At 50.2% G+C, this 70,790-nt stretch overlaps 2 protein-coding genes across 3 annotated transcripts in view; both read left to right on the top strand.

The window, feature by feature from the left end:
- The window catches only part of JUP (junction plakoglobin), a 20,558-nt gene extending 8,500 nt beyond the window's left edge, over positions 1 to 12,058 (top strand). For both annotated transcript variants that reach the window (XM_081108888.1, XM_081108887.1), the window contains exons 2-15: positions 1,309 to 1,524; positions 3,157 to 3,416; positions 3,633 to 3,871; positions 4,555 to 4,756; positions 5,750 to 5,894; positions 6,021 to 6,124; positions 7,290 to 7,628; positions 8,457 to 8,612; positions 8,817 to 8,936; positions 9,387 to 9,537; positions 9,636 to 9,757; positions 10,532 to 10,571; positions 10,847 to 11,011; positions 11,275 to 12,058. In XM_081108888.1, the coding sequence (XP_080965014.1) occupies positions 1,317 to 1,524; positions 3,157 to 3,416; positions 3,633 to 3,871; positions 4,555 to 4,756; positions 5,750 to 5,894; positions 6,021 to 6,124; positions 7,290 to 7,628; positions 8,457 to 8,612; positions 8,817 to 8,936; positions 9,387 to 9,537; positions 9,636 to 9,757; positions 10,532 to 10,571; positions 10,847 to 10,998 (2,238 nt within the window). In that variant the 5' untranslated portion in view covers positions 1,309 to 1,316 and the 3' untranslated portion in view covers positions 10,999 to 11,011; positions 11,275 to 12,058. The remainder of the gene's footprint in view (positions 1 to 1,308; positions 1,525 to 3,156; positions 3,417 to 3,632; positions 3,872 to 4,554; positions 4,757 to 5,749; positions 5,895 to 6,020; positions 6,125 to 7,289; positions 7,629 to 8,456; positions 8,613 to 8,816; positions 8,937 to 9,386; positions 9,538 to 9,635; positions 9,758 to 10,531; positions 10,572 to 10,846; positions 11,012 to 11,274) is intronic.
- Positions 12,059 to 16,723: 4,665 nt separating this feature from the next.
- On the top strand, positions 16,724 to 65,091 carry LOC308531858 (uncharacterized protein; the record flags this gene model as incomplete). The annotated part of the gene is made up of 5 exons (XM_081108952.1): positions 16,724 to 16,754; positions 18,972 to 19,085; positions 48,025 to 48,243; positions 55,466 to 55,659; positions 63,222 to 65,091. 5 exons carry the CDS (start codon positions 16,724 to 16,726, stop codon positions 63,231 to 63,233), a joined length of 570 nt encoding a protein of 189 aa, XP_080965078.1. The 3' UTR covers positions 63,234 to 65,091.
- Between the last annotated feature and the right edge of the window lie 5,699 nt (positions 65,092 to 70,790).

Below are 70,790 nucleotides of genomic sequence, written 5' to 3'. Positions count from 1 at the left end.
CAAAGCCCGCACACGCACACTTGGGTGTCACGTGTGCCTGTGCCTGGTGCCAGCTCTGCCATTTCTCTGCTGTGCCACCTCGCCTGGTGGAGCCTCCGTTTCCACATCTGTGAAGGGGACACAGAGCATGTGCTTCGAAACCCGCTTGTGAGGGTGGCGCATTAGTGGAAGGTCTGGCCCAAGGTCGGCCCTCATTGGAGCACAGCTTCCCTTGCCTCTCCTCCCAGGCGCTGACAGCCACGGTCAGTTCCCAAGACAGGGAGCCAGGCAGCAAGTGGGAATGCGCCTCCCTGGCACACAGTAGGGCCGACTCTTCACTAATCCAAGTGCCCCAGGTCCCTGCAGAGAGAGGGAGGGGTTCTTAAATGGCAGTGACCACCCGAGGCCTGCTCACTGCTTATCCCTGGCCTGGGTTCCAGGAGGCCCAGAGGCGCGCAAACACTATAGGGGAGAATAGATGGTGCCGATACGTGGCCACTGTCACCAATATCTGTGCCTACTGTGAGCCAGGCACCATGCTGGGTCCTTTCCAGATACAGTCCTCACAACCACCTGCTAGGGAGGTGGCATGACCCCATTTTACAGATGGGGTCACCGAGGCTCAGCAGACAGGCGAACTGCCCCGGTCGTATGTGGCTGTCATTTGAAACTGTGGGTGGGACTCAGAGCTCTGGGAAAAGCTCCCAGGAACTGGGGTGTCGGAGAGAGGGGGGAATCTTAGGCCTTGGGCCTCTCAGGCCACTTGTGATCCTGCTGCATCTGCAGGAAAGTGAGATCCCGGGATCCTGGGCGCCTCTGACTTCCCAGCAGCCTCCCTGGCTTCCCAGAGAAACCGGTCTGACTGCTTCCCTGTCTGACCAACCTGTTTCTGGTGCAGCTACCTCACATCCAGCGGCCCTTCCCAGGGAGCCCCAGAACCCCATACAGCTTCTGGGGGCCTGCGGGAACCCCAGAAGCTGCTGGAGGCCCTGAGTGCTTTCTGCTGTGGGAGAGTTGGGAAGGGTCAACTAGTTGTGGGAGCCCAGGGCTGGGTTGAGGCCTCTAGCTTTTTACTGCCCTACCCGCCGTGGGGCTCACCCCACCCTGGCTGGGGTCAGAGATGCAAGCCCAGGCTCGGGCGTGGGTATCCCTCCCTGGGCCTGGTGCTCTTCTGTGCCCCACTCCGTCCGCCCAGCCCCCTGGGGCCCTTGGGTTTGTGGTAGGAGTAAGGGGTAACGGGCAGGGCCTGGGGGAAGCCAGGGGCTGGGCCAGCCAATGGGATGCCTCAATGGAGCCAGCTGACTTCCTGCCCTTTCTCTGTGTCCCCAGCAGCCACCATGGAGGTGATGAACCTGATTGAACAGCCCATCAAGGTGACAGAGTGGCAACAGACATATACCTACGACTCAGGCATCCACTCCGGCGTCAACACCGGCGTGCCCTCGGTCAGCAGCAAGGGCATCATGGAGGACGAGGAGGCCTGTGGGCGCCAGTACACGGTCAAGAAGACCACGACCTACACCCAGGGGGCGCCTCAGAGCCAAGGTTGGGGACTATCCCATGGGAATCCATCCTCCAGCGGAAAACTAGGCTGGGCCCTGGAGGGAGGTCAGGGTAAAAGGAGGCAGATTTTAGGGGCCTCCCAGTCTGAGGGGGGAGGCACAGCTGCTTCAGGAGACCCCCATCTGGGAAGGAGGCAGATTCTTCTTCATGAACCTCTAGAATGGAGGGGAGGCAGACCCTGCCCATCAGTCTGAAGGAAGAGGCACAGTCCTTGCCTTCGATGAAGTTAAGGCATAAAGAAGAGGCGTCACTATTGCCCTCGGGGACCCGTGGACTGTGGAAATCAGAGCCCTCTTGTTCTGCTAGAGCAGGTGCAGTTCTCAGCCTGAGGGCTCCTGGTGGGGGCGGGGAGGAGCCAAGGCTGGCATGTGGAACACGCTGACATGGAGGTGGGCCAAGGCCAGGTGGTGAAGTAACCAGCCTGTTCTGGGGCTTAGGGATGGCGATGCCCCGCCAGCATTCAGGTGGGAAAGCCATGTCCACGTCTCCTCCCTGATTAATTGGAGGGTGGAAACTCTGCCTCCCTCTCCCCAGGGCGTCGGGACACTGGCCAGGACAGTGGACTCCCAGGTCCACCCAGGAGGTGGAACCTGGAGTCTGAGCTAAGAACCCACCTCCTGCTCTCCGACACCCACTCTCCTGACTTTCTCCCTGGTCTGCTGTATGGTATTGGGTGCCTACGGCCTCTGAGCCTCGATTTGCCTGTCTATATAATGGGAGAGTTGCCTCCCATGGAGACGATGAGGGTATAATTAGAATCATGAGATGTCAGGGTTGAGGAGAACCAGGCTGTCTCATCCGACCTTTACCTGATTGTTAAGGGAGGGACGCAGAGTCGAGGTTGGGGCTCTGGAGTCAGATTGTCTGAGTTCAGATCCCAGCTTGGGTCTCATAATCTCTGTGCCTCAGTTTTTTCATCTGTAAAGTGGAAATAATAATAGTATTTATCTTGGCCCTGGTTGGTTAGAGCATCAACTTGATACACTGAGGTTGTGGGTTCCATACCTGGTCAGGGCGCATACAAGGATCAGCCAATGAATGCATAAATAAGCGGAATAAGAAATTGACCTCTCTCTCTTTCTCGCTCTCTCTGAAATCAATCAATAAAAATTTTAAAAATATATCAGTATCAGATCTTATTAACTATATTAAAAATATCTTGTAAAAATAGTACTTATCTTGTAGGGTTGTACGATTAAGTGAGAAAAGACAAGAAAAATGCTTAGTTCACAGCCAGGTATATAATGAATACTCAAAAAATGTTAGCTATTCCTATTAATAATAATAATAATCACTAACATTTCTGTAGTGAGATGTGCCTTACACACGAATCCTTTCTTTTCAGAGAAATTCACAGCTATTATCTCATTTAATTCTCATAAGAATTCCCTGTGGTGGACAGAACAGGTGGTGCCCCATTTTACAGATGATGGAACTGAGGCGATGGTGACCTCAAGGTCACTGGTTAGGGGCAGAACTGTAGGTGGTGTGCTGGGCCTTAGGCTGGGTTGGGAGGCAGCCCAGAGAATGCCGTCGGGTTATTTGCACAGCCTGCCTGCTCCCAGGTCCCCCTTGCCTGCTTCTGCAGCTCAGTCCCCGCCCGTTGGTCTCTAGGTGACCTGGAGTACCAGATGTCCACGACGGCCAGAGCCAAGCGGGTGCGGGAGGCCATGTGTCCTGGCATGACAGGAGAGGACAGCTCGCTGCTGCTGGCCACCCAGGTGGAGGGGCAGACCACCAACTTGCAGCGGCTGGCCGAGCCGTCTCAGCTGCTCAAGTCGGCCATTGTACATCTCATCAACTACCAGGATGATGCTGAGCTGGCCACCCGGGCCCTGCCTGAGCTCACCAAGCTTCTCAACGATGAGGACCCGGTCCGTGGGGCCCAGCTGGGGCGGGAGAGGCCGGGTGTCCGCAGGGAGGGCTGGGGATAGCGGGAGGCCTCTGACCCCAGAGCCCCATCCGTAGGGAGAGTCTGACCTGGGTCCCCACTGAGCTTTGTGAATGGGTCTCCTGGTCACCACCTTTTCACCGTGGCAGCTGGACCTGGCCGATCTGCTCACCTCCATCCTTCCCTCCACGCTCCCCAGGTGGTGGTGACTAAGGCAGCCATGATCGTGAATCAGCTGTCGAAGAAGGAGGCATCGAGGCGGGCGCTGATGGGTTCGCCCCAGCTGGTGGCGGCTGTTGTGCGCACCATGCAGAACACCAGCGACCTGGACACGGCCCGCTGCACCACCAGCATCCTGCACAACCTCTCCCACCACCGCGAGGGGCTGCTGGCCATCTTTAAGTCTGGTGGGATCCCCGCCCTGGTTCGCATGCTCAGGTACCCACCCCTCTCACTGTGGGGCCCCGAGCCTCCCTCCCGTGGCTTTGCCCCTCCCTTCCCTGCGCGTCCATACCACGCTTACTGAACACCTACTATGTGCCAGGTGCAGAGCCACGCCCAGTCTTGGTGCTTAGCTGCTCGTATAATGAGCAGGTTAGACATGAGGCGACCGTATAGACCAGGGCAGAGGTGTGTCTGAGATGGTGCAGACCTCTGAGAAGCTGCTGTCAGTGAAGGGAGGAGTGTTCCAAGGGAGGGAACAGCGTGCTCCCTGCATCCTTTGGGCCTCGCAGTGTTGAGGGGCCTCTTTCCTCAGCTCAGGACCAGGCTGTGAGTTCCTGGAGGGTAGATGTTGATCCTATTCCCTTCCGAGCCCCTTCCAGAAGGCATGTGGCCTTCTATGTGGTAGTTACTCTACATGGTTGGGGCAGGTAACAGGGGACTACTCTCTGCTCAGCACCGGGTTGGGGGCCCAGGAGCCGGAGGTGACAAGGTCCCAGTGGGGAGAGGGGAGGTGCTGTGTGCATAAACGTGGGCTGGGCTCAAGGGACGATAAGATTTAGCAGAGGGCTGTTTCCATGGAGTGTGGGTACTGGAGAGGGCTTCCTGGGGGAGGTGGCCTACATTTATGCCAGGCCCCTGGGACCCGACTCACCCTGACCCTCTGCCCGCCCTCCCAGTTCGCCTGTGGAGTCGGTCCTGTTCTACGCCATCACCACGCTGCACAACCTGCTGCTCTACCAGGAGGGCGCCAAGATGGCGGTGCGCCTGGCCGACGGGCTGCAGAAGATGGTGCCCCTGCTCAACAAGAACAACCCCAAGTTCCTGGCCATCACCACCGACTGCCTGCAGCTGCTGGCCTACGGCAACCAGGAGAGCAAGGTGGGCCCCTCCCCGCCCCAGCCAAGACCCACGGCCCCCTTTACATCGCCTTCTGTCCGGCTGCAGCCTCAGACCAAGGCCTCCTGACCGTTTGTAGGTGAAATATACATGTATGTGCAGTTATGCATGTTTCATCGTATATCTATTTTGAGTATAAGGAAAAGAAAAAAATTCATTAGCCTCACACAGCCATTGCTACCTCGATGTACTTCCTCCAGTGCTATCCTGTGGGCATATTTGTACGTGGCTGTAGTCATAGCAAATGTCTAACTGCATCTGTTTTTATGTTATATTGTCCTCAAAATTACCCTCTACAATGGCAAATAGCATTTCATTAACTGGAGGCCCCAGACTTGGTTCTGAGGAAGGGTATCTGAATTGTTCCTGACTTCCCTCTTTTAAAAAAAAAAAAAATATATTGTTATTGGTCTCAGAGAGGAAGGGAGAGGGAGAGAGAGATAGCTACATCAATGGTAAGAGAGAGTCACCGATTAGCTGCTTCCCATGTGCCCCACAGAAGGGATCGAACCTGCAACCCGGGCACGTGTCGTGGTCGGGAATCGAACCATGACCTCCTGGTTCATAGGTCAACGCTCAACCACTGAGCTATACCGACTGGGCTGTTTTTCCACCTTTGTAAACAACGCTGTAATGAACATCTTCAGGCATACAGCTTTTCCCAGAGAAGAACATTTTTCATCATCAGGGCCAAGCGTTTTTGATATTTCTAGGCTTTTACCCCAACTGCCAGATCGCTTTCCAAAATGATTGTATTACTTACCATGCCATCAGCGGTGATGTTTGTTAGCACAGTTTCACCTCATCCTGGTCAGCATCGTGGATTATCCTTTTTTTAAGATTTTGGCTTATTGAATAGTCACACAATCCGGTTTTACCTGAAGCTCAGTAATGGCAGCTCCGTGAGCCCCCTTCCCGTCCTTGTTCGTTGTCACAGTCCCTGTCTGTCTCACACTCCTTCCTCCCTCCCCACAGCTCATCATCTTGGCCAACGGAGGACCCCAGGCCCTGGTGCAGATCATGCGCAACTACAGCTACGAGAAGCTGCTCTGGACCACCAGCCGCGTGCTCAAGGTGCTGTCGGTGTGTCCCAACAACAAGCCTGCCATCGTGGAGGCTGGTGAGTGCGGTGGCCTGAGGACGAGGCCCCTGTGGCGAGGAGGGCCAAGGTGGAGCCCTGTCTAGCGGCCAGGCTCAGTTAGCTGTGCTCCCTGTGGCTGACGTCACCCCTGTCCCCCCACCCCAGGTGGGATGCAGGCTCTGGGCAAACACCTGACCAGCAACAGCCCCCGCCTCGTGCAGAACTGCCTGTGGACCCTGCGCAACCTCTCAGACGTGGCCACCAAGCAGGTGAGGACAATGTCTGGGCCTGGGTTCGCTTCATCAGCCCCCTTGTCCTCCTGTCTTACCACGTCCAGCCTCCTGTCTCGGAGTCTGACCTCGGGGGGGGGCGGGTAAGGTGTGGGGCGGGGGGACCTCTACATCTTGCCGTGCTATGGCTGAGGCTGGAAGGAGCCTGACCCTCATCCCTTTAGCTCAAGGCTCTAGTCCCCATTAGGAATTCGGGAAGGGGCATCGTTAGCGGGGGCTGACTTTTCTAAGCTGGGTTTCCGGGGTACCAGGGGAACAGTTTGACCTTGGCCCCGAGGCGGGGAGCAGCAGGTGCCAAGAAACAGCTTGAGGTCCCCAGTGGCTAAAAACACAATTTAAGAAAAACTGTAGTTTCAGGACAAGTCTCCTGGTCCCTCCTTCCAGTCTGACTCTCATTCCTCAGAGCCCCGTCAGCAGGCTGTTTAGCGAGCACCCGCCATGTGCTGGACTGTTGGACGTTGTCTTGCTCACCCCTTTTAACACCTGAGGTGGAGTAGGGGACGGGGTTGGTTAGATGAAGAAACGGAGGCTCAGGAAGCCAAGCAGGGCCCTTGGTCCCAGCCAAGAAATGGCAGCGCTGGCAGGTGAACCCAGGGCTGTCTGTCCCCAGAGCCTGTCTTCCTGTCCCACCACAGGCCACAGGGCACCCCCTGGGAGACGTGAGGCTGCTGGGTTAGGGATGTTTCCTGAGAGCGGATTTGGCCTGGGGATCTCTGAAGGGGGCAGCGTGAAGGCCCAGAAAGGTAGAAGCATGTAAAGATGGGTCAGCTGGGCCACTGAGGCAGGGACCTCCATTTCCTCCTGGCCTGGGGGCCTCCTGCAGCCAGAGTGGGGCTCTGCCTGGGTCTGAGGATGCGGAGGAGGAGCAGGGCGGCTGGAGGAAAGAGCGTGGAGCTGAAACACAGGCCGGGGCTCAGATCCGGCCCACTAGCCGTGGGTCCGTGGGCAAGCCACTTACCCTCCCTGGCCTCAGTGCCCGCAGGAGAGCACTGCCCTCTCACGGGCACAGGGGTGAAGGTTCCCTGGCTCACCGACAGGGCCCATTGAGATCAGCCATCTGGCCATCGGCACTCCCCTGGGGCTTGCCTGGGGGCAGTTGGGAGTCTCTCTCACTCATCACTGCCTCCCTGACCCCCGATCCCAGGAGGGACTGGAGAGCGTGCTGAAGATCCTGGTGAACCAGCTGAGTGTGGACGATGTCAACGTCCTCACCTGTGCCACGGGCACGCTGTCCAACCTGACGTGCAACAACAGCAAGAACAAGACGCTGGTGACGCAGAACAGTGGCGTGGAGGCGCTCATCCATGCCATCCTGCGTGCTGGGGACAAGGACGACATCACGGAGCCTGCTGTCTGCGCCCTGCGCCACCTCACCAGCCGCCACCCTGAGGCCGAGATGGCCCAGAACTCCGTGCGCCTCAACTATGGCATCCCAGCCATTGTCAAGCTGCTCAACCAGCCCAACCAGTGGCCACTGGTCAAGGTACAGCCAGCACTGCCGCGGCGGGGGCTAGGCCAGGGAAGGGGCTCTGCAGTCAGGACTAGGTGCTGTATCAGTATAGGCAGAGCTGCTGTAACAGACAGGCCCTCAGCAAGACAGAAATTCTTTCCTATGGGATGGTTTAGACTCCCACAGTGGCTCTGCTCCTGAGACCCAGAATCTCCTCTCTTGTTGCTCAGCCATCCCCAGAGGCAGAGCTCCAAGTTTTACCAGTCACATGACCACCTTGGGCTGTCTCATTACACTGCAGGTTCTGATTCGTGGCCTTGAGGGGAGGGGTAGTGTGTTAAGAGAAGGGATAAGGGTGAGGGTCAGGGCATGGGGGTTGGTGGAATGTTCTGGAATGGGGTATCATTTTATTTTTAAAAATATATTTTTATTGATTTCAGAGAAGAAGGGAGAGGGAGAGAAATAGAAACATCAATAATGAGAGAGAATCATTGATTGGCTGCCTCCTGTACACCCCACACTGGGGATCAAGCCTGCAACCCGGGCATGTGCCTTGACTGGGAATCGAACCATGACCTCCTGGTTCATAGGTTGACAATCAACCACTGAGCCACACGGGCCGGGCTGGGGTATTATTTTAGCAGGGGCTGTTAGAGTTAGACGTTAGACCGACGAGAACCCACAGATTCTATGGAATAAGGGACATGCGCGGGGGTGGTCTCATTCTTGGGAGACCTTCCAGCACATCCATGTTCGTCCAGGGGTCAGAGAGATGCTAGGGGAGGAGGAGATGATGCTGGGAAATTGGGATCCTCCAGACACCCAAGAAATGACCCTGATTGTTGTCCCTTTTCTTGCCAGGCAACCATTGGCCTGATCAGGAATCTGGCCCTGTGCCCAGCCAACCATGCCCCACTGCAGGAGGCAGCAGTCATTCCCCGCCTCGTCCAGCTGCTGGTCAAGGCCCATCAGGATGCCCAGCGCCATGTGGCTGCGGGCACACAGCAGCCCTACACGGTGAGTGAGCCGGGTGCCCATGACCGCCCTCCCTGGGGTCAGGCAGGCAGTCCTCTGTGAGGGTGCGCACGTGAGTGTGTGCTTGGGGAGGCGAGTTGCAGCTGGTGCCCCTCCAAGGACCAGTGAGGTCTGACAGTGTCGGGGAATGTGTGGCCACGTCCAAGGGCCACCTGTTGCCACGCCCCAATGTCTCCTCTCGTGCAGGATGGCGTGAGGATGGAGGAGATTGTGGAGGGCTGCACTGGAGCCCTGCACATCCTCGCCCGGGATCCCATGAACCGCATGGAGATCTTCCGACTCAACACCATCCCCCTGTTTGTGCAGGTGAGTCTGGGGCAGGTGGGCAGGAGCGGTCCCCCCACCCCTGCTTATCCCCACTGCTGGCCTGGGAAGCTCGGCCGCCCTGGGGCTGGTGGTCGGTGTGGTGTGGTGGTTGTTTTGCTTTGTATTTTCTTTCTTTCTTGTGTTTCAGTGTGAACTCAGACATTTGTAGGGAAAGTCTTTTAATAAAACAGGAACTGCTTTATGCAATGTCAGATGAAGAAAATAGGATAGATTGATGACTATAGTAAAAACCTATATGCCAGTGTGTTCACAGAGGCTGGCTGTCTGGGTGGGGAATTGTGTGGCTTTCTCTTCCGTTTCTTCATACTTTTCTTAGAATTTCACACTTTCTCGTATGAGCTTGGGGTTAAACCCCAAAGGGAGGTGGAGGGGGGCTGGGCTCTGCCGAGGGCTGCCACCTGCCTCACCCCCACCCTGCGCCCGCCCCAGCTCCTGTACTCGTCGGTGGAGAACATCCAGCGAGTGGCCGCTGGTGTCCTGTGCGAGCTGGCCCAGGACAAGGAGGCCGCCGACGCCATCGACGCTGAGGGTGCCTCCGCCCCACTCATGGAGCTGCTCCACTCCCACAATGAGGGGACCGGTGAGAGGCTGTGCTGGGGGCGAGGGCGAGGGGGGCTGGGTCTTGTCCCCCCAGCCAGGGGGAGGAGGTGCCTGACCTGGCCTCTCCTCTCTGCTCAGCCACCTACGCCGCGGCCGTCTTGTTCCGCATCTCCGAGGACAAGAACCCAGATTACCGCAAGCGCGTGTCCGTGGAGCTCACCAACTCCCTCTTCAAGCACGACCCCGCTGCCTGGGAGGCCGTGAGTACCGGGGGAGGGGTGGCCGCGGAAGGCTGCGCAAGTGGCACACTGCACAGGGACAGCACGTTCATGCCGTCCTGGCTACTTCATAGATGTTTATTTTATGATTGGATCATTTATGACGCTTCTCAGGAGATGGAAAGAGTAGGGTGAACCATTTGTGGATTTTTAAAAAGATTTTTAATTGATTTTTAGAGAGAGGGAGGGAGGGAGAGAGAGAGCGAGAGAGAGGAGCACCGATGTGAGAATGGCACATCATCAGCTGCCTCCTGCGTGTGCCCTGACTGGAAATCAAACTGGCAAGCCCTGGTGCCCAGGACCATGCCCAACCTGAGCCACACCGGCCAGGCCTGTCTGTTTTTGACCGACCAAAATGGCGATTTAATTTGGTCCAAGCTGATATAAAATGTGGAGGCAGGAGTGCCTTTTCTAACTTGCACAAAGGTCCTCTATAGGCTATCGGGCTGCCCTGATCCTGGGTGGGGCAGCTCCCAGCACCCATTCTCAAGTCCTCTCCCCTCCATTCCCCCCCGCAGGGCTGTTCTTGTTCTGTGGGTGCCCCCAAGCATGAATGGTGGGACCTCCCCCCCTGGGGAGGTGCCTGAGGAGAGGAGTTTGTCAGGGCACTGGGTTACCCCATTTCATCTTCGGTTCCCTCAAGCGATCTCGCTTTTCCTCTGGCCCCTTTATAGAAGCATCTCCAGCTGCCCACTCGCAACCCCTGCGTTTTCTGCCCTTCCCCCTCCCTCACTGTTTCTCCGTCTCCCTCCTCAGGCCCAGAGCATGATCCCCATCAATGAACCCTACGCGGATGGTAAGCGTGAGCAGAGTTCTCAGGAGCCTAGAGAGCGGGGAGGGACATGGGGGTGTGAGGGAGGGAGAGGCACTGTGTCTGCAGGGCCATGGCAGCTACTGTATGGCACCCACACGCACACCTGTCCAGGTCTCTGACGTGGGAGTTTAGGGAGGCGGGTCAGGTCCCCCGGGGATAGGCAGGGGGCGAGGAGGTGGCTGAGGGCTGTCCAGATCCTCCCCCCCCCCCCCAGGGTGGTCTGCAGACCCTGGACAGAGTCCCCTTCTCCTTCCCAGACATGGATGCCACCTACCGCCCCATGTACTCGAGTGACGTGCCCCTGGACCCCCTGGAGATGCACATGGACATGGAGGGGGACTACCCCATCGACACCTACAGCGAAGGCCTCCGGCACCCCTACCCCACCGCCGACCACATGCTGGCCTAGCTGGCTCCTCCCGGTATGGCGCCTCCCGCTGAGACACGATTTCCTTTCCCGCTAGATCCTCCCTCTCGCGGGCCGCTCATGTTTCTGTTGAAACTCTGGCTCCTTTTGGGGGAACGAGTGTGGGGCCTTTTGCTATTGAGCTCCCCCAAGGAAGCCTGCCTTCGCCTCTGTCTTTCCTGGGTGGGGAGTCCTGCCCCTTCTGGGGGTGGTGGGTGGGTGATGCGAGCTTCCGGGGGACACAGTCCTGCCCTGACCTCGGTGTCTGCCCGTCCCCAGGTGCAGCTCCTCATCCGAGAGGCTCTCTCTGCAGACGATGGGGCGAGACAGAAAAGTGCCTGAGCCCGGGGGACCAGGGCCGTGACTTCCTGCCGAACCCCGCGCCTCCATAGGGTCTTTCTTGGGATGGTGATCTGCTCCTGCTTTTCTGTTCTGGGCTGTGGGTCAACGGCCAGGCCCCCTCCCCCACCCTGTGGCCCTGGCACTAAAGCTTTAGACTCTGTTTCCCCAGCGGCCCCCCTCCCTGCGCTGGCTGCCTGTCTCCAGCCGCCTGGGCCCCCCTGGGCTTGGGTTCCTTCTCTGGGCCCGATTTTCTCGTTGCACTCCACCCACCAATTGTCCTGAGCCCCCGGGGTCTCCAGGACCCAGGTTCAAGGCCCAGAGCCCCAGAATCCAAAGCTTCTCCTGAAAAGTTCAGGGACCGTCCAGGACGATGTGGAGCGTGAGTCCCCAGTCCAGACCCCTGCCTGCTCCTCTCCCCAGGACGCTCACTGGGCCCTGGCCCCCTCCCGGGGGAGCTCTGGGGACAGCTTCCTCACCCGCCCTCCACCCCACCCACACGACTGCCCTAGCTGACCCCAGAAGTGCTCTTGGCTGACCCCTCTGGTGTGCGGTGAGGGGCTTTCTCTTCCCCTTCCTGTTTCACCTCCCCCGCGTCCCCTGCACGTGGGTGTGGAGGCTGGGGGAGGTCCCTGGGAGAGTTTTATTATTATCGCTTTATGTTTTTGGTTATTGGTTTTTTGTATAGACCAAAGCAGTGAAAATAAAACTAACACACAGATCCAATGGACTCTTTTGGGGGGCATGGGCTGGGAGACGGGGACTCTCTTAGCAGCCTCATGGCCATCCTATTTGTGGGCAAGACACGGAGAGAGGATGGTCAGGGAGAAAGGAACGTTTAAAGAGGCAGAGTCCATTTAATGCAATACAAACTCCTACCTTTCCAACCTGGAACCGGGGGAGCCTAAGAGGGGCTAAGAGATGGCCTCTGGGGACACCAGGCCTTCCTCCTCTCTCTACAGGGCCTCCTCCTTCTGGCCTCTCAGCCTCAGCCCTGCCCCACCCTGCCCCGTGTGGCCTGAGCGTACATTTGGTGGGTTTCTCCTGGGCGCAACACTCCCTGCGGCCTACATGGAGCCCAGGCCCCTCTGTGGTCTGCAGTGGGCCCACCCAGCCCCTGCCCTCCTCCCCCTGTCCTCAGCCAGCATCCTGCACACTGTTTCTTGCCTCCTGATCTTGGTCCATGCTGTTCCCTCTGCCTGGAATGGCCTGCCCTACGCACCCATGGGGACCCAACTCAGCCCACTCCAGGCACACCTCCCCCGAGCCTCCCTGTTCCCAGCCAGGCTGAGTTGTTGCCCCTCCTCTGCTCCAGGAGGCCCCGTGCATGGCTGTCATTTCACTCATCACATTGGTGTAACTGTCAGCTTATGTGACAGCCCCCCACCCACATCCCAAATTCTTCCTGCGGATGCGGTGGGCCTGTCTTGGAGAAGGCTGATGGGGGTGTTGGGCCCAGGTTCCCAAGCTGCCAGGGCACAGCGTGTGTGTGTGTGTGTGTGTGTGTGTGAGTGTGTGTGAGTGTGTGTGTGTGTGTGAGTGAGTGTGTGTGTGTGAGTGTATGAGTGAGTGTGTGTGTGTGAGTGTGTGTGTGTGTGTGTGAGTGTGTGTGTGTGTGTGAGTGAGTGTGTGTGTGTGAGTGTGTGTGTGTGTGAGTGAGTGTGAGAGTGTGTGTGAGTGTGTGTGTGTGTGTGTGTGAGTGTGAGTGAGTGTGAGAGTGTGTGTGTGAGTGTGTGTGAGTGAGTGTGTGTGTGAGTGTGTGTGAGTGAGTGTGTGTGTGTGTGCTGGGAGAGCCGAGGCTCTGCCTGGCCTCACACAGTCAGTGTGGGCACAGCCTGGACACTTGATCCCACCCATACCAGCACCTCTTCCCCATACTGAGTTGCAGGGCTCAACAGAGTGGATATCACTGCAATTGTTTGGGGTTCTGGCTTTCTGAGGTGGATGACTCTGCTGCTAAAAAGGGGAGTGGCCCGGCCAGGGTGGCTCAGTGGTTGAGTGTTGACCTATGAACCAGGAGGTCAAGGTTCAATTCCTGGTCCGGTCACATGCCTGGATTGCGGGCTCAATCCCCAGTGTGAGGTGTGCAGGAGGGAACCCCTCAATGCTTTCTCATCATTGATGTTTCTATCTCTCCCTCTCCCTTCCTCTCTGAAATCAATAAAAATACTTTTTTTAAAAAAGAGGGGAGAAAAATTGGACGAGTGAACCCCCAGACAAGAATCCAGTGATACTGGAGGGGGGTCTCTGAGACCCAGCCCCTTCTGTGGCGTCTCTAAGTCAAGATCAGCAAAGGCACCGTCTGTTTATTTTCTTATTTACCTACTAACTGGTAGGCGTTGAACTGAGAATAGAGATCCACTCATCAGCATGAAAAGATCAACACCCAAGACAAACAAAGCAAAAAAACACAAAACTCAAAGTATATGTTTGCAAACTCAGCAGTGGTTGCTCTGGGTAGCCACAGAAGCACAGGTGTGGTTTATAATCTTGTTTATCGACATTTAAGGACTATTATCTTGTCACATGCAAATGTTTGAAAACAGCTACAAGAACTTTTTATTGGGAAATGTGCAAACACATGAAAGTAGAACAAAGAATTCCTGTGGGCCCGTCACCCAGCTTCAATAGTTTTTAACCCCCTTCCTGCTTTGTCTGCTGTTCTCATTTTGCCAAGTCTGTTTAAGCAAAGTCCGACATTGTGCCATGTCATCCATAAATGCTAACGTGCGCTTCTCTAGCCCAGGGGTCATGAACCTTTTTTGTGCCGCAAGCACCTTTGGCGGTCTGGGGAAGGCTACGAGCCCCTTCTTGGAATAATGTTTTTAAATGCCTAAGATAAAACACGTAAGATTGTAAAGGAAATCTATCGTATATATAGTATAAACTGAAATATAGTGATTGAAGTGGGGTTTTTTTTTTCCTTTTTAAAATTTATTTTAGAGAAAGGGAGAGGTTGAGAGAGAGGAACATTGATGTGAGAGAGAAACATCGATCAGCTGCCTCCTGCACGCCCCTACTGGGGATGGAGCCCACAACAGGGCATGTACCCCTATGGCAGTGGTTCTCAACCTGTGGGTCACGACCCATTTGGGGGTCGAACGACCCTTTCACAGGGGTTGCCTAAGACCATCGGAAAACACATATATAATTACATATTGTTTTTGTGATTAATCACTATGCTTTAATTATGTTCAATTTGTAACAATGAAAATATATCCTGCATATCAGATATTTACATGACGATTCATAGCAGTAGCAAAATTACAGTTATGAAGTAGCAACGAAAATAATTTTATGGTTGGGGGTCACCACAACATGAGGAACTGTATTAAAGGGTCGCGGCATCAGGAAGATTGAGAACCACTGCCCTATGGGAATCAAACCAGCGACCCTCTGGTGCATGGGATGATGCTCAACCCACTGAGCCACACCAGCCAGAGCTGGGTGAAATCCTTTAAAATGTCTGATATAGTAATATATGAGTGTCCTTCTTAATACATTGAATTACAAGCTCTAACAGCAGGCCTGTAGCTACTGTTATATGAAAGGAAGTCCAATGAGTATAGCCAGCCCCAGGGTGGGAGAGGGTGCAGATGCCCGAGCCCCCCCCCCTCCCCCCCCGATCTGGGAGGCTGTGTGGGACAGTGGACAGCACATGGGCTTTGGGTCAGACAAACTGTGGTCTTATCTCCGGCTTCTCCGTGGTGTGTGTCCTTGGGTAAGTTACTTGACCTCTCTGAGCCTAGTACGCTTCTATACAATCCTTCCAGGATGATAACATGAAATAACACCTACTAAGCGTGGACTCCGTCTGGGCTCCGTGAATGTGTGCTCCTCCCTCCCTCCCTGCCCTCCAAGCCCAGGAATCGCCCTGGGAAAGGCTCAGAGTCTGGACATGAGCCCAAGGATCAGAGGAAGCTGCGCCTGGGGACAGAAGTCAGAGACTGAGGGGCTCCTTCGTCTTCTCCCTGAGCCTCGAGGTGGCTCAGGAGGCCCAACTGCCAAAGAGCACCATCCCGGGCCCCCCCCTGGCCTGCCCACAGGCCGGCCGCCGATCTAATCAACTCAGTCCGATCCGAGGACTTAATCAGTCCTCGTTCCCTCAACTTTCTCATCGCTTGCTTCTCTCCTCCTAGTTCTCTTAATTTTGCCCGAGAGTGGAGCCCAAAGCCAAAGTGCCCAGTCGAGGGCCCCAAAAGCCAAGCCGAGCCCCAAAGAGCTCACCCTGGCCCAGAACAGCCGAGTCCCGTCCAGAGGGCGGAGCCAAGTCCAGAACAGCCGAGTCCCGTCCAGAGGGCGGAGCCCAGCACCTAAGAGCCTAGGGTCGCTCCAGGGAGTGGGGTTGAGGCCTGAAGAGGTGAAGCTAGTCCCCAGCGAATGACCCAAGCCCCAAAGGGCCCAGCTGCCCAGAAGAGTTGAGCCCAGACCCCAAGGGCGGAGCCAAGACGGGCAGAGGCGCACCCTGACCCTGAGGGCCGAGCCCAGTCCCCAGGGGCGAGCCTAGGTCCACCGAGCCTCATGCTGGGTAAGACTGTTCGGGTTCATTTCATGGAGAGCCAGTCGAACCCACACGCTCTGCTCCGGACAGAAAGCATGGCTGGCCCTGCTCTCCGCCACGTTCTCTCGCCGCCCGCCTTTCTGGGCACGATGTTTAAAGAGAGACATTGGCAGATGCGGAGCGCAGGACGGTGCGGTCGCAAGCCATGCCTCTTAAGGGGCAGGCGGGAGCTGGGTCTCCTTAGCCTAAGAAAATAAAACAGTGTCCGGGCGTGCTCTTGGCATTCAACTAACTGAAGGGTTATGTGGAGGAGGCAGCTTTAAATATTTTTATTGTTTTTTATGTGTTTATTTATTTTTGGTTATTCCTCACCTGAGGATATTTTTTTCCATTGCTTTTCAGAAAGAGGGAAAAGTGGGGGGTGGGGGGGGAGAGAGAGAGAGAGAGAGACATTGATGTGAGAGATACATCGACTGGTTTCCTCCCCCATGTGCCCGGACGGGGGGCAGGGAGCAACCCAGGTACCATGCCCTTGTCCAGGAATCAAACCCAAGCCTCTTTGGTGGGCAGGCCAACGCTCTAACCACTGAGCACACCGGCCAGGGCAGGAGCAGCTTTGAGACAGAGGAGTGAAGAGCGCAAGACCCTTCCAGGTGCCCTGAGAGGCGGACGTGTCCGTCAAGGTTCACAGGAGAGCGCTCAGGTGGCAGCGTGAGAAGACGGGATCCCCACGGGCTGTCCACGCACACTCGGGAGGACCGAGAAGGAAGGGAACGGTTCAGGGCATGGCCTCGGAGTCAGGCCCCTGCCACGACCACCACCACTTATGAGCTGTGTTTCCTTGGGTACGGGACTTACTCTTTCGGAGTGTCTGCTTCCTTACCTGCCATGGCAGAGGATGGCAGTACCTGTGTCAGGGGTTGGTTGCAGGATTTAGTGAGGTGAGGCACAGGACCCGTTTCATTCATTGAAGCCAAACAATTAAATAACTGAACATCCGTGTAATGAGTGAATTGTGAATGAATAAAGGACTCCGTAAGCCGTGTGAGGGCAGCAGTCAGGGCAGTAACCCACCTAGACCCGTGGTCAGCAAACTGCGGCTCGGGAACCACATGCGGCTCTTTGGCCCCTTGAGTGTGGCTCTCCACAAAATACCACGTGCGGGGGCGCATGTACAGTACAATTGAAACTTTGTGGCCCATGTGCAGAAGTCGGTACTTTGTGGAAGAACCACACTCAAGGGGTCAAAGAGCCGCATGTGGCTCGCGAGCCGCAGTTTGCCAACCACTGACCTAGACCAACCACCGCGCCTGTAGGTCTAGACCAGTGGTTCTCAACCTTGGCTGCACATGAGAATCACCTGGGAATCTTTTTAAGATCCTGATTTCTGGGCCTCATCCTCCGGAACGAGGAGCTTAAAAAGATTCCCAGGTGATTCTAATGTGCAGCCAAGGTTGAGAACCACTGGTCTAGAAGGAACTGACAGCTGCGTGAATGAACGAACTATTGACCTTCGTGAGATTTTCAGAATAGATGGCGTCTTTACTAATGAGATCAATTCCTGCGCTGGGAGAGAGAGCCTGGACCAAGTGTCCTCAGCACTCCTTCCCAAGCTTAAATCCTGTGAGAACAAGAAAGGTCAGACGGTCCAATTGTACGAGTCAGGAAGTTTCTCTTCCTCTAGGGCAGCGAGAAAGGTCAAGGAACTGGAACCATGAAGCCGTGGCTGGAAAAAGGAATGAAAAGACCTTTTCGCAATCCCCCCAACTCCTCCCAAAGAAACACACCCCAGAACTGTCTGCATCTTCCGGTTTTGAATTGTGGTCTTGGACAATACTGGGTCTTCTAGTCCTGCCCTGGACCTTTGACCTCGTGTGAAAAGCAGAAAGGCCTGGTGTGCCCACCGAGATGCGGGCATTCATTTTCCGGTCGCGCCATCTCCTGGTCACAGGCGGAAACCGACGCGCAGATCCAGGCTCCTTGTTTGTTTACAGTGAGGCGCCAGCCCCGCCACCAGGGGAGCTGGGCAGGGAACAGTCTTGCTCCCCAGAATTTAATCCTGGCCTCCCGGGAGCGGACAGCTTGAAATGCATTCAGATTCAACGACGGGACCGTTTCCAACGTTCAGAGCTTGTTTATTTGGAAGCACATCTTTCTACCACGGAGTGGTTGCTCGTGCGTCTCTAATGTGGTAGCCCCTTTGGAAAGGGGACTGGGATGAGGCCTTTCCTAAAGTGCTGAGCTGCCACCGCCATCGATGGGCAAGGCATTTGTTTTTGTTTGGGGGGATTTGTTTATTTGTTTGTTTATTGGTGTCTGAACGCGCTCAGAACTATTTCTGTGACTCTGGTAAAGAGAGGTTGAGAGAGAGGAAGAGGGAGAACCAGGATCTGAAACCCCCTTCTATGTACTGTGACCAAAGGTTGAGCAAGGGCACAGGCAAAGGAGCCATTCCAGGCCGGCCCTGATTTGTGGGTCCTTGGACGGGGTCCATTAACTGCTTCACCAAATTTTATCTGAAAACCCCAGTTGGCAGGGTTTTTTTTCTGGAATGGAGAGCCACCAGGACGGCTTGACCAAGGCACAGGTTGAAGTCACTCAGCATGCCCCCATGAACGTTTCTCGGGACACCGGCCCCTCCAGATGCTTGGCCAAAAAGAAAAAAGAAAAAAAAAGACGTTTTTACTCAAAACAGCGAGTGACATGCTCTGGGTCATATCTGCCTTCTAGGAGACTCGCGAGGCACATGAACTTCGGAAGGGTCTGAGACATCTGACTGAAGTAAAGGAACATTTTTGTGACAAATTAATGTGGCTTCAATCAACGTTTCAAAACTTCATTGGCTGAGGAATACTCATGTAGTGACCGTCTAACTGGACTCCAGGAGCCAGGGCCCCAGGAACAGTCTCGGGAAACTGCTCATCAACAAGCAGGTACGGGAGTCTTTTGTTGGTCTCCCAGCACCAGGAGAGCCCAGCCTCAACACGAGGACCATGCGTGTTGCCACGAGACCGTGAAAACAGCTCTATGGCTGGAGAACAGAGAGGAGAGACTGACCCAATAGGTCCTTCAGTCGCCGAGGACCCACAGGCCTCACCTCAGGAAGCTTTGGTCATAATAATGACCTGACCCCCAGGAAATGGCAGCGCAGCTTGTAGTTATGACAACAACAACAACAACAAGATCACCTTCCCCATAAACCACGTGGTAGAGAACCAGCCAAGTGTTACCCGAGCAGCTGGCTTCCACCGTGAGTATTGGAATATTCTGTCTCCACGAAACCTCGTGGAATTTTATTATTTTTTTCTGCAAAAAGCTTTATTGTTTCATTTGGTCCAATGCATGGGAGAGGGCTTCAGGGTGGTTAAAAGAACGGCTAGTAGTTTCTTCGGGGAGAGGCTCCGGTAAAAGCCAGACACCAGGGGGATGCAGAGGGGCCCCTCAAAGGCCTCTGGACTCCACAGGCTCCTAGTCGTGCTTGAGGGGGAGCCTTTGGAAGAGATATGCGCCCAGCCCAGGGGTCGGCAGCCTGCAAGGTGAGTCAGGTGGTGCCCATCTTCTTGATGCGTTTCACCTGCTCACCCGGAAGTGGTTCTGCAGGAAGTCCCGGAGCTGAGGGTCTGCGCGGGTAGAACCCGGGGCCTGCAGCTCCAAGAGGGCCTGGGTCCGGTTCCTCTCCAAGGCCAGGGCGGCCTCCATGGCGTCCTGAGTTTTGCCCCCTCATCTTGGGAGGCTTCAGCACGTCCTGGAAGAGAATGCGGCCCCCCGCGCTGGGTTTGCAACTTTAAGACGCTCAGCGCCCTCGCGCTTCTTCTCTGCCAACTTGCGGGAAAAGTGGCCCACGCCCTCCAGAGCCACTTCCATCCTCCAGGTCGAAATAGAAGCCGAGAGGTAGGTGTGGGAGCCCCAGAGGCAGGCCGGCCAGGCGGTTGACCGCAGCCTCCACCGCAGTGGGTGGAATAGTTGATGAATTTGGGAGCTCATGGTTGTCTGGCGATAAGGAGTTAAGGTAGAAATAAACATCAACAGTGTGTTGGCTGGTCCCGGAGGTGGTTCTGAAGGTGGTGACTGGATAAGACAGGAGAGTGGCCGGAGGCTGGAAGAAGGGGCCTCCCTGGGTCTATTCCGTCCAAACACTGTTGAAGCAAGAGACAGATTTGTGCCCGCTGAGCGCACTGTCCCTCGTGGAATTCTTGCTCTATGTATCACTCTTCCAAAAACGAGCAGATGCTATATCTCCTCTGTAAAATGAGAATGTGTGGACTGGGGGGCTTGTAAAGGCCTGGAGAGGTCTTAACACTCACACACAGCAAAAAGGAAACCATCACGCCCTCTTTTCTGATGCCGCTCTAAAAATGTTAAATTCGTAAGGAACCTCTTTGTATGTTTCTTGTACTAACTACTTTTTATTTCTGGGTCGCTGTCATGGGACATTGCGTTTCCTGGTTTGGGGAGGAGGAGCAGGGAGAGGTGTGGACCATAAATTCTTAAAAAAATATTTTTATTGATTTCAGAGAGGGAGGGAGAGGGAGAGAGAGAGAAACATCAATGATGAGAGAGAATCATTGATCGGCTGCCCCCTACTGGGGATCGAGCTCACAACCCAGGCTTGTCGACAATTGTTGGGAAGCAGAATCTCAATGGATTGGGATAATGCTCCAGAGCAGGGGTTGCCCTGGTGGTCTGTGAGGTCCGGAAGGTTGGCGACCGCTGCCCCAGAGTATGGCAGTGTTTCACCTTGTTTTATACATTACAATCAAAGGAGGAGACATAAGTGGGTTACGTGAAATCCATTGGTGATGGATTAGGGAGGCGGGAGAAAGCAAAGGGAGGGACCTCTGGGATTGGATGAAAAGTAAAATGATAGACACATACTTCTTTTACTGAGGTGGGAACAGGATAGGTAGCAGTCAACAATTAATATGATAACAATAACAATGAAGGAATTTGTGGTCTCCATCCTGGTGCCCAGGGCTTTTGGTTGTGCCCTGAGGGGTCCAGAAAAAGGGAAAAGGGAAGTTACAAGTTACCCTGACATTTCGTTTTTTATTATTATTGTTTAAAGTATTATATACGTCTCCCCGCCCCCATTAACTCCCCTGCCACTCCCACCCCTGAGGGCAAGCCCCCACCACTCCAGTGTCTGTGTCCATTGGTTATGCTAATATACCCTGACATTTCCATGATATGCAATAGGCTCAGTTAAAGTAAAGATTGACCTTTGTCAGGGAAGATACCGGCCTAGGATGTGACTACCCACCGTAACTGCTTTTAGTTAAAAGTTTTAATTTCAGACCATCCTTGTGGCTACTTTAGGTCCTTCAGTTTGCAAGACCGCCATGCAGGCCTCCCTGAGCTTGTCAGGTCAGCATGTGGCCCCCTTTCCATCCATACAATAATCAAGCGTATCATCAGTGATGTCTCCTTTCCGGTGGACGTCTGTGACCATCACTGAGCCCAGAAGGCTTTCTTCATTTCTGCTCTCCTGGGGTGTGGCTACGCGGCCTTATTTTTGTCTTTGAAATATTATAAACTTCTAGGCAACGAGAAATATTGCCCTCTACAGGGCGTATCCATCTCAGGTGATCGGTGACCAGCACAGCACTTTTTAAATGGATTATTCATTCTTCTGTTACTTTGAGGTTTATACAGCCAGTGACAAGCTTGTTGATTAGAATCGCTTCTGCACACATTTATTGCTCAAGTATAAAAGGAGAGAGGATGCCAAGAAAAATTTTAAACAAAATCTGACAAAGAGAGGAAAGTCAGAAATAGGACTGGTAAAGGGATTTGAGGGCAAAGGTGTGTGGAATCCTCTAGCACTGTGCGAAATACATTCCTGTTGTTCATAAGCCACCCGTCGGCGGTATTCTGTTATAGCAACCTGAACGGTCTGAGACGGACGTGTCTTAGTAACTGACACAAAAGGGAAGCCCCGGGAGCCATACCGACCTGATCCAAGTACTGTTGACACGGTGGCGTCTGCTCAAATTACAGGCCTGGTCACCAGAAGCACACACTTCCCATGGCAGCCCCGGCCAGCCCTCCGCACAAGAAAGCATTGTTTCAGGGCACTTTCATTTCCATTACACCTGCGTGTGGGGGTGTATTATAATAATTTAAATATATTTGTTACTCCTGGGAGTGCAAAAAGCCGGGAAGGCGGCGGCTTGCATGAGAATGCGCCTTTGTCTGCTACACAGGTGAACTCAAACCTAGTAAATGACATTAAATGGCATCCTCTTGGCAACCTAAGAGAATTTTAAACCTCAAATCATTGAAAGTCTCATCAACTATGCAACAGTTCTACACACGTGAAAGTAAACGATGGACAGTTAAGGTGGAAGAGACACTGAAATACCTGGTTTATTGGTTTGCTGGGCTGCCATGGCGCAGTACCACTGGCTGGGAGGCTGTTGTAGGCACCTCTCGCCAACATCAGGAAGGTGTTCCCCGACAGGCCCCCACCCCCAACCCCAGTCAGTGGGAGAGGGCTGTTCCCAACCTCGACCCTTGTCTTCTCATATAAATGAATTAATACGAGAGACCTTGCCTGTGGTGTGAAAAGCCAATTTATTAAAGCAATGGAAGCATGCACCTTTATTGAAAAAGCAAAGCAAGCACACCTACACATCAGGCTTACGAAGCACAGACGGCTCTCCGCTGATCTGAAGAGCAGGTTGGGGGGAGGCCTAAGGCGTTATATACCCTCCTGCCGAAAGGTCTCAAGATTCCTCTGCTGAATGTTTTGGTGCAGGCTCATTCTCACGGCCCCTTGTACTTTGTTGTGGCCTTCCCAGAATTCATGAGGAGCACCTGCCAACGTTAGCTTGCCAAGGCTTGAGACCGCTGCTGGCTTCTCTGCTTAGGGAGTAAAGCTGCCCTTTTCCCCTTCCTCCTCCCCCTCCCTTTCCGCATCCTCTCCTTAGGGAGGGTTTTAACCACTTGTTCTCCTGTTCTTGGCTGGGGAAGAAAATGGCTTGCTGGTTACAAGCTGGCTGCCAGTTGCCCACACTGTTTGGCCTTGTTTTAACTTTCCTGTCTCAGTTTCCCTATTCCTCCTGCCCTGGAACCCTGGAACAGCCTCACATAAATTTATTTGCTCACAATTCTGAAGGCTAGAAACCCAAGATCAAGGTACAGGTGGGTGGGTTTATCCTGAGGCCTGTTTCCTTGACCTGCAGGTCTGTTCGCATCGTCTGTTCTCTCTGTGCACCCTATTGTTATAAGGACACCAGTCATATTAAATGAAGACGCACCTTAACGACCTCATTTTAACTTAATCACCTTTTTAAAGGTCTTATCTCCAAACTAGAGGCCCAGTGCACCCTCTCCAATCTGGGATCGCTGGCTCCTAACTGCTCACCTCCCTGCCTGCCTGCCTGATCGCCCCTAACCACTCTGCCTGCCTTCCTGATCGCCCCTAACTGCCCTCCTCTGCTGGCCTGGTTGCCCCTAACTGCCGTACCCTGCCAGCCTGATCATCCCTAACCGCCTCTGCCTCGGCCCCCACCACTGTGGCCTTGTCCGGAAGGATGTCCAGATGGATGTCTGGAAGACATCCGGTCTAATTAGCATATTACCCTTTTATTAGTATAGATACAGTCAATGTTGTGATGTACGGGGTTCGATGGGGCACAGTCAGGTGACTGGATGGTGTGCCTCATCCAATCAGTTCGAGGCCTTACGGACAAACGCTGAGGTTTCCTGGAGGTGGAGAAATTTGGCCTCAAGACGGTAGCACCAACTTCTGCCAGAATGTGCAGCCTATAGATTTTGAACTTGTCAGACCCTACAACCACATGAGGCAATACCTTAAAATAAATCTCTTAATGGTGTGCATATATACCCTGTTGGTTCTGTTTCTCTGGAGAACCCTAATTGATATTGTACCGTAGGAACTACTGAAATAAGTGTTTTTTGATTTGCTGGGCTGCCAAAGCAAATGCTGGGCTGGCTGGGAGGTTTTGTTGTTGCAAAAGGGAACCAGCCCGGTTCAGGCCACCTCAGAACTGCGAATCAGCCAAGCGCTGGCTGCAGTACTCACACAGAACTCCAGGTGGCGCCCCTGCACTACTCAAAAGAGGCTTCCTTGCGGCAGGCCTCACCTCACAGGCTTTGAAACTCAGATTTCAAGACAACCCAGTGACTCAGCAATGCCAAAGGGGCAGCATAACATTTGGACAAAGTTCACAAGCTTGCCGTCACAAAGATCACTTTTTCCTTGTGTCCTTTCTTGGAAGTCCTGTCTCTTTGGTAGGCGCTAGCATGATCGGAGCCAATAGCCACTTGGGCAATCTCATTACCCCCCTTCCATCCCTCCCCCCCCCCCCCCCCCATGAATAGGACACCCCGGGGTTAATAGAAAAGGAGGATTGCATTGCCAATTTGTCTTGTTTTCTGTCTGCAACGGAAAAGAGGTCACCGCCTCATTGTTCTAGGACCTAGGTTTTCTTTCTTTTCAAGTCTCCAGGGATGTGAGCCACTATGGCCCAAGGGCACAGCATGCCTGGGTGTTTATGCACACAGGGCATGACTCACCCTGACCCCAGGATGTCAGCTACCCACAGTGCTGGCGGGACAGACTCTGTGCCTGCTCGGCAAACCCCTCCGTTAATCCTGCTGGTGGTCAAGACCCTACCCTGTCATTAGGCCGTGTCCTTGACCACAAGCTCAAAACATTTGGCGGCGTGGGCTTGTTGAAGCCTTGTAATATTTTGTAAGAAAATTCGAGATGCCTTTACTTTTTAAATTTCTACGTTGGCTATGGGAAGCAGAACCAGCTATGTGGAGTGACTGACCCTGGGAAGGTCACCCAGGGGTTCAGAATCAGAATCATGGGCCGAGACCTGCCATCGGGGGTGTTGACTTTCCTAAATCTCTCCCTCCCCAGCCCGCCACCTCCACCATCACTCATCCTTTCCCGGTACTTTTTTTTTTTAAAGATGCACATTCGCATACGTACACAAATCCATGCCTGTGTTCCTGCAGTTTTAAGCAGCGTGTCACTGATGTTGTGCTCCTGGTCTAACCCAAAAGTAAGTGGAAGCATCACCTATCTTTTACATTAGAACCTGACTTTTTTTAAAAAATATATTTTTATTGATTTCAGAGAGGAAGGGGGAGGGGAGAGAGAGAGGGAGAGAAGGAGAGAGAGAAAGAAACACCAATGAGAGAGAATTATTGATCAGCTACCTCCTGCATGACCCCAGTGGGGATCGAACCTGCAACCCAGGCATGTGCCCTGACTAGGAATTGAACTGTGACCTCCTGGTTCATAGGTCAATGCTCAGCCACTGAGCCACGCCAGCCAGGCTAGAACCTGACTTTTAAAATATACACACAGTCTTCTTCTTGGAGATACACAATTCGGGATAGCAGATGAGAAGCCCAGAGGAATCCTGTAGAAAACAAACCTCATATTTTTCAAACTTACTTGAATATACATGACCTTTTCCCAGAGAGGGTCCCCATGAACGTCACTGGAACAATATCCCCGGAATACCATTTGGCAGTGCTGAATAAAATTCTCATCTCTTCGCGGCATAGGGTTGGGTGTGTAGGCAGTAACCCCAGCCGCCTGCTGTGCTGAGCCATTTGGGAGTTTGCAGAGTTAGTGTTAGAGTTCGTTGGGATTCTGTGGTCTCCAGGGCATTCTAATGGCTGACAAAAGCCAGGTCTCCTGGCAGTTTCCCAAGCCTGAGATGGCGGCAGAGAGTAGAGTAAGTAGAACCCTCGCCTGCCTCTGGGGGGCCCGTCCCATCCCTCCCGAAGCACACAGGCATCTCCGCCCAGGGCCGCCCTGGGACCTCTCCAGCTGTTCCATCTCTGGCATCAGGGGACCCTCCCATTCCCAGTCCCTTGGGTGACCTTCAGCCACCTTCAGTCCCTTTTTTTTTTCACCTTCAGTCTCTTGAAAGACAAATTGAAAGGCAACTCGATTCCTAAAAACTGCTCAGTTCTTCATCCCTCTCTAAACCAAAGCCATAACCCGGAGGCAGTAATTTTATTATGGATAATGAAAAAAATCCTTATCTCTCTCCCAGGAATACTCCCTTCAATCCTTTCATTGGCCTCAAAGAGTGGGCAGCTTTGCACCAGAACTGAAGTTTCTATACCACCCCTGGTAGTGTTTCATAATCATAGGAGTTAGGAGGGGGTACATACTTAGTTTGAAGTCTTTGGGGGGCCAATGACCTTGTAGCAATGACCCTATGTGATGGCAATAAGTGGTTGAATGTTACTGCGTGTGTTAGATTTATTTTTTTATTTTTATTTTTTCTGTTCATCAGATTATTTATTCACTTGATTCTTAGATTCACTTGTTGATAGATGCATATTTGTTGTTCATAATTTGTATCTTTACCTTTTTCTTCCTCTTCCTCTTCTTAAAGGATAATTTCAGCATTTCATATAATCCTGGTTTGGTGGTGATGAACTCCTTTAGCTTTTCCTTATCTGTGAAGCTCTTTATCTGACCTTCAATTCTGAATGATAGCTTTGCTGGATAAAGTAATCTTGGTTGTAGGTTCTTGGTATTCATCACTTTGAATATTTCTTGCCACTCCCTTCTGGCCTGCAAAGTTTCTGTTGAGAAATCAGCTGACAGTCATATGGGTATTCCCTTGTAGGTAACTGAGTTTCTTTCTCTTGCTGTTTTTAAGATTCTCTCTTTATCTTTTGCTCTTGGCATTTTAATTATGATGTGTCTTGGTGTGGTCCTCTTTGGATTCCTTTTGTTTGGGGTTCTCTGCGCTTCCTGGACCTGTAAGTCTATTTCTTTCACCAGGTGGGGGAAGTTTTCTGTCATTATTTCTTCAAATAGGTTTTCAATATCTTGCTCTCTCTCATCTTCTGGCACCCCTATAATTCTGATGTTGGTACGCTTGAAGCTGTCCCAGAGGCTCCTTACACTATCCTCGCATTTTTGGATTCTTTTTTCATTTTGCTTTTCCGGTTGGGTGTTTTTTGCTTCCTCGCATTTCAAATCATTGACTTGATTCTTGCGCTCCTCTGGTCTGCTGTCGGGAGTCTGTATAATATTCGTTATTTCAGTCCGTGTATGCTTAATTTCTAGTTGGTTCCCCAATATAACATCAAGGGTCTCATTAGTTTTCTTGTAGATCTCATTAAGTTTATCGGCGGCTTCTAAACAGTTCTTGAGAGACCTTAAAAGTGTGGTTCTGAACTCTATATCTTCCATTGACAATTTTGTCCTGTTTCTTTGTCTCCGCATTTTGTTATGCTTCCTTGGTGCACCCCCTAGTGGTCAGTCTTATAGTTAAACCTTGATTGTTGTAGCTAATACCAGGGAGGGTTTGACCTCCATGCCAAGTGGCTATGAGAATCCTAGATTTAAAACTCTAGAAGTTCCCTGAGTTGTCTCTGAAAAATGTATTGACTTATCTATATAGATCAGTGGTTCTCAACCTTCCTAATACCACGACCCTTTAATACAGTTCCTCATGGTGTGGCGACCCCCAACCATAAAATTATTTTCGTTGCTACTTCATAACTGTAATTTTGCTACTGTTATGAATCGTCATGTAAACATCTGATATGCAGGATGTATTTTCATTGTTACAAATTGAACATAATTAAAGCATAGTGACTAATCCCAAAAACAATATGTAATTATATATGTGTTTTCCGATGGTCTTAGGCGACCCCTGTGAAAGGGTCGTTCGACCCCCAAAGGGGTCACGACCCACAGGTTGACGACCCATAGGTTGGGAACCGCTGATATAGATAAAAGCTTGAGCAACTGGCCGACCCGCTGACTGACCAGTAGCTATGACGTGCACTGACCACCAGGGGGAAGACGCTCTACGTAGGAGCTGCCAAGCTGCAGTGACTTGGCAGCTGTGCTTCTCGGGTGGCACACCTGGAACCAGAGAGGAGGGAGCCCGATTCTGGGGTGCATCACCTGAGAACCACTCTCTTGCAATCCGGGACCCCTCGGGGGATGTTGGAGAGCCAGTTTCCACCTGATTCCCACAGGCCAGGCCAAGGGATCCCACCAGTGCACAAATCCATGCACTGGGCCTCTAGTAAGGAATACAATTGCTGGGCAATGGTGATGGTGCCATGATGGGTGATTCTCTCTGGCTTCTTTTTTTGTTAATCCTCACCCAAGGACATTTTTCCAATGATTTTTTAGAGAGAGTGGAAAGGTGGGGGAGAGACAGAGAGAGAGAGAGAAACATCGATGTGAGAGAGACACATTGACTGGTTGCCCCTTCTCCCCCGACACGCACCTAGACCAGGGCTGGGGATCAAGCTTGCAACCGAGGTACATGCCCTTGACCAGAACTGAACCTGGGACTCTTCAGTCTAAGGGCTGATGCTCTATCTTCTGAACCAAACTGGCTCGGCCTCTCTCTGGCTTCTTCATGGGCTTTGGGACCATCAGTAACACTTGTTTTCACTTTGTGGCTCTTGTAGAGAGGTCAGGTGGCAACATCTCTCTTTTTTTAAAAAAATATATATTTTATTGATTTTTTACAGAGAGGAAGGGAGAGGGATAGAGAGTCAGAAACATCGATGAGAGAGAAACATCGATCAGCTGCCTCCTGCACACTCCCTACTGGGGATGTGCCCGCAACCCAGGTACATGCCCTTGGCCGGAATCGAACCTGGGACCCTTGAGTCCGCAGGCTGACTCTCTATCCACTGAGCCAAACCGGTTAGGGCGGCAACATCTCTTAATTGGTAAATCTAGCTTTCAGAATCTGTCACACACAACTCATCAGTCAGGTCACCTGACAAACATTGATTGGTTATCAGCTGGACAAACTCCCAGGGGCAGGGGCACTAAATTCAATGAGACGCCAGCCCTGGCCTAACGGAAGATGAGGCAGAGTCGAGGACATTCATCAAAGATGTAGGCGCTGCTCTTGAAGAAATGTGCCTGCTCCAATATTTCTCTAAGTCACGTCAAAAGTCACAACTTTTTTCGCCTGGTGGTTCAGAGTACAGCCTCCAGCATCAGAGGGTCTTGTTGAGTTCTGTGAACCAGCTGTGCCCATGAGCAAGTGATGCAACCTCTTCAAGTTTTGGTTTCCACGTCCAGGAAATAGAAATAATCATGGCCCCTGTCTCTAACTTGTCGTGAGGATTAAATGAGATCCTGCATTCAAAGCACGTGGTGCACCACCTCACAGATCGTAAGCTCTCAATAAAAAGTAGCATTTGCTATTCATCTTCTTCTTCCCCATCCCAGGACATAAAGAAGCACAGGCCACGTTCCGAGCTATCTCTCTACATCTCCAGTCTCTACGTAGAGCCCTTTCCCAATCCAGCACATGCCAGAGAACCAGATCATTCCATTCTCCGCCAGCCTTCAAACATTCGCAGGAATCACAGACGTTGGAAAACTTGGCCAAAAGAGAAAAACTACAAAAGGAGTGATACAAGGAGGAGCTTGACATCTACCTGAAATTCCTCTAAAAGGCCAGTGGGAGCGTGCCCCTCCTCTAGCCCATGGTGTGCACCCACTGAGCCTTGTGTTACTGTTATCTGCTCCCCCAGGGGTCACATGCTTCAAGTATTGCAAATCCCTGAGCTTCCCTGGGAAGCTGTGGAGTCCCCACGTCATGGATCTCCCAGCAGCCATTCTCCAAGGACCTTGCACAGACATTCGTGGGCTCGTCTGCCAGCCATGAAGCTCCAGGGCAGGTTCTCCAGCGATTGCCACGGATGCAGCACCTGGGCTTTGCTTTCGTTGGCCCTGCTATCCGTAGAGCTTGCTGGTGCTCCTCCCGCAGCGAGACAGAGACAGCGTAGGGTGTTTTCTTCTGGCTGCTCTTCCTTAGCAGAGCAACACTGCCCCTCCCTCCTTTAGGTTGTGGTGCCTTAGAATCTCCTGGAGAATCACAGGGGCAGTCAGGGACAGACCTCATGCCAGGACTCCCAGGCTCGTTGCTCGCCATCCTGACTCACCCTCCTAACACCAGGGCAGCTCGGTCAGTCTATTAGGACGTGGTACTTGTACAGAAGAAATTCTAGTTGTTTCTAAACCATGTTTTACATTCAAATGCCCTTAAAGAGAGAGAAAAAGGTCTGAATATGAAATCAAGACAATAGGATATTTTAAAGAGGGTGAAGGATACAGGTCAAAGAATCACGACTAATTGATGATGAAGATTTTTAAAAAGAGACCTCCATAATAGTTCATCATTGGTCAAGTTTTTGCTGTGTTCCAGGCCCTATCCTAAGTGCCTGTGTAGATTTTCTCATCAAATCCTCAAAAATTTTTTAAGAAGGTGCAATTATTATCCCCAACTAAAACCGGGAAAACACAGAAGTTGGGTGGGGTTAAGCAACGTGGTAAATTTTGGGCTCCTCTTCATTCCTTTAAAATCTGTATCTGGGTAAAGTCACGTTTTAAAAACCCTGCAGAGGAAAAAAGAAAACGTAATTTCAACATGTCCTAGATTGCATTTATAACAGAAGGGTGTCCGGGGCTGGCTGGATGAGTGGGATCTCAGTGCCTTCAGGTGCTGGCTGGGTGAGCCTTCTTCTTTCGCAACCAACTGTTCCTGAAGCCTGGGCTGACGTCGTCAACCAACTCTGAAAGCAAATATGTGGTCTGAGTGGTTTCCCGGTGGGTCCTGGTCTCACCTCTCAGGCTGGGACCTTCTCTGCTGGAACGGAGGAGGGACAGGAGGTCTAAACAGAAGCAGAATAGAAAAGCTCAGAGCTGCAGAGGACCATCATGAAGTGTATGAGCGTCTCACCACTGTACTGTACCCTCAACACTCATACAAAATAATCTTGAGTGTCAACTGTATTTAAAATAAAATTTTTTTGATGAAGAATTATGCTGATTTTAAGAAAAAGAAAAGCTCAGAACCTTCGATTCCTCCTCAGTTGACTTAGGCCACTCATGGTGTGGCCTTGCTTTCTTATTTGACGTATAGACACAGTTACCTCCTGGCAGTCAAGACCCTCAGCGTCCTGCTGATTCCACAAAAACAGAGTCAGCTCATCATGTTACCTTCCATACGCCCCGACTCATGCCAAGCCCTCTCCACTCACGTTCATTTGCTGCCCACCGCTTGCTAGGTTCAGAGTTAAGTCTCCTTGCGTGTGTTATTGCATGGGAAACTAAGCTGATGATGGAAGACAGGCAAGAGTCCCAGGAAGGCATCTGCCTTCTCTCAGAAACAGAAATGCGCTGTTGAAAGAGACTCTGCAGTTAACAAACTTGGTCATTAAAAACATTTACAAATGCAGCATTTAAACTCGCAGGCCTGGGCTCCAGGTCTGGACGGGCCACCCACGGGGAGGGTAAGACGGAGAAGTTACTCAACAGCCCTAACCTTCACCTCCCTGGGCTGTACAGAAGAATTAATGTACATGGAGCAGGCTTGATGAAGGTCATATTTCACTTTCATTATTGCAGTTATTAGTTATAGTCATGAAACACTATGAAATATCCTTGATGCCGGTGTACTCATAGCTCTCTCCTTGTTGACGGCCTCACTTTGTTTTGTGTGTTTTTAATTTATATATATATATATATTTATATATATTTTATTGATTTTTTACAGAGAGGAAGGGAGAGAGAGAGTTAGAAACATTGATGAGAGAGAAACATCGATCAGCTGCCTCCTGCACATCTCCCACTGGGGATGTGCCCGCAACCCAGGTACATGCCCTTGACTGGAATCGAACCCGGGACCCTTCAGTCCGCAGGCCGACGCTCTATCCACTGAGCCAAACCGGTTTCGGCAATTTATATATTTTTTAATTCAAAATTTTTTCAGTTACAGTTGGCATTCAATATTACATTAGTTTCTGGTGTATAGCATCATGGTTAGGCATTTATATAACTCATGAAGCGATCCATCTGAGAAGTCTAGTGCTCACCTGGCACCATACGTAGTTATTACAGTATTATTTGACCATATTCCCCATGCTGTACTCACATCCCCATGACTATTTTGTAACTGCCAACTTGTACTTCTTAACCCCTACAGAAAGAGCTCTTGTAGGTACCCAATAACTATTTGTTGAAATGGATGGATGGATGGATGGATGGATGGATGATTCCAAAGCCTCGTTGTGTGTGTTTTCATACTATTCTGGAAAAGTGACGCTTTCGATCTATGACATTAGGTGCTGGATGGAGCAGTGAGGCCATGAGCTTCTCAACACAGGGACTTCTAATAGGGTTGATTGACTGTCCACCTGCTGAGAGAAGTGTTTCTTCCCTTGCAGAGTTAAGTATTTTTTTAAAAAAATATATTTCTTTATTGATTTCAGAGAGGAAGGGAGAAGGAGAGAGAGATAGAAACATCAATGATGAGAGAGAATCATTGATTGGCTGCCTCCTGCACACCCCCCACTGGGGATGGAGCCCGCAACCCAGGCATATGCCCTTGGCCGGAATCGAACCTGGGACCCCTCAGTCCGAAGGCCGACGCTCTATCCACTTAGCCAAGCCAGCCAGGGCCAGAGTTAAGTATTAAAACAATCAGAACTCAGGGGGTATCTGTCATAGAGGCAGGTAAAGCCAGAAATAGGAAGATGTCATTTCTGAATGGAACAGACTAGAACTAATGCAGGTGGAACAAAGGAGTCCGAGAATCGGCCCTTAGCCTGGATAAGAAGGCCACTGTCTCTACGGAGAAGGGATTTTATCTTCCTCCAGGGTCCAACCTATGGATTCCCTGTCTTGCACCTCGGCCCACACTAGTCCTGCTTCTCCTTTTGTATTTCCCGGCTTCATTAATATTCTCATCATATACCACTCACCCATGCATACCCTCCCAGCTTCCATATCTGTCCCCCTGTCTCACTCCTGCCACCCTGAACCACATGCGACATCTCTCCTCTTTCTCACTCTCTCTCTCAAACATTCTTCTTGCCTAGCCTTATCTAATTCCTGGAGTTCCCTAAACACATGTTGGTCTTTCTTTCCTTTTTAATCCTTACCTGAGGTTATGTTTTTATTGATTTTTAGAGAGACACAGAGAGAGAAACATTGATCATTTGCCTCCCATACACACTCCAACCAGGGATCGAACCCGAAACCTTTTGGTGTACAGGACAATGCTTAACCAATTAAGCCACCTGGCCAGGGCGACACATCTTGTTCTTGCTAACCATTCCTTTGCACGTCCTCTTCCCTCCACTCATCTTACAAGACTCAGTTCAAACATCTCCATGTTCAGAGAAACAATGAAGACTCCCCTGATCTCAAGCAGAATTCACAGCTCCCGACTGTGTTTCACTCATACACCCTCTCACAGGACATTTTAGCTATTTGTTTACGTGTCTGTCTTCCTAGCTACACTGAATGTTTCTTGAGGGGAGGGCTCTTGTTTTGTTTATGTTAATATTCTCCCGGACCTAGTCATAATATACCTAGACCTCGATAAATATTCATTAAGTGATATGGACCAAGACAAGAAATTAAAAACCCGTTCTTGACTCACGCCTCCTACCACTGCCGGAGACGGGCCCTGTCTTCCTTCCTGCAGAAATAACATCAGCATCTGGCTGTTTCCGAAACCATTATCCCCATCCCGCCCGTACATCTTGGCCATCAAATTAAAAGGACTGTCATTGCAATGACTCGCTCCACCCACTGCTGTATGTTTCCTGTTCAGGGTGTTGTGATTCCATAGCCTCGTAGAAGTGAGTTAGGATCTTCGGCGAAAGGAACTTGAGTGCGGGAGCACAGGGTTGTAGATGAGCGTGGTGACCTGCATAATAATAACACTGGCCGACACGGGTGAGATGCTTCAACACGATCACAGCCCAGAACCCCGTGGGAATGACGGCCTTTCTCCTTCTTTAGGTGATGAAGGTTAGGACATTCCCTCCCACACATGCCTGGAGGCCATGGTGCTGAAGGCGTCATATCTCCCTGGGTCTCCCTCTGGAGCAGGAGCAGGGGAACCCCCCACTTCTACGGGTCTGGCAGTCTGTCCTCCTCCTCTGGTCCCCTGTACTGTGTCCGTCTGCTCAGGCTCCTAAAGAGCCACCCTACACCAAGACCCCACTGTGTGAGTCTTGGACCAGGTTAGACACTGGGACTGCACCGTCCTAGGGTTTTAGGGCCACACGGATGTGACATGCAGACAATATGGCAAGGGGTAGGCTTGGTCTCTAGCCTGCTCTCCTGTTACAGTGGCCGCTCCTGGCCTAAGCAGTGGACCAAGGAAGCGTGAGGTGAAGGAGAAGGAAAGACCGTCCTCGCTGGGTCCAGAAATGCCCGGATGCAGGTGATGTGCTGTAGACCTCCCAGTTCTGCAAAACGCATAGGGGGCTTTATCTTCTGAGACCTCACACAGCAGACCCTGGAAGGCCCAGGGCCCGTTCTTCCGTTGTGATTCCTACGGAGAAAGCATTATCCAGGGCAGGAGTGAGTGCGATAGGAACGGAGAAACAGAAATCCAGGTGCAACCAATGTCTCCAAGGGTCTATTCCGGAAAAGGAGGAAAAAAGAAGCTCTTAGGCACACAATTATGTCTTCTGATGCAATTGCTTCTTGAGTGTTGAAAACTCACATTTAGTCTCTGGACATGAATTACTTTCATGCTGAAAGGGGCAGAGGGTAGGGTATCCAGCCTCAACTTCCCGCTCTCCACCTCTCAGCACACTTCTAGCTGGGCCCCTAATCTTTTTTATTTTTACTTTTAAAAAATATATTTTTATTGATTGTAGAGGGGAAGGGAGAAGGAAAGAGCCAGAGAAACATCAGTGATGAGAGAGAATCATTGATTAGTTGTCTCCTGCACGCCCTTTACTGGGGATGGAGCCTGCAACCCAGGTACATGCCCTTGACTGGAATCAAACCCTGGACCTTTCAGTTGGAGCTCTATCCCCTGAGCCAAACCAGCGATGGCCTCTTTAGGTGTTTTTTAAGTGCTTTATCGCGCTGACCGTGAGTGGAGTATCGGGTAGGAGTGGTAATTGTAAGGAGATTTGTCTCGTTCCTGATCTGGGGGGGAGGGACTTTCATTCACCATTAAATAGGATCTTCGTGAAGGTTCTTTCTAGGTAACCTGGCTCAGGTTAGTTTCTCCTGTTTCCCAGTTTGTAAGGGGTTCTCATGAAGGAGGCATTGAATTTTACCCAATGTTCACGCTGCACCAGTTCAGAGGACCATATGTTTTTACTCCTTTATTCCGTTACCACGGTGAATTCTGCGCTGCGATGACCAAATGTGACCACAGATCTGCAGCCCTGGATGCAAATGCACAAGACGTGTTCTTCTTCTGCATCACTGGCCTGGATCTGCTAATATGTTCTTTAAACTTTTTACATCTGTTTGCAAGCGAGACGGGCCTATAATTTTCCTCTCTGTGATGTCTTAATCAAGTTTTAGTTTCGTGGCTTCATAAAAGGAAAACTGATGAGTCATCTCAGCCTTTTTTTTTTTTTTTTTTTTTAGATCTGAAAGTGTTTCCTCTTATATTTTTCAGGAAGCAGTTGCATAGAATTGGTTTTCATTCTTCTTTAGACACTTGGTACTCATCGCCAGCAAAATCATCTAGAATCAAGCATTTCCCTCTACAGGGTTTTAAAAGTACAAATTAAATTTCCTTAATAGTCACAGGGCTATTCAAATGATCTCTTTTAGATTTTGTGGTAGCTTGCGCCTCTTGAGGAACTGGTCCGTTTCACGTAAGTTGTCCAGTTTATGCGTGTGAAGTTGTTTGTGATATTCTCTTATCATCCTTTTGATGTCTGCCGTCTGCAGTGATACCCGGTTTAATTTCTGGTATAGCTAATTGGTGATTTAAATTTAAATCACTTTTTTTTTTCCCTCTGTCAGTCTTGATAGAGATTTGTCCATTTTCTCAATCTTTCCAAAGAACCCGGTTTTGTGTATTTTTACCTATTTTTGGATTTTTTAAAAATCAATGTCTTTAGGGGAGGTGGGCTGGTGACAAGTTCCCTCACTTCTCCTTCCTCTGGAATGCTTTTCCTTTCATTCCCGAATGAAATTTCCACTGGATGGAGAGCTGTGCCTGGGTTTCTTTCGCTCATGAAAATAACGACGCCTTTTCCTTTGGCCTCTGTGGCCTCCAGTGAGAAATTGCAGTTAAGGTGTCACTTTCAAGATTTCCCCTCTGTCTTTTCTGGGGTTTGATTGTTATGTGTCTTGGCATAGATTTCGTGGATGTGGATTCCTCCGGGGGAAGGGCTGGATTTGGCCAACGGGAACTGCTTAGATGATCGATGCTACAGAAAACTTCAGGCCCTTTTCTGATTTTACAAGAGAACCTGGAAATATGGAGTTTTAAAAATTTGAAACCACCTGATTTTTAAGCCTTGCAGTAGTTCTTCCCCCCCCCCCCCCGCCTCCCCCAATAAAGTACTGGATACAAAAATGAGAACAAAAAGAAAAATGATCTTCCAGGCCTCAAGGTCTATGGGACATATTTGTGAGCCCTTAGAGGTGGTTCTCTGGGCAACTGTTTCATCTGATGCTCTTGGCCTTGGCTTTAACTTTGACACTAAGATGAGAGGTCATGCTTCTTTTTAATTAATTACATTTTCCCATTCCTTATGTTCACCTGCCATGAGTTACTTTGTTGTATTTCTTTTTTTTTTAATTGTAGTACCTTTTATAAGAACAGAATTTTATTGTTTTAAATATACTTTTATTGATTTCAGAGAGGAAGGGAGAGGGAGAGAGAGATAGAAACATCAATGATGAGAGAGAATCATTGATCAGTTGCCTCCTGCACACCCCACACTGGGGATCAAGCCGGCAACCTGGGCATGTGCCCTGACCAGGAATTCAACCTGGTTCATAGGTTGCTGTCCAACCACCGAGCCACACCAGCTGGGCTATTTCTTTTCTTTTCTTTTTTTTTTTTAATATATTTTATTGGTTTTTTTTGTTTTTTGTTTTTTTTTTTACAGAGAGGAAGGGAGAGGGATAGAGAGTTAGAAACATCAATCAGCTGCCTCCTGCACACTCCCCACTGGGGACGTGCCCGCAACCAAGGCACATGCCCCCAACCGGAATTGAACCTGGGACCCTTCGATCCGCAGGCGGACGCTCTATCCACTGAGCCAAACCGGTCAGGGCTTCTTTTTTTTTTTAAATCCTCACCCGAGGATATGGAGAGAGAGAGAGAGAGAGAGAGAGAGAGAGAGAGAGAGAGAGAGAGAGAGACAGAGAGAGACAGAGACATACATCAATGTGACAGAGACACATTGATCAGCTGCCTCCCCTACGGGCTCCAACATACAGGCCCCGACTGGGTATCGAAACCACAGCCTAGGTATGTGCCCTGACCAGGAATTGAACCTGTAACCTTGTGGTGTGTGGGACGGTGCTCCAATCCCCTGAACCACACTGGCCAGGGCTAGTCACTTTGTTTTAACTATGTCTCCAGACTCGGTTTATCATTGGGCTTTCGCTTGGTAATTATTTTTAAAATGAGGCTATCTAGCCCACTTACAGTCATGACATGCTAGATACGATTAATCTTCATTTGCTTCCTCTGTGATGTATGTCTGGGCTTTTACACGTGGCTTCTGGAGACAAGCAACCGGCTACAGAAGAGACACAGCGGAGATTTAAAATAGGCGTGTGGTCAAGATGACCACATTGGCTGGGTTTCATATGCTTAGCACTCATTCCCACACATATGTAACATTTGGTATTCTGAATATGTAAAAGACCGTCCTCATTTATTTATAGTTACATCATAGATTCCTTTGAACTAAGACCATTAAAAACAATGGTTTTTCCCTTCCTCTCCTCCCCCATGTGTCTAAAAGAGCACAAAGCCAGTTAGTTCTGGGGGAGGGTTTGGATGCTCCCACCCTCCAGCTGGCACCCCACATTCCTCAGCGGGGGGCTGCTCAGCGGCTGGCCCCCGATGAAATGGGAGCCCCAGTCTGTGACACGGGGCCCCCTCTCCGGCTCAGGCCATTGGGAACACCTGCTCTGCTCTTGCAGCCCTGCAACGCAGGCTGCCCTGCCGACACGCAGAAAGGAGATGGGAGGAAATGACTTCCTCCTCTCACGCCTCCTGCTTCTTGGTCCTAGATGGGGAAGGGTGGCAGGGAGAGCTGTGCTGTCCGTGCTTGTCCTCTGTTCACGGACCCCGGATTCACTCCCTCCCTCCCTCCTCCTGCTTTCTCAGCCCCACATTCAGACGGACAGGGGCGGGAAGAAAGGGGGACAGGGGCGGGAAGAAAGGGGGAGCGGCTGCCAGGAAAGACTGAGGAGGAATGGAAAAGCAGAGCATCTCCTTGGACGGCTGGGATGGGATAATGGACTCCCCAGCTGAGCATCCAGGCACCTGGGGTGGAAAGAAACATCGCCACTCCTCCCACTGAGACGGAACGGCTCAGAAGGACCGGGTCACCCTGCTTCCAGCCAACCTGAGCTGGCAGGAGCCCGAGGCTGTGTTTCCTCCGCCTCGCAGGCTGCAGGCCGGCTGGGTGGTGCACGGCGCAGCCCAGGGAGGCAGGGAGCCCAGCTACTGGGCTCTCCATTCAGTCCCCTGCTAGGTTCCCTTAGAATCTTCACACCAATGGGAAGTCCGGGATTCAAGGTTCAGTTTTTCCAAAGCCCTCCCCGACCTGAGCCCCAAGACGTGTCATTTGATGAGCAGAATATGGGGTTCGAAGTCAGGCAGACTTAGATTGAAGAATTGTCTCGGCCTCTGAGCAGCTGTGTGACCTAGAATAGTGCTCTTAAGAGTGGAGTGAGCCCTGGGTGTGCTCAGTGGTTAGAGCGCCGGCCTGAGCACTGAAGGGTTGCAGGTTTGATCCCCGATCCCCAGCCCCTGTCGGAGTGTGTGTGGGAGGCAATCAATGTGTCTCTCTCACATCGATGTTCCTCTCTCTCTCTCTCTCTCTTCCTCTTCCTCCCTCACTCCCTCCCTTCCACTCTCTCTAAAAATCAATGGAAAAAAATATCCTTGGGTGAGGATTAACAACAACAACAAAAAAGACTGCAGCGAGATATCAGACAGGGTTCTGCAGAGAAACAGAACCAATAGGATGCACGGCGCGCGCGCACACACACACACACACACACACAGAGAGAGAGAGACAGACAGACACAGACTGATTGATTTGAAGGAACTGGCTCATGCATTGGGGATGCCTGACAACTGCAAAATCTGATGGGGGAGGAGGGCAGGCTGGAGACTCGGGAAAGAGTTGCAGTTCAAGTGCAAAGGCAGGCAGCCAGCCGGAAGGAAGCAACTGCCTCACATATACACAGCCATGAGGGGGATGGGGGTGATGTGCATCAGAAGGCAAAAAAGGGTGGAAACGACGAAGTTTCACACTCATAAGTCATGCTACATAAATTATGAAGGGTTATTATAAAAATAACCCTGAATTCACTCAAATTTATTTTTAAAGAAGAAGTCATCCCATTCAGTACTTTATTATTAGTAACAAATTGCTGATGACACATTTCACAGCTAATTGGACTCACCAGAGTGTGCTAGCTGCGAGGCTGGAAACGGCCGTGTTCATGCCTCGGGCTGGAGAGGCTCCAGAGGTGCAGACGACGTCTTACTTATTTTTTTTTTTTAATTTTTAAAATTGATTTCAGAGAGGAAGGGAGAGGTAGAGAGAGATAGAAACATCATCAATGATGAGAGAGAATCATTGATCAGCTGCCTCCTGCATGTCCCCCACTGGGGATCGTGCCTGCAACCTGGGCATGTGCCCTTGACCAGAATCGAACCCGGGACCCTTCAGTCCGCAGGCCGACACTCTATCCACTGAGCCAAACCAGCTAGGGCACTGTGCTTCAGTTGTGGGAGGAATGTATTATCTGCACGTGGCCATGACCTGGACTGCCTGGACCGGACTTGACGGAAGGTTTGGTCAGACGAGCTCGCAGAGGCGCAGAGAGGGCATGAGGAGACATCGGGGCTGTGGGTAAAAGGTATTTACTGCACCCCCTGGGGGCATGAGGCCCTGTGAGTAGACACTCCAGATAATGGATAGTGCACAGGCCCATCCCCACCCTTCAAAGAGGGTGTATGGGAGACAAGACCGACCAATATGTAATCAGCATAAACACAAAGAGACGAAGACAGTAATTCCAAGGGTATGTTGAGGGGGAAGAATGAATGGGTAAGGTGGGAGAAATGAGCCACAAGATCACTGGTGAGAGAACAGACTGCTTGTTGTGTCTCTGGTGGACCCGGTCATTAGAACCCAGAGAAGAAAACCCCGGAAAGCAGTCTGGGGGGGCCTCCAAGTGCACGTTCTCCACTGGCGGGGGGTCAGCAGGGCGCTGCTCGGGGCTCCCGGGAGCCCGATTTGGAGTGTGGGGCTGTCGGTGCCCCCGCAGTCCGCTGGGCAAGGGGACCTGTCCTCTCTGGGAACAGGGATTAGTGGCTTCCTCTGCGGTTCTTTCCAGGATACCTTTGCGGTTACCCACTCCCCCTGGGAGGAAAGACAGCTCTCCATGGGCTATATCTTAGCTGCGGGTGACTGTTCACTTCTTGCCCTCCTCGCTCCCACCAGTGTGGATGGAGAAATCATGGTGTGGAACGTGGAGACCGTCGCTGCTTCAGAAAGTCACTGCATGTCCCTCTCAGAGAGAGTGGTGCACTGACAAAGGAAGCTTAGGAGGGACTGTGCTGGCTTCCCTCCAAGTGACATTAATTGGCGATTAGGTGAAAAAGGAACCTTTGTGCTAATAGGCTGTCCTTCTCGTAACCATTTATATTCACTATTTTTACATAAATTTCAGGAGCTATCATTTCATAGGAAAGATTCCTATTACCTCCTTCCTGCAATGTCACCTTAATGGACTGGGTAAATCCGCAGGCTTCTCCTCCTGTTTTTGAGTGTCCTGAGACTTGTCAGGTGATACCCCTTGGTAGTTTTGGAGTGGCCCCCCCAAAACTGGAAAATCTGTTCTTGACCTATCAAACCATTCCATTGAACAACTTTGCGAAGCTGCCTGCCTGCCTGGGGGAAAAAATTAACAGGCTGGTAGGAAATGATGACCTGAATATTATCCCCTAAGGATCTAGAGTTGCTGTTTTTCTTTTTTTTTTTTTTAAGTTTATTTTTATTTTTATTTTTTTTAATTAAATCTTTATTGTTCAGATTATTACATTTGTTCCTCTTTCCCCCCCACCCCCCCATAACTCCCCTCCTCCCAGTTCCCGCCCCACCCTCCGCCCTCACTCCCCACCCACTGTCCTCATCCATTGGTGCACCATTTTTGTCCAGTATCTTCCCGCATCTCCCACACCCCTTTCCCCCCCCAAGAATAGTCAGTCCATTCCCTTTCTATGTCCCTGATTCTATTATAATCAACAGTTCATTCCGTTCATCAGATTATTTATTCACTTGATTCTTAGATTCACTTGTTGATAGATGCATATTTGTTGTTCATAATTTGTATCTTTACCTTTTTCTTCCTCTTCCTCTTCTTAAAGGATACCTTTCAGCATTTCATATAATCCTGGTTTGGTGGTGATGAACTCCTTTAGCTTTTCCTTATCTGTGAAGCTCTTTATCTGACCTTCAATTCTGAATGATAGTTTTGCTGGATAAAGTAATCTTGGTTGTAGGTTCTTGGTATTCATCACTTTGAATATTTCTTGCCACTCCCTTCTGGCCTGCAAAGTTTCTGTTGAGAAATCAGCTGACAGTCGTATGGGTATTCCCTTGTAGGTAACTGAGTTTCTTTCTCTTGCTGTTTTTAAGATTCTCTCTTTATCTTTTGCTCTTGGCATTTTAATTATGATGTGTCTTGGTGTGGTCCTCTTTGGATTCCTTTTGTTTGGGGTTCTCCGCGCTTCTTGGACCTGTAAGTCCATTTCTTTCACCAGGTGAGGGAAGTTTTCTGTCATTATTTCTTCAAATAGGTTTTCAATATCTTGCTCTCTCTCATCTTCTGGCGCCCCTATAATTCTGATGTTGGTACGCTTGAAGCTGTCCCAGAGGCTCCTTACACTATCCTCGCATTTTTGGATTCTTTTTTCATTTTGCTTTTCCAGTTGGGTGTGTTTTGCTTCCTCGCATTTCAAATCATTGACTTGATTCTTGCGCTCCTCTGGTCTGCTGTCGGGAGTCTGTATATTATCCTTTATTTCAGTCAGTGTATGCTTAATTTCTAGTTGGTTCCCCAATATAAGATCGAGGGTTTCATTAGTTTTCTTGTAGATCTCATTAAGTTTATCGGCGGCTTCTAAACAGTTCTTGAGAGACCTTAAAAGTGTGGTTCTGAACTCTATATCTTCCATTGACAATTTTGTCCTGTTTCTTTGTCTCCGCATTTTGTTATGCTTTCTTGGTGCACCCCCTAGTGGTCTTTGTTCGAAGTCTTACAGTTAAATCTTGATTGTTGTAGCTAATTCCAGGGAGGGTTTGACCTCCAGGCCAAGTGGCTATGAGAATCAGCTGTGTCTGCAGTGAGAGAACTTCTGTCCTCTAGGGAGGTGCTAATCTAGCCTTTGCCTGAGGCTATCCGGCAAATGCCTCTGTGCAGGGCTTGGGTGGGGCGGGTCGCACAGGATCAACAGGGTGGGCCGGAGAGAGCAGTTATGGCGACTCTCAGTCCTGTTCCCAGGGGCTCTGCCTCTCTGAGTCCCAGCAACGGCTGCAAACCTCGGAGAGAAAGCTGCACTCGCTCTGACCGAAGCCAGACAGTCCCGCTTCTCCCGTTTGAGTCTGGGTACCTGGAGACTCTCCCAGATCTGGAGCTCAGAGTCTGCGACTCCCTCCCGATTGAAAACGCCAACCGCGCCCTCCGCTGCCAGCCGGCTCTGCGCGCTCCGCACCTCAGAATTTGACTTCAGCACTGCGCCTCCTCTGAGTGTCCGTATGCGTTTCTCTTTCCTCCTAGTTGTAGGACTTCCACTCAGCCAGCGTTCCTGTGGTTCTGGGTGATGTCCCTTCCGTTTTTTGGTTTCACTTTTGAAGTAGTTGTTCAAAGCAGCAAACTCCGGCGTTAACCTATGCCGCCATCTTGGTTCTCCATCGAGTTGCTGTTTTTCAAAAAAAATTGAGTTAACTATCTTTTGGGCATTTACTTGTAGACTCATATTTTCTATCATCTGCTATATCTGTTTTTATAAACATCCATACAGTAGACTGAATGGTGTTAAGTCCTAACACCCAATGTGCTGGTATCTGGGAGATGGTTAGGCCGTGAGGGTGGAGCCCTCATGAAGGGGATTAGTGCCCTCATGAAAGAGGCCGCGGAGAGCTCCCTTGCCCCCACTGCCAGTTGAGGACACAGAAAAAAAGATGGCAGTCTCTGATCTGAGAGACAGGTCTTCCCCAGACACCGAATCTGCCTGCACCTTGCTCTTGCATTTCCAAGTCTCTAAGAACTGTGAGAAGTCGTGTTTATAAGCCGTCCAGCCTAGGGTATTGTGTTATAGCAGCCCGAAAGGACTAAGACATCAACCTTTCCCATCAGACATTGGTTACTTTTTGGTCAGAAGCAATGGAACAGCATGAAAGTCTCTCCAGTGTTTAGGTAAATACCTGGGCTCATGTCCTGGACCTACACTAACCAGTATGCAGTGGTACGTGGGTCTTATAATCTCTGGACTCCCGTTTCTCCCACTTCTAGAATGGAGGTAACTGTAGTTCCCCAGACAGAATTGTTGGAGAGCTCACATGGGAAAATGCCCGCGAATCTCCTTTATGAAGGATGTATACTGATGTTAATTACAGTACTGCTCTCAGAGATCACCGGGGACTGGCCACCAGATTCCAGAGGGTCATTAAAATCCAGCTCTAGGCACCAGCAAAATCCCACTGCTTACATCAAAACGTCAGAGTGTGGCATTGAACTCTTCAGTTTTGAACCTCAGACATGTACTTCAGTCAAACTGAGAAGGACTGGAAGATTCTTGCGTAATCTATACATGCGTCAAAGTAGCTGAGCTTTTCTTAATTCTTCCTTAAGGAATAGGGTGAGTGTTAAGCCATGCCCGTGATCATGTTTCCTCCTGACATCACGTGAAATCAGCACTTCTTCTTCCGTGCAGAACTCCTCAGATCCACCTGATTCATAAAGAATGAGAACATTACCCCAGAGGAGATGACAGTAAGCCTATAACATCCTCCCCCTTATGTATGCCTGAGGCAGGCTACATGAGCTGCCTACTTCTTTTTTTTTTAAAAAAAATATATTTTATTGATTTTTTACAGAGAGGAAGGGAGAGAGATAGAGAGTTAGAAACATCGATGAGAGAGAAACATCAATCAGCTGCCTCCTGCACATCTCCTAATGGGGATGTGCCCACAACCCAGGTACATGCCCTTGTCCGGAATCGAACCTGGGACCTTTCAGTCCACAGACCGACGCTCTATCCACTGAGCCAAACCGGTTTCGGCACTTCTTTTTTTTTAAAGTTTATTTTACTCTGGAACTCTGACTCCCTTCAGAGCCCTTCCAGAGAGGTCTGGAGTCCCCAGAGAGTGTCTCCTGCTGGCCTCTATGAAGAACTTGTTTCTTGAGCCTCCTACAAATAGACCCACCCCCGTAACCCTTCTGGTCTCCAAGAGACCCTTAAACCCTAGGGTACATATAGTATCTACCATCCACCAAGCTAGGACCTATCTACACGTGGTCCCCACGGGAAGCAGCACAGCACAAAGAGCCAAGCTTTTGGGATCAGACAGACCCAGAATCAAACCCAGGCACAGGCACCTACTAACTCTGTGACACTGAGTAAGTTCCTTGACCTTTCTGAGCCTCGCATCCCATGTAAATAATAGTATCTATTCGGAACCCAAAAGATTTTTATATTATTTCTGAAATACTTACAATTTACTAAGTGATTACTAAGTATCAATATAGTTAATTCTAATAAGCCTTTCATGTAGGTACTATGATTATCCTCATTTTATAGATGAGGCCATTCAGCATAGAGAGGTTTAAGTACAGTCACTTGCTCAGGGTCACACAGCTAATCAGTGGCAGAAGTAAGATTTGAACGCAGGCATCTGGCTACTGAATTCTTGTTCTTAACCACCATCCCAACCAATTTCTCAGAGCCAAACAAGGAAGTGTTTTTTATACTTTTGTTATGATGGAAATTTTCAAACACAAAAGTAGTGAGAATCCCTTGTACCCAGCACTCAGCTGAAACAAGTATCAACATCCCACTGTTGTAAACAAAGAGGTTTTTAATTTGTATTTTCCTTAAGTTGCAATAAAAAATATTTGTGTTGTTCTTTTTGATCTTGCTTAAGTCACTGGCTAAATTTAGGTAATTTCCTTTGGTTTCCTTGCACAATCATAAAAACAAGACGGCGGGTTCTTATTTTTGTCCAGTGCTTTTACAATGACATTTGGATGTCACTTGGTACAGTTTCATCAGTACATTAACTCCGTTATTCCATTGAATTTTTCAGGGAACTTTTTAGACAAGCGGTCAGATTGCTGTGATCCCCATTTTACAAAAGGGTCCAATGAAGCCCAGAGAGCTTAAGGAATTGAGCCAACTCACATTCCTAGTAAGCGGAGGAGGATATCGAAAAACAAGTTGATTTTTAACGTTTTTAATTGACGTATTCTCTGGACATTAATATAGAGCAGAAAAATAGCGGTCTCTGGAATTTGATACGTGTCAGCCACTCCTCTCACGTACGATCTTACACAGACAACTCTCTGAGTCTTCCACTCCTCGTCATTAAAATGGACAAGTAATACTCACATCACAGGTTTATTGCAATGATTATACTTTTAATTATTATATTATGTTAAATATTAATTATAAATATATAATGTGTGTAACCTAATATATATGCATATAATCAACATATATGCATGTGTAAGAGTGTGTGCATGTGTGTGTGTATCACGCATACCGTGACAATACCACCGCACATGCTCATTAAAGTCACTTCCTTTTCTCCCTTCGAGATGAGCTCAGTCTGAAGAAAATCTCCCCAAACCTTTTCAGCATTACGATACTGACCACAGTCCGCGTACGCTTTCATTCTTCCCCAAATTTTTTACTTCTTTGGGGCTCAGTCGCCCCATTGCACTGAGGATGTCCCAGTAGTTTTATCAATGACATTCTTTACCTCTTTGGAAAATCTGAGCCAAATCTCCATGATTTCATTTGAATCTTGTTTCCTCTTGAAAGCCACTTAGAGATTTATATGCTTTCACAAAAAGAATCATTTGTCTCTGATCACTAAATAAAAGAACACACCACAAAATTTGCTCCCCGCCCCCCAGGAGGCCTTTTCTAAGTCAAATAAACACACCCATGGCTTTGCATTTTCCTTCCATGTTTATCAATAGAGTTTATTAGGATCATCATAGATGATTCATTTCTAGTTCAAGTCTCTTAGACTTTAACAGCGAAGGAACATTTTGTCTTTGGTGACTGGAAACGTCATCTCCTCTGTTTCTGTCCTCATGTTTGCACTTAAGCTACTCTCTTAAATCAGTAAAATCATCAAGTGACTTTAAAAAAAGAAATTCAAGAAAAACAGCTCTTTTTACTTGCTCCATTCCATGAGGAAAGTTCCCTACTTTGGAATGGATGGCACAGGGTCCAGGGCAGGTTGGCACTCAATATATTGTTGAATGAATGACATCATTTGAGCATTAATGAAGTCTATGAATTACTACTTTTTCAAGAAATCTGTTACAATTCTTTTCCATACATATGTGAGCTCATAGTGGTTTTCAAGTAGTAATCATTTGGAAACTTGTTTAGTGAATAGGGAGTAATAATGTTTAATGGACATATTGACCATCTTATGCAAATAGATATTTTTAAGTAGAAGAAAAAATGTACTATTTTAGTGTGAATCTCTCTGTGTCTCTCACACACATTCTAGAACACACCTGGAGCTCAGGTGAGTTTACCTGGGAGAAAAATAAAGTCATCAGAGTTGAGACTCTTGGTAGGACGATTATAGAAATAGAATATATAACTCCCAAAAGTGCAGATGGAGGGAGTAAGTAGATGAAAGAAGATATAGTTCACTGAAAAAGTCAGGAATAAGGGTGGGAGGGCAAAGAAAAGGTATAATAATTAGAAAAAGTAATATGCCAGACATTGGTACAAGTAGATCTTAGTCAGAATAAAGATACATAGTTTATACTAGAAAAATACTGATCAAAATAAAGATGTTCTAATCATGTATCAAATAGAATAGACTTTAAAAGAAAAAATTATTATTTAGGAACAAGGAAGGCTATCACATACTATATCAGAAAAGCATAAGCAACTAAAGACAACAAATATCAGCAAAATAGCCTTAAAATATTAGATTGAGCCATATAAAATTGTCAATATTTGACTGACCTCCAAAAGCAGTAATTTCATATAAAGTGAAAGTCAATAGAATTATGAAAAATTAAATTTCGTAAAGTGTTACTTTAACATGCATCTGTTACAAACTGGTTGATCAAGTGACCAAATAATTAATAATGAGCAATATTTGAGCAACATGATTAAGACGCTTTATAAAATCCACATATTTAGAATTTTATCTCAACTCTTAAATAATCTGCATTCTTTTCAAGAAATATTTCAAGACTTGAACACATACTAGGCCATAAAGGATAGCTCAGTAAATATCAAAGAAGTGACAAAACATATGGACCATATTCCTTGACCCTCAATACAATAAAATGAGAACTCAATACCTTCCTCCCAAAATACTTTTTGTATATTTGGAAACTAAAAGTGGTTCTAAATCATTCATAAGTCATGATAGAAATTAGAAATGATGCCAACCTGGTTTATCATGATCTGATTTCCCCATATTATTCAGTCAGTGTAATTTAACATCTGGTAATGCCAGGCAAACTAATATTGCGGACTTCAGGAACAAAACAAAAAAACCTGAGTTTTCAGTGGGGAAAAAAAAACCTATACAGTGGGGCCTTGACTTAGAAGTTTAATTCGTTCTGTGACGGAGCTCGTAACTCAAATTACTTGTATGTCAAATCAAGAAATGAACGAGACACGTGATGCTGGGCTGATGTTGTGGTGTTCACTGTGACGTTCGCTGCGCCAACTAGCAGTGGGGTATCTGAAGCTGGCTCGTGACCCAAATTTTAGCTTGCAACTCAAAGCAAAAAATCGGCCGAGAGACGGCTCGTATCTCGAAAAACTCATTAGTCGGGACACTCTTAAGTCAAGGCCCCACTGTAAAGTCTTATTTTACCTATTTGCCCATAAATTTTGTGTCTGGATTTTATTCAGTATTCTCTCCATTTTCTTCCCCAGGGCTCATCTCAGAAGTGCCCCCTCTTTCTTCACCGTTGGAAAGCGCACGGCGCATTACCACCCGTGTGGAGTGCTTCTCATGCGGCCCCAAGGCCCGCACCATCCAAGGCGCTTCTGAAAACACCTGCACACTGGGGGCTACTGAGGGAACCGCCCTGGGGACATGTGGGGAGACGACAGAATGGCCCCTCACAATACCAGCTGCTTTCATTTCCCACGGTAGGTCTCGCAGTCCATAATATCACACCTAAGTTAACCCTGGCGGGTGGTCTTGTTGCACTAGGGCATCTCGCTACTCATGGATGTGGGTGGGTGTGACCCTGTCTCTTTAGAGTTCCAGGTAAATGGATCAAGCACCTGCTGAGAACAGCATCTACTTCCCAATCGAGAGCAATACACGTCTGAGCAGGGGAATGTGTTTTCCTTCACTGCTCACTTCCCAGTCCAGGTAAAACACTTTCTCACAATGCCAGGGGCATTAGAACCCAGGGGGCACGGTGGAGGAATATGCAGAGGTGAGCCAAGCTAAAATCCCTTCTTTAGGACTTCAGTGAGAAAGACCTAGGGATTCCATCTGCAACATTCTTCCAAGAATATCACAATGTCAATGTTCCAAAGAAGTCTAGAGCCCCCCGGATCGGGGTCTCGGATACCAGAGGAAGGATGGAGAGGCAGGCCCACGAGTCCTGGGGTTTTGTATAAGGGTCAAGGCTAAGAAGTAGGAAACAAAGTGAAATCCTGTCAGCACTGTTGAATCGGAACAGCATCCAAGAATGTCCCATTTCACGCATTGGAAGGTCTCCCAAGTAAGCAAAACCTTGAAGCGATATGACAATGTCAGGTAATCAGCTCGTCTCTCTTTTCCTCTCTGTGACCCGGGACACACTCTGAATGTAGTAGCGCAATCTTTCTGAGTCAGAGGCGTGGGCCAATCTGTCAGCCAGTATTTTAATAACGTGGATAAGGAAACCATTAAAAAAAAAAAATAGGCGCACGTCCTTGCCATAGAGGAGAGGGCGTATGGATTTTTTTCTTTTCGTATGAATTTCCTTCCATGTCATTATATTAGAAATAATGTAATGGGTAAAAGTAATCATTGTATTAGATGAGATTCATCCACCACCCCAAATCTGACCCTGTGGTTCAAAGCAAAAAGTCCAGCATAAAGAGTCGACCTCGGGAGGAAGTCAAGGAGAGGCATCAACCTTGACATTGACCACTCAGAGAGGTTGAGAAAAGCAAAACTCCCTTCTCAGTATTCTCTTGTTCTGGAGCCCCCTGGCCCTTTCCTGTCAGAGAAAAAGAAAAATCACCCGTTCAGGGTAACTTACTCTGCTTCTTGTTGGAAACATCTCACTTTGAGATGAACTCAGCCTCATTTGGGTAAAGACCCCGTCAACTCAAAGGCTGTTTCTCCCGTCTTTCAAGGGGTCACTGGTCCCCTCCTCCTTCCCAACATGGCATCTGGGTGTGGAGGAAGTTGAAATACCCTTGGGGCAGGGGGCCTTCGCTACAAGCTGGCCTTGTGCTTAAAGGTCCCGGGCTGTTGTTTACTTAGGTGTGGCTAATCTCACTGTCATCCTTGAGCATCCTGCTGGCATCTCCTGGCAAATCCTAAAGTTCCTGTGACCCCTCAAATCATCGGGTCCCCGTGCTTTGAGGCCCTTGGCTTCGTTGCCCTGGCCACAGGCCTATGCCGGACACTGCTGCCTTCAACACCTTGGGGGCCTCTAACCAGAGCAGACAGGGGACTTGGGCCATGAGAAACCCTCGACTCTGGCTGTTCCGCCACCTCCAAACCTTGGGACGCACAGTGGAAGCAGAGAATGAGCCAGGATGCGCCGACTCTCCCCCAGCCTCTGGGCTTCCTGGGCCGGTTTCTGATGCCTCATCCACCCCCTGCCCCAGTTTTGCTTAAGCCTGGTGGGTGGCGGTCACTTCTCAGTGACCAAGCTGACATGCTCCACGCTGGCTCTACCCGGGCAGAGGTGCCCTCCCATCTCCCGTGGCAACGCTTTCGACTTCCTCTTCCTCCAAGTCATTTCCTCTGCCTCCTCAGCACCAGGGTTTTGATCCTGCTTGATCTAGCCTGGCTCTCTATATGTTCAAGGAAACCTCTAGAAATGTAGAAAGCCCCCTCTCTCTTCACCAAGCCTGATTTGCACCTCGCTGTGGATTCGACATGCCACCTTGAGACTGGGACCTGCATCTGAGTCACCGCTGCTGGGGGCCGCCCGGAATGGTGGGAGCCCTGTGCCACCTGACAGGCTTGGAATCCACACTGCAGAGGGAAGGTCTCCCGTTTTTAATTTAATTGTCCAATTGAACATTTTCATTCACTTTAAACAATGCGTGAGTTGAAGTTAGCACACCAGGAGCTTCCAGTTTGCAACCTTTGCTAGAAACCCCACCCCAGCGCCCCAGCACCCCAGCACCGTCTACCCTTGGCTGTGAAGTTTGTCCCGAGCCTTTACAGGGTTAGACCCAGAATGTGTTTCCTGTCAAACAGACAAACCATAATGTTTGTAAGTTTAGGAAGAGTGACGTGATGGACTGTGCGTGGACACCAGCGTGAACGAGGCAGCAAGCGAAGGCCTTCGCCTGTGTGGTGTCGCTTCGTCTCCACAACAGCCTGCAATTTACATGTAGACCATTACCCACACTCTCAGAGGCAGTTACCTGGTTCAGGGACGGCAAGTCCCGAGCCTGAAGCCACAAAATAGAAAACAGCAGCGCTAAGGCGTCGGCTCAGGCAGCTCTGACTGCAACACTTCAGCTCTTTCTATCAAAAGTAGCCAACTTCCCCCTGTACAACCCTGAGGCTCTATGCAAACCAGAAACCCACCGGACACTCTGTCCTTCCACGCCAGTTACTGGCGACAACCTCGAGATAATGCATCCTGCGTTGCAGGCGAATTCACGCACCTCCCAAATATCATGCTTCCTACAAGCACCCGGGCACCTGTAGTCACCAAACAGGAGGAGATAAGCCAGTGATGGCGAACCTATGACACACGTGTCAGGGGTGACACGCGAACTCATTTTTTGGTTGATTTTTCTTTGTTAAATGGCATTTAAATATATAAAATAAATATCAAAAATATACATCTTTGTTTTACTATGGTTGCAAATATCAAAAAATTTCTATATGTGACCTGGCAGCAGAGTTAAGTGAGGGTTTTTCAAAATGCTGACACGCCGAGCTCAAACGGTTCGCCAGCACTGAGATAAGCAAAGTAAAGAGGGGGCTGGCGTGTGCTCGGAAGAGGCGGGCTGGTAGAAATTCAACAGAATCGGCTGAGAGTGAAGGGGGAGGCAGAGACTCGGCTGAGGAAATGCTAAGAGGTGTCTCCTTTCATTTCTTTTTTTTCATATCTGATTTACAGAGAAATGTCACTTTCAGAGCGGCTTTTTAAAAAATGGGTTCCACTTGCTGAAACTCACAGGACAATATTAAATCAGCAGATGGTAGCATCCCCTAGGCATATCTTGTGAGGCCCATGTACTTCCTCCTCTCTTTGCATCATAATTCTCGTCCTCCTTTCCAAAAGTTTCCAACATCCCTCTCAGCACACACAGTGCTCAGACTCCCGGCACCCATATCTCATCGAGCAATTTTATTCCGATGCAGGAATAAAGTCCGGTCGGACAGGATGCTGCAAAGGAAAGAACCCATACTTACGTATTCCCCTAGGCTCTGTCAGTCACTAGATTTATTGCCAGCCCTTAAATCATCTCTAATTCTCAGCTTGTGTCTAGCTCCATCTCATGTTCTTCCAGCTGTTTCTATCATGACTTCTACACTTAAAACAATAAATTCAAAGTGAGTCTTTTCTGAACAACATAAACTGATGAACAAAAATAGAACCAGAGACATAGAAGCATCGAACAGACTGTCCAACCGATGAGGGAAGGCAGGGGAGGGGGATGGTGGTCAGAGATCAAAGGACTTGTATGCATGCATATGAGCATAACCAATGGACACAGACAGTAGGGGATGAGGGCATGTGCTGGGGGGTGGGAGCGGCCGGGGAGAGGTCAATGGGGGGAAAAGGAGACTCATGTAATACTTTAAACAATAAAGAATTTAAATGAAAAATAATAAATAAATAAAAGTGAGCCTTTTCAAGAGGCTTATTGCCAAGGGACTTCTTTGTTTCTACATGGAAGCAGCGGGTGTCCCTAATTAACAAGTTCGAAATGGACTCTCATCCCCCACCTTCCCACACAACAGCTGTTCCTCTCCCAAAGCCGCCATCACTCTGGGCAGCACCCTCCTCCACCCTCTTGTTCAGGTCAGAACACCAGCAGGTCTCTTGAGTCTTCCTTTCCCTTGTCCCCTCTAGCCAACACATCAGCAAGTCTTATCCAGCCTACCTCCAACCTCCCCCCCCCCCCCCCGCCCCCATCCCACCCTCTTCTCTCCATCTCCAATGATTCTATCCCAGGGCAGGCGACCATCACCTCTCACCTGGATGAAAGCAACCACTCCCCCGCCCCCTCCCTGCTCCTCCCTCCTCACTTTCCAGTCTGTTTTTCATAGATTAACCAGCCTAATCCTCATAAAATGCAAATCCAATCATGGCATTTCCCCCTGGCTTCCCATTGCTTTGAGAATAAAAATCTGAAATCCTGAACATTTCTTATGAGGCTGTGCCTGACCTGCCTCTGATCTCTCTACAGCCTCCTCCCATGGCTCTCTCTCTCCTCTCCCCTCTCACCACTCTGGCTTGTTTTCTCCTTATTTATTACAAGCCCTTGAGTGTCTCAAAGCCTTTACAATTGCTGTTTCCTCTGCCTGGAATACTCATCTTCCAGATTCTATTTGAATGGTTTCTTCTTATCCTTCCGGTCTTAGCTCCTAATTCTTTTGGCCAAGAACTTTTCTGACTACCCCATCCTTGATAGATACTCACTCTGTCTCCCTTGCTTATTTCCCTTCATAAACTACAATTGCTTCACTTATATATTTACTAACTATGTTGTTCCCACTCTAGCACCCAACAGAGAGCCTGAGGCATCACAGAACAGAAAATGAGTGTTGAATGAGGAGAGCCCACAGACACCATCCTACAGCTCCAATAAAGCACACAGCAGAGTCCAAGCGAGGGAAATGTCACTGCCTGATTGTGAAAGCAAACAGCTAGTTAAACTTACAAAAACATGCTTTCTGTTAAAATCACAGAAGATATTTTCTAACTCATTATGCTGAGCTGGGGAGCGACATGCAAAGATAATAAACACACTTAATTTGAAACAGGTGGCAATCTGGTCAGTTCCCCACTGGTTGCTTGACTTGGGGCCCTTTGAAAGCATTCTTGTCTCTTTGACGTCTTCTGAGTATAATTTTTATGGGCCAGAATGGGCCAGAATGGGCTCCGGTGTTGGTCACCCCAACTCCCCAGCAGTCACTTGAAGACCCTATTCATCTTGGCAAGACAAAGCTTACCTGAGCAAATGAGTCCTTGGGCCCACACTCATTTGCATATCTGTCTGGGTCTGGTACATGATTATTCTTAGCTACAACTTTATACACAAGCAACCCTAATCCAATCAGCCGAAGAGTTTTGTTTTTCTAAAAAACTACCCAGCACACAGAGTGCTTAAGATGGATCTTTTGAGAAGAGCAAGTAGGGACACTGTTATTTCTAAATAGTTAATTATTCTTTTCTAATTCTCACCTTTAGGATGCTGGTTTTCAGATTAAGTTTCTTTGGCTTTCGGGGCGGGGGGGCGGGGAATAAACCCACACTAGATGTTACAACTTGATGTTTCTGCAGATGGGCTGACTGCCAAAACAAAATCATCTCCTGCTCTCTGAGCCCTTACTGTAGCAGAATATTTTTAATGAACCCCAGATGCAACCTTCATGGGTACAGAATCACCCCCTTGAGTGTCTGCTCCTGAGTCTGCTCATCACTGTAGATCTGGGCTGAGTAAACATGTCCCCCAATTCCAACTCTCCCTTCCACATGGTTAATATTTGGAATCTACTGTCTTTTGTTTCCCTCTACCTTCACCTAATACCTTGTCATCCATCCATCCATTCAATATGAATTGAACCAGACACAGTCCTGCATACTAGGGATACACTGGTGAACAAGATCGTGTCTATGACCTCATGGAACATAAACTCTGATAGTGGATATAGGCATGAAGATGGACTGTTTATTGCACAATTGTTCATTACTAGATAGAGATACTGTATGTTAAAGGTGATAGAGCTGGTAAGAGGGCAAGTCTACATCTAAGAGTGAGAGTTGAGAGGGTATGGTGGACAGCACCGTAAAGTATCTCATAGGAGTGCGCCGGAGGAGAGGGGTGCAGAGGAAAGTGGTACATTCCAGGTGGAAGGACAAACACAAGCCAAGTCACGGAGGCCTGAGAGCCCACAGCATGTCCCGAGCACGGGGGTGGTTCTGCTGGTGAAACAGCACTAGGCGAGGCGCGGAAGAGAGAATGGAGGAGTGAGCAAGGTCAGATCAGGAAGAACCTTCTGGGTCTCACCAAATGGGGTGACTTGGATTTTTGAGAGCAGAGAACTGTTTAATACTTCCCCCAAATGTATAGTAAACACAATTGTTATGATGGGAAATGGGAAAAAAGGAACAGAAAACACCATTTGACCTGCAGTACATTAATCCTATCCCATAAAGACGATATACTAGTTTTTAGATATTTCCTGACCTGCAGTGTTTCATCCCTATGAGAACTGTCTTCTTTCTAATATATATGTGTATGTCTGTTTGTGTGTGCATGCATGCACACACGTGTTTAATTCTTTGGTGTTATCACTGGAAGCATTATATGTAGAACACCTGTTCTTCATGTGTCCTGCTGCTTGGGAGACATTCCCACCCTTTGTCATTATGACTATCTGTATATAGAAATGCTTAAGCTACCGTCTGACCGCCTGACCATCCGACCGTCTGGTAGCTAGGACGTGCAATGATCACCAGAGGGCAGACGCTCAATGCACAGGCATGGAAACATGGAACAGACTGATGAATCTCAGAGGGAAGTGGGGAGGGGAGAGGGTGGGAAGAGATTAACCAAAGATCTTATTTGCATACCAGAGGCTTGGTGCACAGATTTGTACACTAGTGGGGTCCCTTGGTCTGGCCTGCAGGGATCGGGCCCAAACCGGCTCTCTGACATCCCCTGAGGGGTCCTGGATTGCAAGAGGGTGCAGGCCAGGCCAAGGGACCCCCATCAGTGCATGAATCTGTGCACCGGCCTCTAGTATGCAAATAAGCAAAAATAAGCTGAAAGCATCCATTTCTTTTCCTTCCAGATTAAATACATGTTCATTAAGTTGGGGGTCCCACTTCAGCTCCTTCCTCTTCTGACCACTGGCGGGGCCACTCCCATGGGGCTGCTGCTTCACTCAACACATCACACCTGACGGTGTGGTTTTTTCATTTTATTGTTTTATGTCTAGAGGTCCCTATGAGAGGAAGAAAGAGAACAAGAAACATGAAGAGCCGCCTGAAGGCCCGGCCCAGCCTCATGGTCAGCTGCTGGAGAAGGGCGAGGGTGTCCACATCCCTGAGGACAAAACAGAGGACACAGGAGGTGACCAGTCTACTGAGGAAGGCCCTCCCAGCAAAACAGAAGCACGAAAAGATGCCAAAGGTAGGGCCAGCCCAGGGCTAGGGATCCAGTCCTGGTGCACCTGCTGGCATCCTCCGGTTTTATGAAACGGGGTCCTGGAGTAGGAGCCTCCTGGGCCGGGGGCAGAGCGGATGTGAGAGGAAACAATTAAAGTTGTAAACTGCAGCTCTGCAGAGCTACTGCTGTTTATGGCAACTCCTGGCTCAAAAGCTCTCATTTCCAGATTTAAGTATTATCTGGTTTTGGGCCAAAGAGAACCGCTCCCAATGAAGCCAAAGGCTGTGGGTGTCAATGAGCTGAATAGCCACATACTAGGGCCTGGGTCCCTGAGGGTCAGCCTCGTCTTTTCCATGAATCTGACTCTTGGAAGGAACAGCGAGCGCTCCATCTCCAAGGGGATGGCTTGCCTCTGGCCAAGGGCCCACAAAGCCTTACCCCATCCATTGCCTTTTTTGTGTAGAGACGGGCCCTTCCATGTTGGCCTCAGTTTCTAAGCTCAGCAAAGCACACACCTGAGCCCCGGGCACATCCCTTGAAGGCAGGGACCAGCCACCAGCCAATGAGGTATCTCAAGTAGGAGGAACAAATCGCACCCTTGCCAGTGGCTCCCAAAGCTCTCATTTACCAACCGTGGGTTAGACGTAGGGAGTAGCCTGAATTGTTTGCGCCCAGAGAGCTGGGGAAGGTGCAGAGGCAGCACATCCTTGCCTTTCCATCTGTACCTCAAAGAAATCAAACCTTCGGCAAATACATCTACGTTTCTGCAAAGTGTGCCTTGCTGATCGAGGAGGGAAAAGCCAGAAAGTGTTTCTTAGGTGAAAAGGTATCTTTAAGCCTCATTTGTTAACCGGCAGATGCAGCTCTTTCTGGTCATTAGCATAGACCTATCACTCCAAGTGTTAAACGCAGTCACAAATCGCAGTTGCCAAAGGGGATACATCAATTCTCCTAATTACCTTTGGAGTCCCATTCACAGAATCAGAAAGGGTGTCTAGTTACATCGACACTGCTCACTTTTTTGAAAATCAGTTTCAATTCCCTCATAGTCGTGTTGGTGTTAGTCACATTCAGACCAATGAGAGCTGTGACGATGTAAACCAGGTAAGACCGAGGTTGGAAAATGGGTCTTTTGCAAAGCCTGGTCTTACTCCCCAGGAAACCAGTAATTACGGAGAATTGCAGGGTAAGAAAGGATGCAGCAAAAGCAGGAGAGAGAGTCGGGGGGAGAGACCCTTTATCTTAGTGAAGCCAGTGCAAAGTCTTCGTTGCACATGGAGTTCAGAATGAGTGTCAACTTGGGGAGAAACTGCCTCCCAGCTCAGACACTTTCTGAGGCTCTGCCCATGACTGGCAGCTGTTGCAGACACCCCCACATAGTTATATGGATCCCCCCTCACTCTCCCAGACTTCCCAATGTACAGTCCTCTCCACTTCTGTTTAGAAGTCAAAGCCCCCCCCCCCCCCCACCCCGGCTTAGTTACCTTAGTTTCCGGAAGCAACCATTTACACAAAGGCAGCTAAGTGACAAGCTGCAGAGAGTGCGAGGACACAGAATTGGAGTCATCTGTTCATTCCGTGACTTTGTTGAGCACCCACTCTGTGCCAGGCACTGTTCCAGGTGCTGAAAATGCCTCGGTGGATGACATTGATGAAGAAGATCAAAGAGACTCACACAGGGAATGCATTCAGGGGCCCATTCCATTCCCCAACTGGTCTCCAGCCTCAGAGAGCCATGCTGGGGGAGGGTGAACTGGAGCACCGCCCCCCCCCCCCCCACTTATGGTCCAGTCTGGGCCACATAAATACCTCGGGATGTCCATGCTGGCTCCCCGAGAGGGCAGGGCTGTGGGAGCCTGCAGCTCCGAACCCACAGTCTGCACCCAAGTGAGCTCATCTGGTTCTTATTTTCCTCCCACTTGAAAATGATTAGCATTTTCTTCCAGCTGGGGGGTTCCTACCCACTTCTGACCCCGTAAGGCTCAGGAAATTACAAAGCAAGTTTTCCAACAGATGCTTTGACCAGCGTCAGACGGTCCTAGACAGCTGCCAAGTTGCTCTCGCTACATCTTGGAGGCCTGGCACGTTACGACGTCAGAGGCGGCCTGAGTGGGTGGCCTGCTTGCTTGTGGAGTGCCCAGCTGCCCTAGGCAGTTGGCCCTCAGTGCCCAAGGAGACCCCTGAACCCACAGAGCTTGTGCTGGGCAAGAGATCCTGGCAGGAAAAATCCATGCACATAAGATGTAAAGATTGGCAGTGGAGTGGTGTGTGTGTGTGTGTGTGTGTGTGTGTGTGTGTGTGTGTGTGAGAGAGAGAGAGAGAGAGAGAGAGAGAGAGATTGATTTTCAGAAATATTCAAAAAGAAATGGAATCTCTGTGCAGGGAATAGCGGGGTGACTGTATTTGAAGAACCTCCTGCCACTCCCCAACCAGAAAGCCATGTGTTGCACGAAATGTGAACCACAGCCCTTGCCTATAACCTGCTTCTGCTCCAGGGTATCTGGGGAGACTTGGGAGATTGCAGATCAAAGGGAGCGTTTGCTCCAATTTGTCAGAGGCAGGAAAACACATCGCTGAGACCAATATGAGTAACCGAGCATCCTGCCTACCCATGGTCACCGCGACTGGGTGGGTGAGCCCTGCATGACTTCGTGTTTTTGTTTCTTCTGAAAAGAACAAATGACTGAAAAAGGAAGGAGAGTCGATAGAGCAAAGGCTCAGGAAGAATGCGGTGTGGCTCTGTGCATCTCATCCCAGATCGTAGTGCCTTGGTGTTTTTGTTTTGTTTTGTTTTGTTTGTTTTCCTTTTGCAAGATGGAGCTCCTCTGACTCAGAGCATCGAAGAATCACACGTTAGGAGAGATCGTAAAGGCGGTAGTCTGGCCACTGCAGTCTGACACACAGCAGGTGCTAAATGATGCTTGCGTTCACCAATGGTGAAGTCATTGAGAGAAGGAAGCAGCCTGGGAGTGTATGCTGGCAGCCTGTGCAACATTCCTGCAAACGGTAGTTCAATCACGTGTAAATATCACCCGCGATGGACCACCGATTGGTGGTCCAAACCTGCCCCCCACCCCTACTGTGGATCCCTGCCAAGTCCTTCAGCTTCTCTGTACCAGGACTCCCTCACGGGTGTGCTATTGCCATGTGTCCAGTGATCACAAACTTAGCAGCTTAAAACAACACCTGCTTTTATCTCACTTTCTGTAGGTTAGGGGTCTGGGCACAGTTTAGCTGGGTCCTCTGCTCAGGGTCTTATCCGAGGCTCAGGGTCATTGACAGGATCCGTTTACTTGCAGCAGTAAAACTGACAGTGGCTTTCTCTGCCTGGGTGGCCCAGTGGGTTGGAGCATCATCCCGTACACTGCAAGGTTGTGGGTTTGATTCCCGGTCAGGGCACATACCTAGGTTGTGGGTTCAATCCCCAGTAAGGTACATGGGGGCGGGGGGTGGGGGGGAGAGAAGGACAACCGATTGATGTTTCTTTCTCACACTGATGTTTCTGTCTCTCTTTCTCTCTCCCCTCCTCTCTCTAAAATTAACAAAAACATATTCTCAGGTTAGGGTTAAAAAAAAAAGCAAGGCCAGCAAGACTTGAGTATAACTTCTCAACCCTCTTTTAAAGGGCTCACCTAATGAGGTCAGGCCCACCCAAGATAAGTTCCCTTTTTATTAATCTAAAGTCAACTGATTAGAGACCTTAATTACACTTGCAGAATTCCTTCATCTTTGCCATAATGTAACATAATCAGGAGTCATATCCATATTCATAGGTCCTACCCACACTCAAGCAGAGAAGATAATACAGAAAATGCATAATTGGGGAGGAATCTTGGGGGCCACCTTAGAATACTGCCTACCACACCCTGTCCTGGAGATACTGAGGGGACCCGTCTCATATGGTTGCTCTGAAGACTAATGAGATAGTGACTGTAACAGTACGTGACCAGCCGGCAGCAGCTGCTATAATTATTTTAGCATTTTTGAGCATCTGCTCCATGGCAGGCCCCATCGTAGGAGCTGGGGATTCGGAATATAATAACGCCGACATTGCTCTGAAGGAAACTGTGGCATTTCCCTAACACTCATATTCCTCTCCCCAACCCCATGTGGAAGTTGCAAACAGCCATAAAGCTTTACTCTATCTAGATGACTGTTGGATTCAAAGGCTCAGAGTTTTCTCGGCCTGTGAAAGCCACGGTCAGGAAGAAAAAGTGCTGACTTCAATCAAATACTGTCATCCACGGGATTATCATTTCCACCCTCAAGAGCCGCCAGCTTTGACTGCTGATTGCGCAGATGGACTGGAACTCTTGCCTGGTGGTTCTTAGCCGCGGCTGCACACATTTGAGTCACCCGCAGGATTTGGGCAGCTCCCATCTGCCATAGCTTGCATACCTTTGGCCTGGGGCGTATCCTTGCATTGGAATTGTTTTTAAGCCCCTCACCCCAGGAGTTGCCAACACTCCACTGGGGATGAGAGCTGCTGCTGGGGCTGAAGCGTGAATGGTCTGGAAGCTAAATTCCCCTTAAAGCAGTGGTTCTCAACCTTCCTAACGCCACGACCCTTTAATACAGTTCCTCATGTTGTGGTGACCCCCAATTTCATTGTGACAAATTGAACATAATTAAAGCATAGTGATTAATCACAAAAACAATATGTAATTATATATGTGTTTTCCGATGGTCTTAGGCGACCCCTGTGAAAGGGTCATTTGACCCCCAAAGGGGTCGCGACCCACAGGTTGAGAACCGCTGCCTTAAAGAGAAACTGCTGAGAACATGACATGCCAAAGAGACATGAGCGGCAATAAAGCATTTTTTCATTGGCTCCCAGCAAGGATATTGACATTTACCACACATCACACCTTTTCAAGCCACTCTGCTATTAAATATACATATATTTTCTTGATTTCAGAGAGGGATAGGGAGAAACATCAAAGATGAGAGAGAACCATTGATTGGCTGCCTCTTGCACGCCCCACACTGGGGATCAAGCCTGCAACTCGGGCATATGCCCTTGACCAGAATCGAATCCAGGACCCTTTACTCCACAGGCCGACGCTCTATCCACTGAGCCAAACCGCTAGGGCCCCTCTGGCAGACAGCTCACCTACTAGCTGGGATAGCGTTGGGAAAAGCTTAAAATGCCCACCTTGCCCAGAAAGCTGCTGGTGCCGGCTTGCTGTCTGCTTGCTCATGCAACGTGTACTCCGTCACCTACATGTATGAAGCACCCACTGTGTGCCAAGCTTCATGCCGGGTGCGGGGATTCAAAGATCTGTAGGACCCAAACTCTGCCTCCCAGACCTCGGCACCCAACGCCGAAGACGCGCCCTCAGGATGGGGAGCATGGAGCCCGCTGTTAGGTCACAAATGCTCATTTTCAAAACTTCCTCAGTCTTCTCTGACCCTGTGATTTCCCTTCAGGGTTTAATCGCGTCCAGAGCGCAGCCTCTTTCCAACATCCCTTCCTGCTTCCCCCGCCAGCATCCCTCCCAAAGAAAAATTACTACCAAAGATAAGAACTGAAAAATGGCCCAAATGCTCTCATGATTTCACAAGGAAAAGGAGCAACAGGAAGCGGCAGCCTCATCCTCCCCCACCCCTGTAACCTCCAGATCCTTCTCGGGTACCCAGGGGCACACCTCCTGAGCTGGGTGGACGCGGGCCCCCCCTCCTGCCGGCTGGTCCTGGAGGAGCCGTGGCCAGTGCAGCATTAAGCAGACGCGATGGACGGGAGGCTCTGGCAGAGCCACGGAAGCTGCGTTCCTCGGGGAAGGTAGCACTGAGCCCGCGGCAGCTGTGCGAGACAGAAGGCCATGGGCGGTCCGCTGTGGTCACATGAAGACTGGACGTGGTTCGCCTCTGGGCTGAAGGGGAACTCTGCCCCCAGAACATCACAGGCTCCTCCAAAGCCCCGAGACACAACCCGACACAGCTCAGCTGGAAGGAAACCAAAGCTCCTGTTCAGACAAAATCTTCTCCAGCACCCCCCGCCCCCTCTCCTCTGTGTCACACGCATTGACCGAGAGTCTGCCACGTTCAGGACGTCGTGCGAGGCTGTGCTAGCCGCCGCCGCCCCCTCCCACCAGGGGAGGCTTTTACAATGTCAGCGTTCCACGACGACCTCAAAGAGTAAGTGTTTGGGCTGACCCCACAAAGTCATATATTTTTATGGATTTCAGAGAGGGAAGGAGAGGGAGAGAGAGAGAGAAACATTAATGATGAGAGAGAATCATTGATCGGCTGCCTCCTTCATGCCTCACTCTGGGGATGGAGCCCACCACTCTGGCATGTGCCCTGACTGGGAATCGAACCTGACTTCCTTGTTCATAGGTTGTCGCTCAGCCACTGAGCCACGCCGGCTGGGGACACAGTCATTCTGAGTTGTGTTTTTATATACCTCCTCTGACCTCCTGGGGAGACCGCTCAGCGGGCTCACGCACCCTGTTTAAATTCCGCGAGAAGAGCAGTGCTTCACTTCGGGCCTTGGGAGCTTCCCGGAGAGCACCCAGGTTCCCACCCTGGCTCTCCGCATCAGCTCCTGAAAGGCGGGGGAAGGAAATGAGCACCACCCAAGGCCGTGGCTGGGAGAGGAAGACGTCAAAGGAAACAGATGCAGGCTTGCCTTACCCAGCTCTTCACTGCATGCGTGTGGGAGAGAACTGTCTGGCAGCGACGGGAAGTTAGATGGCTCTGAGCTGAGGCGGAACTGCATCGCACCCCTGGACGCTGGCCAGCACGGAAATGAATGACGAAGGGACGGCAGAGACTTCACTTTTGGGGTTCCCTTCTTCCTTTATTACCTTCAGTCCTCCCTCCCTCTCCTCCTCTCTCTCCCCCGGGCCAAACACGTCCTGCGACCTGTTCTTGGATGGCTTGCAAAGTAGGAACGGACTTACCATTTTTAAATGATTGAAAAGGAAACCAAAACTATATGACACTTTTTAGTGCCCATAAATAAAGCTTTATTGAAACACAGCCGCACCTACCCATTTGCATGTTCTCGATGGCTACTTTTGTGCCGCCACAGCCGTGTTGCATAGCTGCCATGTTGTATAGTTGCAACAGAGTCCGCATGGCCCACAAAGCCTAAAATACTTCCTATCTGGCCCTCGGCAGAGAGAGTTTGCTGACCTCTGCACAAAGTGAAAGAAGAATTCTGCACAAATGCAGAAAGATGAGAGGGTCGCACGCTTCCTTCTTCAGTTGACCGAGTTAAATGGCCATGTGGCGCCCTTAGTTATCTCCTCTTCAGGTAACCCCTCGGAGTCAGAATCAACTCCACTCCCGTGGCCTTGGCAAGGCCACTTGCCCATCCTTCCCCTGCGGAGAGCGAGGCCCCGCCTGCCCACCACGTCCTCAGCTTCCAGAGAGAGCAGATCAGAACGTCCTGTGGCCTCCATCTGTGTCCCAGTAAGAGCTTTCCTGGCCCTGAGTTGAGGGGCTGCTCCCTTCTGCACAAGCCACTTGCTTGTTATGCTTTGGGGTCCACCCCAGAGACGTCAACCCCGGTCCAGGGGGGAAGACTCGAGCACTGGGCGTGGGAGTCTGCAATGTGGCGTTTCTCTCCTCGTCTCCAGGAACAGACTTGAAGCTGCCGACCCCCCTGGGACCTGTGTATCCACCGTTCATCTTGAGTCCGAGCTCCAAAGCTGTGGGACGAAGCTGGCAACTGTCTCCTCCCTCGGCAAAGAACGTCCAAATACACGACGTAAGTCTCCCAAGGGCGCCTCTCCTCCCTCGGCCCTGCAGGCTGAGAGGTGAGACTGTGCCCCACACAGGGGCGAGCTGAGCAAACGAGGTGCCGATGGTTTCTCTTGACCGTTGACCCCATCCCACCCCCATCACCTCCTGCCTCCACGTGAGGCCGGTGCAGAGAGAGAGATGAAGCCCTGAGCACAGGTCATACTGCGTTGTGGATCTCATCAGGGTTCCCCAAAAGAAGAAAAGTCCTCAAAATCGGACAGTTTTCTGAGGCCCCGAATGGTCTCTTCCCCCACAGGTACCTCTGTTCTCCCTCAATTGCTGCTACATTTCCACTGAGTGAGAGGCGAGTCTTCACCCCCTGCCTCACCTCCGGTTCACAGGCTCATTTTGTTTTGTGTGAAAGAGGCGTTTTTGGAAAGCTCGGTGGCAATCTAATCCTCTCTCCCTCCTGTCGTACCATCCAGAAATGGCCTTTAATTGCTCCTCACGTGACAAACCTCTGCTGAGCACTTAGCACGAGACATGTCATCCATCCAAGGTGGTAAAACGCAGGCTCTGTTTCTGAGGACCCCGGGGTGTAGTTGGGACATAACTGGGTAGAGAGACCTCGCAGTAAGTCAGGTGGGGGACACAGACTCTCGGGGGAGATGGTGCGGAAGCCCAGAGGAGGAGCTAGCTCTGACGGGGGCCAGACACTTCCTTGGAAGCCAACATCAGAATTCTGAAAGGAGCGTAGGGGAGGCAGGAGAGGAACAGAGGGCGGCTGATCTGGCAGGAAAGGAGGTGCATGCAGGTTTTGGCTCCTCTGGAAAATGTCCTGGTGGTCATGATGGTGATGATGGCCTTCCTAACTGAGGCGCCATGACAGGTCGGGGAAGGAGCAGACAGAAGGGCCCAGGGGTGGAGGACTCTCTCATCTTTCACGGGATACAGCTCTGCTCTCAGTTGGCTCCAGCCGATCCAGAGTGATGGGGTTGGTCTGGCCCGTTAAGGTCCACTGGCACCTGTCTGTCCGTCCTCAAGGTGGACTCTGGGGCCGCCTTCCTTGGAACAGAGCCACCCCCTGAAGCCACGCATGTGAATTTAAACTGGAGGCAAGAGAAGGTGACAGAGGCCGCGGGAAGTCCTCTCACCTGCCGGGTCTCACTGTTTCCGTTTGGGACGTGGGATGTTGACCTCTAATGTCCCTAGGGGCCTCCGATGTCAGCTCCTGTCCCCACTGCCTCCAGAGCTGCCCTCGCAGTGCCCGCTTGGGCAGTACTGGGAGAAATAAACCAACACATTCGTTTCCTGCTGTGTGGGAGGCAGGAAATGGTCCAACCCCCTAATTGGGATGAGGTTCCTGCGGTGTGTCCAGCCTCCCACTCCTCAGCACCCCCCCACTCCCCAGGTGTCTCAGCGAGAAAGGCGGGTGCACCCGGCCATCGAAGCCAGGCTGCATCTACCACCACCACCTTGCCAACCATTTCCCTGCCTCTGTGGGGCGTAAAAGAATCAATACGTAGCCCTGGAAGGTCTGTTCAGTGGTTAGAGCATTGGCCCGAGGACCGAAGGTTTGAGGGTCCGGGTCCTAGTTAAGGGCATGTATCTTGTTTGTTAGTTCGTCCCCAGGGTTGGTCAGGGCACGTGCAGGAGGCAACCAGTCCATGTGTCTCACACATCAATGTTTCTCTCTCTCTCACCCTCCTCCCTCCCACTCGCTTTCTAAAGATGAATGGAAAAAACATCCTTGGGTGAGGATTGAAAAAAAAAAAAAAAGAATCAATACGTAGAGAGAGGCAGCATTTGCTGCGCCGCCTCTGCACCCAAGGGGGAGCCGAGCGTGTCCGGGGTGGGCCCTGTGGCCAAGAATCAGGCTGGACCTCACTCACCCTCTGGCCACACACGCAGAGCAAGAAGGCCCCAGCTCTTCTCGAGAAGGTGATGGACAGTTTGCAGGACTCAGTTGTTAGTCCAGAGAGGCGAGGCCAGAGGAGAGAGGGCAGGTGAGGGCGAGGTGGCCGGGGACCGGGGAAACCAGTTGAGAACAAGCCTCAGAGCAGCCGTGGTCACCCAGCAGGAGGTGGCTTCAGTAGAGAGCAGGGACGGTGCTGGGCAAGGAAGCTCCCTGGCTTGGGCGGCCCACTGGGCACCCTGTGTAGTGTCTCTCCAAGTGGAATGCAAACGGGCTCCTTTGCTCCTCAGTTTCTAATAGAAGTGAGATTAGAATCCCAAGAGGGGACCCTACATCACACAATCACGCGTCGGAGCCTGCCTCCGGCCTTCAGCAGGGATGGCCGTCGGTTGATGGCATTCTTGGCAGCCAGGGTCCCACGCACCATGCCATTTCGAGGCTGGAAACGACCTCAGCCACCGAACCACCATAGAGGTGGGTGGTGAGTTGAGGTCCTACAGTGAGTGGCACAGTCAGAATAGAACTCGGTGCCCTGATCCCCAATCTGCTGTGCAGACCCAGCAACTCATGGAGCGGACGGCCCTTTTCTCTACCTCCCAAGGCTGTAGACCATTCAGAAAGGCAAATGGCGGTCCACCTAGTGCAGGAGAGGCGTGAAGAAGTGCCTGTTTTAAGCAGTACACCCTGACTTGTGGGAGCTGGTGGGACGCGCTCTCTGGGCTCCTCACCGCAGGTGCCCGTGGCCCGTCCCCCCCAGCAGGGCCCTTTCCGGGACCTCCTGGACATGAAGACGGAGAAGAGACTGGCCGGCTGGAAGGAGCGTCGCAGTCGCTACGGGGACATCAACATGCACAAATACTATCAGCTCGGGCAGGTCTTCACCCCTTTCCGGGCCCTCGCCACCATGGTAAGCTCGCTTTTCTTCTGGGAAGGGTTTCGAAGTCCTTTGGTGAGACCGGTGACAAATGTCAACTCTTTCCCCTTTTGTGGGATGGATGAGTCCGTTCCGGCCACGCAAATGCTGCACAACCAACCTCCCCCAAACTCAGCGGCTTGCCCTCCCAGGCATCTGTGCTTCTCACTCGCTCTTCTGCAGAGAAATAGCTCATCCGCTTCTGTTTACTGCGAGCTCCCAGGGTAGGAGGGAGCAGGGAATCGGGAACAATAACCTCATTGGCCACAAGAGGCTAACTCCAGCCACCCGAAGGTCGGTGGCCTGAGGTGGAGGGAGGTCTGAAGGCAGCTGTGATGTTCAGAAATACCCATTTCAAGGGGAGGAAAAAGTCTGGGGAAAGGAGAAGATTCTGTGATGATGAAAGATGGTTCCGTTCCCATCCCTTTATCTCATCTGTTACCTTCTGGGCCCAAGTCAATTCAAGTGGGACCATTCCCAAAGGCATTTCCTTGGAAGTATTGTTCTAGCTGTACATATGTTCTAGCTGTGCATATGTTCTAGCTGTACATATGTTCTAGCTGTGCATATGTTCTAGCTGTGCATATGTTCCAGCTGTGCATATGTTCTAGCTGTGCATATGTTCTAGCTGTACATGTACTCTAGCTGTACATATGTTCTAGCTGTGCATATGTTCTAGCTGTACATTCTTGGGATTCTAAAATCTGGTGTGCAAATGAATCACTGGGGAAGCTTGGTCCCAACGTAGGGCCCCAGTTTGGAGGGTCTTGGGTGATGCCTTGGAATTTTCTTTTTTAACATAGTCTCTCGTCACCACCTTTATGGAACATGACTCAGTCAGTGCTTCCCAACCCTGTTCACGCCATCAGCACCCCGAAGTCTGAAGGGGGCCATTGTACAGGCCGCCTGTAACCCACTCACAGCTCCAGTGCGCACAGGAACCCAGGCAGTTAATCTTCACCCCCACGCCAATCAGATCAGAAAATTTGGGGGCAGGTCCCAGGCATCAGCATGTTTTAAAGCCTCTTGATTCGATGACCAACCCGCCCAGTTTTCCCAGGACTGACTCACACTTTGCTCGGAATTTCCCATCTTTTGCCACTAAAAGTCCTGAGTCCCAGGAAACCCCTCAATTTTTGTTTTAAAACGGAAAGTCTTGAGTCCTTGGAATTTGTACAAACCAGACGGTGGGTCACTCTATCCAGGCGTGATTTTAATGCCTAGCCAAGTTTCCAAGGACTGCTCTCTGAACATTCTAGAAATTAGCCCCAATTCCTCATGTCACAGTTGCTGCCCATCTATCCATTCACTAACCAACATTCCTTAGGCATGTACACAGCCCGGAGCTGAGAACTTTGGAGGACCCAGCAATGAAAATCTCAGTCCTACCCCCAAGGAGCTTCTAGTCTACTAGGGATACCGAGTCATGAGCCCAAACCATGCTGCAGACACAAGAATGATGCCACAGTAATAAGAACAGCTCCATAAGTGGATAGACCCAGAAGGAGACAGGGGTCTCCAAATATGAGCTGCTTTCTGCTAAATCCAACCCCCAAGGTCATGACGAAGAGCAAAGCCTGCACATAGGGAAACCCTCTTGACTCACAGTGCCACCCGGGAAGAGCAGATTGGCCATGTATTGGGAGCAACCGTCCCCACGTATTGAGTTCTTACTATGTGCCAGGTATAGTGCTAAAGACTTCCCAGGCCCTGATTCTTGGGATCGCTACCCCATTAACATCATTTTATCAATGAGGAAGCAAAAGATGAGGTGTGTTAAGTAACTTGCCAGCCAGTGGCGGAGCCAGGATGAGCCTGCTGTGCTGGAACAGGTGCTCCCGACCTCCACGCGTTATCTCATTGCCGTTATTCTCTGCCTCGTAGGAGATGCGAAGGCTGGTATTTCCCCAACACCTGCCCATGAGCCTGCACATGCACAAAATGGGCATTTCGTGCACTGACGAAAGGACTCTCCGAGACTTACCTTTGTCTTCCACAGAGCTGGGCTTGGGAATGGATGACAACACCCATGAGAAAGAGAAACCAGCGAGCCATGTTAGAACACCTTTTTTCCCCCCAATAGTTAAAGCGGCAAGATTTAAAAACGTGAAAAAATAAAAATTACATAACTCCTTTCCGGCCCTTTGCTGCAAGGTTTTGCATTAAAACGCTTCAATCCCAGGGATTTGGGAATGCTAAAACATTCGCACACCTGACATGTGGGTAAGTTGAAGAGTTCCACCAGCATGCCTCTGTGAGGACATTTGGAGGAGGGTAGAACAGTTAGGAGCTGTAATACTCACCTAGAATGGAGTCTTCGGTAAGTACACTTTTCTCAAAAGTCTGAAGGTAGGGGGAGGGGATGGTTACAGTTCAATAAGTCAAGGACCCCACTTTTTCCATCTTTCTGGTCTACCATCCCCCGAGTGTTGGATGATAACCTCAGGATTTGTTCCTCAAGGCCACAAAATGGTTGCCACTGTGCCAAACACCACATCCTCACATGTGAGTGTACACACACACACACACACACACACACACACACACACAGATGGAGAACCTCTTCCAAGAACCACTCAACAGATTTCTTGGCAGTGCTCCTTGGCCAGGATGGTAAGGCTTGCCCAGGCCATAACGCCAAAGGAAGCCGGGAAGGTAAATATTGGGTATTTACAGGGTGGCAAGTTCTAGCACCAGGAAGGGAAAGTAGGACAATGGCTGGTGGGAAAGGAATTCGGATCTGCCCAGTGGGACTCTGGGGGGATGGTCGTGTGGTTTGCAGGACTAGGATTCTTCTTCCGGGCTGGGCTGGAGGCGTATATCCCACGATCTCCATGCAAACCTCAGCTCCAAGTTGCAAGACCCAGACCTAGCAACAAGCTACAGGACCCGGGCTCATGGAGAGCTTGCAGACAGCCTGCACTTCTATCATTTGTTTGACATCAGGTATTTTCAAACGAGGCTCGTTCTTTCTAGAAGTACACCTGGGTCTCAGACCTTCCATATCCTTAAGAAGCAAAACCAAACAGAACCCTCCCCCCCCTCCAGTTTATTGTGCCTTGTTCCTGTTTCTTGCCGACTAGAACTAAATGTTGCCATACACTCCGAAAATGCCCAGTGTTGGCATGTTGTTGTTTTTTAATTTAGTTTTATCTGGTCAGGGCACAGAGTCTTCAGCTAAGGAACCCTGTAATCTGTCCCTCATGAAGAACCGTATAATTGAGCAATTGCCGTAATCGCTGAGGGCTGCTGTGTGGACAGTAAGCTTTGGGGTATTTCCCAATATTTTTTCTGGAAATGCCAGGAAAGGGAGGGCTCGCGTGGAGTCTTGCGCCCCGGTGTCCTTCCTCCAGGAGTAATGAAGGTGAGGACAGGGGCCTCGGTAAGCTGAGTGGATCCTGCCCCCAGCTTGGCAGCATTTCCCAGGCTGATCTGGTGTTTTCAAATATATTTTTATTGATTTCAGAGAGGAAGGGAGAGGGAGAGAGAGAGAGAAACACCAGTGATGAGAGAATCATTGATAGGTTGCCTCCTGTACGCCCCACACTGGGGATCGAGCCTGAAACCCGGGCCTGTGCCCTGACCGGAATCAAACCATGACCTCCTGGTTCATAGGTCAACGCTCAACCACCAAACCATGCCCGCTGGGCTGGAACTGGACATCTTGGGATCTATCTTCACATCCCTCTCTCTCCTTCCTTCTCTGTGTGTGTCCCACCCATTGCCCCTACCTTCTAAGCAGCTTTCATATTAATTATGTCCGTCCTCTCCATCCGCCCTCCACAATTAGCCCTAGCCTTCACTCGCTCTTCTCTACGTTTACAACAGCCTCAGAACCATCCTCCTGGTCAGAGAGATTTTTCCGAAGCACAAACACGATTGTCTCTCCACACCTTGGATGGCTCCCCGTTGTCCCTGTAAGAGCCCAAGTCCTTAGCCCGTCGCACAGGGCCCTGCTTCACCTGTAGCAGCCTCATCCCCTGTTCCTCCCATGCACCCTCTTCCAACTCCCCCGCCTCACATCCATGCTCTTCCCCTCTTCCCCACCGGCTGTCCCGGATTCTTACCCTCTTACCTCTGCATCCAGTATTCCCCCTGCTGTGGCTGTCCTTCCTCTCCTCACTTCCTGGGGGACTCCTACATACCCCCAGGAGTCAACTGGAAAGGCACCTTCTCTGTGAAGCCACCCCCCACCCCCCAGGCAGGGTTAGTGCCCTCTATTTGGCTCCACTGTTATAATGTTCATCGCAATGGGTTGTGGTTGTCTGTTGTCTGTCTCGAGGGCTCTGCTTCCCTGAAGAGCAGTAATTATATGCATTATTCACCACTGTATTCCCCCATGCCCAGTCCAATGCCTGGCACTTAATGGCTACGCATTAAATGTCTGGCAAAGAAGTGGATGCGGGGATAAAACTGCATGGCAGCCAGGCCTTGGAAGATGGAGTGTGGTTTTGCACTAATGTGACAGCTGTTACTAAAGATGCTAACGAGGGAGCACAGGGTGACTCAGAGGTGAGTGTGCCTGTGACCCAGGGCAAGTGGGATGCCTGAAAGCTCCCAGAACCCAAAAGGGTGCCGGCAGACTCCCCTGCCCTCAGCAGGGCTTCCCTTAGGCAGCGCCGTGTGTGTGTTGTG

This window comes from Myotis nattereri (assembly GCF_964212035.1).
Source record: "Myotis nattereri genome assembly, chromosome: 16".
NCBI lineage: Eukaryota > Metazoa > Chordata > Mammalia > Chiroptera > Vespertilionidae > Myotis > Myotis nattereri.
The sequence above is the reverse complement of the archived record's forward strand: the minus strand, read 5'-3'. Positions and strand labels throughout refer to the sequence as shown.